This window comes from Amblyraja radiata, unplaced genomic scaffold, assembly GCF_010909765.2.
Source record: "Amblyraja radiata isolate CabotCenter1 unplaced genomic scaffold, sAmbRad1.1.pri S96, whole genome shotgun sequence".
NCBI classification, from domain to species: Eukaryota; Metazoa; Chordata; class Chondrichthyes; order Rajiformes; family Rajidae; genus Amblyraja; species Amblyraja radiata.
In genome coordinates this window covers 261-72,349 of record NW_022630178.1, presented here as the reverse complement: position 1 = coordinate 72,349, position 72,089 = coordinate 261, and the positions used below count along the sequence as shown (strand labels likewise).

Genomic DNA, 72,089 nt, shown 5'->3' with positions numbered 1-72,089 from the left:
GAAGGATTAAACACCACGTCTAAATACATCTACAATATTGAATGGCGGTGCAGGCTCGAAGGGCCGAATGGCCTACTCCTGCACCTATTTTCTATGTCTCTATGTTTCTATAACGTTTCACCAGTGTAATGTATTCATACATATTCATGTATACGTTAATGAGTTGATGTTCAAAATAAACAGGGGATGTTGGGTAGTAAACCTCTCTCTCGTGATCCAGGCAACCTGAGTGTAATTTGTTACTCATTCTGGCGTCCGGAATATCACACAATTGGCGACGAGGATGGGATAGAATTTGTGAACTCATCCTTTGAATACAATGCAGGACTGTTGTGCAACATGCAGTATTGTTTAACGTTTTAAACAGTAAAAACGGAGTGTGTCGCAGTTGTTTGCGAGCTGGACACGATAGGCCGCAGATCCTTCTCTGCATGGGACTGTAGTTTAAAACAGCAGCTGGACAAATCGTCGATAGTTTGTCAAGCTCTCTCTATGTTGTGTCTGTGTGGCAAGATGTCGTCCTTGGGTTTGTGTAAGATTCTTTTTGTCGAGTTGCTCAAGCTGAGCCTTTGTACAGCTAAATTTTAGGTGAATTGATACACCAGAACAGACAGGAAATAGGATATTTTTAACGGACAAAATAGAAGAGAACGACACGATGCAGCGTCCACGGGCTATAGAGGAAACCTTGGCAATTTTGACAAGTGGAGAGAGACGTCCATGTGGAGAGAGCAAACATGTTTTTCACGGCATACAACATAATGGTGAAGGAGACATAGTGGCTGCAACAAATAAGGCCCTTTGCGAACGCATGAAAGCGATTCTGCTCACGGAGATCGGTCCTGAAGTGTACGGCACACTCGTGAATCTCCTTGCGCCCTTAATGTCAAAACACGTGCCATTCAATTACATTATAAAGAAGTTGGAGGAGCACTTCAACCCAAACCCTCTGGAAATTGCAGAAAGCTATACATTTGGCACTATAAACCAGAAGCTGAATAAGACAATCAATTATTACATGTTTGCCTTGAAAAACGTAGCTTTGCACTGTAACTTTGGAGTCTTTCTCGGATGCGCACTACGTGACAGATTTGTTTGTGGTCCAGTGGATGAACGAATTCAGTCCAAACTCGTGAACACTCCAGATCTTACAATCGAGAAAGCATGCAAGATTGGCAACAATGCAGATGGCATCAAAGAATGCTCGCGAGTTTCGTCCACCATGGACTGCAATGGCCGTTTACAGTCACAAGGCTATGGTCAAAGCAAGAGGTGTTAAACCAAAACCAAAGTATGGCGAGTTCAGCCAGTTGTTATCGTTGCAACGGTAATCACTCATCCCAATTTTATCAGTTCAAAATGGCCAAGTGCTATAACTGCTGGAAAATAAGGCCATATCACCCCAGCATGTCGGGCCAAGCATAACACAGGGAACCAACAATCTGCGGGAATCAAGCGCAACACCAGAAATTAGTTCACAACCTGGAGATGAACTCAGATAGAAATGAACTTGGGTTGTAGGCAAACAAAATAGATAGGCCTACAACCAGCCAATGCAAGGACATTCGTACGAAACTATTGATGAATGAACAGTTAAAGGATACGTGTATTGACGCGGCAGCAGATTGTTCGGTCATGAGCAAAGACCTGAACGAAACACAGTTCCCACAAACACCATTGTTTGAGAGTAAGGTCAAGCTGAGAGCCTACTCGGGCGAAGTTTTGGAGACTTGTGGACAAATGAACTGTAAAGTTCAGCATTATGGTCAGTCAGTAACACTGCCCATCATAGTGGCCAGCTACAGAAATAAACCAACCCTCCTTGGAAAGGATTAGCTGATTAGATTAGAGTTAGACTGGAAGAACATTTTCAGAATCGATTTGTCCAAATCACGTCATGAAAACGTTACAAGCAAACATGCAAACATTTTTGCTGACTGGTGCATGCAAATAACAGGGTAATCTGCACACATTCCACTTAGGCAAGATGTGAAACGTATTTCATTGTCGACCAAGACCTGTACTATATGCACTAAAGCAACAAGTGGAGGTTGAACTCGACAGATCGTGGCCTAACAGCAAGGATCGGCGCGGCCTTTCCCGGAGACACGCCCGGGGCTTCAGCGGCAGGCGCAGCGTGGACTCGGCGTGGAGCGGGTGAGCCCTCGCTAAGGCTCGCTGGAGGGGAGCGCTCCGTTTCGCTGGCCCGCGGCAGCCGGCAGCCTGAAGCCGCGGTCTGCACAGCTCCAGCTGGCGCGGCGTCTACAGCCCGGGATCCCTCGCGGGGGACCCGGGGGTAGAAGAAGCCATCACTGCCGGCCCGCGGCCAACTTCTACCGCGTGTCCGGCATGGACTTACCATCACCCCTGGAGGGGAGCTTCGACCACCGGCCCTGTGGTCTGCGGTGCTTCTGGCTGCGGCGCGGCGCGGCGGAAACCTTAAATCTTCGTCCGCCGGCCTGCGGTCTACACCAGCCTGAAGCCGCGGTCTCCGGTGGGGAAGAGCCGATCCTGGACTTACCTTGGCTTTGACTTTGTCCCTTACCATCTGGACGCCTGCAGCAACGGCTGCGGAGGGTGGCGGTCCCCGACCACGGGGGAAAATGGAGGAGGTCTGGCCAAGTTATGTGCCTTCCGCCACAGTGATGAATGCTGTGGTGGATGTTTGTGTTATATTTTTATTGTGGTTGTGTGTTCTTTATTAATGTACCGCTGCTGACAACACAAAATTCCACCGACCCTGGTTGTGTGGCAATAAATGCTATCAATGCTATCAATTCAATTCAATTCAATTAGGGCGTAATGGAGTACTTGTGAAGACAGGCCAGAGTAACTGGGCAACGCCAATTGTGGCCGTACCCAAGGCCGACAAAACTTTTCGATTATGTGGTGACTACAAAGTCAGTCAACCAAGCCGTTGATGACAAATAACATCCGTTACCAACCTCGCAAGATCTTTACGCAAAGTTAGCGGAACAAGAGACTTCACTAAACTGGACTTGTCTCACGCTTCTGACCAACTCAATGTTGACAAGGAAAGTCAGCAGTACGACCATCAACACACATAAGGACTTGTATTCATGTACAAAGCTGCCTTACGGTGTGAAATCTTCCCCAAAACATTTCCAGTCTGTGATGGACAAAATGTTACAAGGCATTCCACACTGTGTGTGCAACCAGGATGACCTGTGATATTCACAGAAGGCATGGTAGAACATCTAGAAATCGTTGAGCAAGTTCTCACACGACTGAACTGCCACAATGTCATACTGCGAAAACGTAAATGTACATTTGCACAGTCAAAGTTGGTCTACCTTGGACTCAAAGGAGATGACAACAGACTTCGCCCCGTGAAGGCGAAAGTTGAAGCAATAGTAAATGCTCCAAAACCCAACAATGTGTCAGAGTTACGATCATTCCGTGGGATGGTGCAGTTCTATGCACGATTCCTTCCAGATGTAGCAACTGTGCTAAAGCCACTACATCATCTGCTACATAAGATGTGAAATGGACGTGGGGAAAGGAACCGCAACGCGCATTTGACATCTGCAAGGAGACCTTGACAAGTGACAAACTTCTTGTTCACAGCGATACGACACACGAGATGAAACTTGCTTGTGATGCTTCAAGTTATGGTGTAGGTGCAGTGATCTCCCACATAATGAATGACGGGCAGGAAAAGTATATTGCTTTTGCATCCTGCACCCTGTCATCGAGTGAACGCAATTATGCGCAGATAGAAAAGGAAGCACTCAGCATCGTGTTCGGAATCAAGAAATTCCATCAGTTTCTTCTCAGCAGACCATTCACCCAAATGACTAATCACAAGCCGCTACTAGTGATACTTGGTACCAAGTCAGCTATACCTTCCATGGCGGCATCAAGGATGCAGCGCTGGGCAATTTCGCTGTCCGAGTATATCTACATCGTTGAATATAGAAGCTACAAGTGAACCGCAGTTGCAGATGCGTTGTCCCAGTTGCCCCATGAGAACTCTGACGTGGGAAGTGAGAACTCAATCTACACACTGAACGTTGTAGATTAAGACTTTCCAGTGACTGCAACGGTAATTGTAGCAGAAACAAAGAAAGACACTGTGCTGGTGGGCCTATGAACAGACATTGAACAGATGGACCGAAATCCATAGTGGATTGAACTCAGTTCTGAACTCAGAGCTGAAGCCTTTCCATAATCGACACCATGAATTATCATGTGAGCAGGGGTTCAGTAAGTGGGGTTACAGAGTGGTTGTACCAGAGTTGTAGACAAACAAAATTAAGAAAGAACTGCATGCCGAACATCCAGGCATTGTAAGCATGAAGTCAATTGCCAGACGTTTTGTGGATTAGCCTGGTATTGACAGTGACATCGAGTCATTGGTGAGCAAATGTAGCGCCTGCCAAATTGCTGGAGTAAACCACCAAAAACACCACTGCAACCATGGTCATGGCCAAGTAGACCTTCCCAGAGAGTCCGTGGAGATTTTATTGAAAAGGGTAATGATCACTTTCTGGTGCTGGTAGATAGTCATTCCAAATGGATTGAGGTTAAGCATATGGGGCCATGCACTGCATATATCGTTTGTGTATGTGACGAATAAACTTGACTTGACTTGACTTGACTACTGAGCGTACCATAGATGAGCTGAGATGCATTTTACATGCCATAGTTTACCGGAAGAACTTGTTTCTGATAACTGTCCACAGTTTCGTTCAGAGCGGTTTAAAGAGTTCATGCAGCGGAACAAACACGCACCTGTTTTCGCATACCACCCAGCTTTCAACGGGGCAGCGGAAAGATATGTTAGAGTTGTCAAGATGCTTTAAAGAAACAGGTTTTGCAGTGTAGTTCAAAGCTCAGCATGAGGCATCGTTTGGCTAGTTTCTTGCTGAACTACAGAACCACACTACACACAACAACAGGTTACTCACCCGCTGAACTGTTGATGAAGAGAAGGCTAAGAATACGCCTAAGACTTGTTCAACACAATTTGATCTTGAGAGTTGAGCAAAAACACCATTTTGACGCCCACCTCTAAAAGAAGAGGTACTTCAAGCCAGATGATCAGGTTCGTGTTCTCAGTCCTCCCAACCAGTCCTGTCGAGAAATATGGGATGTCGGGAAAATAGTGGAAGTGTGTGGAACAATAAGATGCTTAGTTGAAGTTGGAGATAGGAACAAAAGTGTTCATGTTGATTAAATCATTCTAGCCAAAGATTAAACAAAAACTGAGCATGAAGTCCTAATCCCTGAGTCTTTATCTGAAAGTGAGTTGGAAGAGACCACTGTGATTGAAACACAAAGTTCAGTTACTACAGACAAAGAAATGGATCCCTCTGGTCAAAGTCAGGGTACTAAAACATAGCCAAACAAGCCTGCAGTTGAGTCAACACCTAAAGCTGTTACACCTGTTACTGCTAGACGATCAGGCAGGATCCGTAAACCAGTAATCAGTTTAGGTTTCTAAGTTAAGTAACTCACTGTCTAGGTAAAGCGAAAATGTGTAAATATGTAACATAAATATATTATGTTTATCATTTAATATTTCATGAAAACTGGTTTAAATCAAGTATCACAACAACAAACTTGTAACTGTGTAATTAGATTTAATTCTTAAAAAAGGAGAGCAGTGTAATGTATTCATGCATATTCATGTATATGTCCATGAGCGGTGTTGTATATAAGCAGGGAATGTTGCGTAACAAAACCCTCTCTCGTGATCCAGGCAACCTGCATGTACATTTTTATCCATTCTGCCGATCTCAATATAACAATGGACAGTACAGATTTAGATTGATATGGACATCACGCGGGTAGGTGGGACTAGTATAGCGATGACATGTTGGCCGTTGTGGGCAGATTGGGCCGAAGAGCCTATTTCCAAGCTGTCTATGACTATATGCCTGTCAGCCACTACTGGCTGCGATTTAAAGGAATAATCTCGGAGGCAGTCAGTTAAAAAATATTTCAAAATATCCATGGGGATCACGTTAACTTTAACAATATAGTCAGACCAAATAATATATGATTCTCGGTGTAGGAGTTGCCATTTTTGAGGCAAGGTAATTCAGCGAACGGGCATTTAAAGAACCGCTGTTGATGGAGCTGTGGACCTCTCAAAGCTTAATTATCACAGCGAACGCACACTTGATGTGGCTCTTGTCACTAATGTAGGAAGTTTTTCATGTACAAATATAGATGGCGAAAGCAAACGCAAAAAGTAGAGGGTTCGATATGCAACGCTCCATTTAGACATTTAGGATTTGATTCAACTTTGACAGATAAAGCCAAATCGGCTGAGGATGGGAGATGAAAGATTTGCAGGAATCGCGATGGCGGGTGAACACTTGTGCGGTGAATATTTGCTTTCTCCGAAGTGCCCGAACAATATTTCAGTGTTGTGGAGCATGACGAGAATAACCACGTGGTACTTCCTTCACAATATTATGCAACCAGAGCTTTGTTCAGTGACTTTGATCAACATGGATTTAACGACACACAACCGCCCCGCAGGGACATCCCCTTTCCTTCTAATAAAGGAACATTTTCCAGTCATCTATTCCATAATGAAATAAGGTATTCACCTAGGTGCCATTGGAGGATAAGCGGTGACATGCAGATGAACGTATATGAGATTTTTAGAATCATATATGAGATTGAAAAGATATACTACCCGATCCTGGCTATTCTCGGTGTTCCGGGTAAGTAATGAGAGCTGTCGTTTACGGTGTGAATATTTGAGTATCTGACTGTTTGTCTCTCGAAACTCCCTCTTTAATTTCAAATTCTGTAATTACATTCTGCCGAGGAATTATTGAGGCGCGAGCGATTCTTGCTGTGACAGACACTTTGAACATCGCATTTTACAGGATTAAACGAAGTGAGATCGGCAACTTCTCGGTGTTGGCATTGGTTAATATCGAGCACATTCACGTTGTGTTGCGTCCATTATGACCCATGGTCCAGTTCCAGCTGAAATGATGGAACGTACAAAGTCACAGTATGATGGGGCAAATGCTAAATGTTAAAGGAGTGCCGGCCAATGTTTCAATTCAGTGCCCTTTCACTGGGTGATTTCCTGGCTTACAGTAAGTGGGGCAGCAGCTGTGCCGGCCAATGTTTCAATTCAGTGCCCTTTCACTGGGTGATTTCCTGGCTTACATTAACACAGCCGGCTCGGTTGAATTGCGGAGAGCGTCTACAACTGCAGACTCAATGGAATGATTAAACATCTCGAACCGAATCATGCTTCTGTCGAAATCATCCCAGTCTTCTCTTTGCATCAACTGACATTTTCTCTGGTTACATTGGAATTAAAATCTGCGTTCCAGATATAATTTCATGTTTGCCGTTTAGTTAGATTGTGTGATTTCAAAAAATTAATTTGAAAAGAATGTTCCACCGCAACGTGGTACTGTGGGATGTACTTCACAGCGTGAGGAGAACGGGCTTTGTTACCTCTCTATATGATCTCTGGGTAACAGAAAGTTCCACCGCACCGTGGTACTGTGTGATGTACTTCACAGTGTGAGGACAACGGGCATTGTTACATCTCAAAATGATCTCTGTGTAACTTGACAATTGTGCAATCGTTTGATATCACAGTACTCCCTCCTCAACTGCAGATCTACTCCAAGCTCAAATATACCATAAATCACACATTCCCTTCAGATAACGTCAATAGGCACCATCTGAGTGAATTGCAAAATGGAAGTTAATCGATACTTACCAACTGCATGCTAAACCAATCTGATTCACGCCAATGTAATTTCGGGTCTTGTCCTATACTGAACCACAAGTCTGGGGTAATCTACACGCATTCACACAACATAACCGACCGCGTTGTTGCAATAGATGTTTATATTCATCAGTGCATTGACCATATCGTATTATTAACTGTATTCATTGAGACCCATAACATTGTTCTTTGCTTCCGGAATCACAGATGTAATGTTGAAATCGTTGATGATCTTCATCCAAGTAAAGTGTGTTTGTTCACGGCGTTTAACTCATGTAAAGCACATAATGCGGAGTTTGCAATCACCTTGCCCTTGAAATATGATCATTGTGTTTGCATCACAGTGAACCTGGTGACAATTGTGGTCCTGTGTCGAGGAAAGTGTGATCTCTCCAGATGTGTGACCCGCTACCTGGTGGCCATGGCAGCGGCGGATCTACTGGTCATTATCTTTGACCTGATATTGAGACAGATTCCGATTGCTCATTATATAACATTTGTGAAGTTAATTCCCCTGTGTAATATCCACGCCGTCCTGCTTTACGCAGTGACCGACTGTTCTGTGTGGTTCACCGTCTCATTCACCTTTGACAGATTTGTTGCCATCTGTAGCCAACAGCTGAAGCATAGATATTGCACCGAGAAAACGGCGACTGTGGTTCTGGGCACGGTGAGTGCATTGAGCAGTGTAAAGAATGTTTTCTGGTATTTTATGTACACAGATTGGTACAGGTTGGCGAATACTCCATGGTTTTGTTACATGGAAATACGTGTTATGGTTTCACTGACCTGGACAACGATTGAGTTTCTTCATTATCTTCTCACCCCCGGTGTCCCGTTTGTATTGATTCTGCTGCTCAATGCTTTAACAGTTAGACACATTGTGGTCGCCAGCAGAGTCCGCAGGAGACTCCGAAACCAGAAAAATTCGAAGAGCTCCAGTGATCCTGAAATTATAAATCGAAGGAAATACGTGATATTTTTGTTATTTATCTCCGGAAATTTCATTCTGTTATGGTCGATATTTTCCTTGTATGTAATAAGTAGACGTTTGTGTTATTTTGGAGCTTGTGCCCTTGACCTTCCTACTTTTGTATCGGAAATAGGATTTATGCTTCAATTACTGAGCAGTTGCACTAACACGTGCATATATGCCGTGACACAGACGATGTTTAGAAAGCAATTGTTGACTGTGTTAACATATCCCCTTGCTCGACTGATAAGATTCATTAAACACTGAAAAATGATGAAAAGCGGAGCATTTAAAACATCATAATCAAATATTGGAATCAGACCTGTTGAAATGCATTACACAAACAGGTTCGGCACCCAATGTGACCGCGCTAAGCATCAACCATCTACTTACACTAATATGACATTTATTATATTCTACATACATTGGATTAATCCCAGTGCCCTTCCCCACAATCGAAATTAAGCGGCATAATCGGGGGAATTCATAGGCCGCACAACGTCCACATTGTTTGTCATTGGAAAGAGGGAGGTAACGGAAACTTTCGAGATAAGCCGACGTGGTCACAGAGAAAAATCGCAAAGTTCACAAGCCAGCAGTCTCCTACCATAGCTTCGTTGCAAAAACATACATTTAGTTGGATACTGCTTATCCCATGTGTTCACTCTAGTTATATCTAGCGTTGTCCAAATCAGTGTATATCCCCACGTAAAGTAAATTAAATAATTCTAACACTGTTCGGTGGGTAGCCCGACTCAGACAGTTTCTGTACCGTCAACAAACTTCTTTCCTTGAACTCCATGGTTAATTTCGCATGAAATATCATTATTCAGTGTGAGCGATCAGAGGAACACCAAGGCTGTGGAACCGGCAAATTCACAGACCAGCCAAACGACACGTTTACCAAATATCCGCTTCACTCCCCGACTCATTTCCGCCGATGATTTACCAGTGATCGTGGTTTTCATTTAAAACAGCGAGGATGGCCAAATAAGAGATGGCACACATGACGGAGTTTGCATAATCCACAGCGAATCAATAATCTAAAGACAAAAATGCTGCAGAAACTCAGCGGGTGCCGCAGCATTTATGGAGCGTAGAAAATAGACAAAATTTTGTGCCGAAACCCTTTATCAGTTTTAAGAAGGGTTTCGTCCCGTAACGTTGCCTATTTCCTTTGCTTCATAGATGCTGAGCACCCGCTGAGTTTCTCCAGCATTTTTATCTACCTTCGATGTTCCAGCATATGCAGTTCCTTCTTAAACAATAATCTAAAGACAATCCTTTGGGAAGATGAGGAACGGACGTGTTCGAACATTGGCTTTCTGATAGGGACAGAGAAGATAGTTGAGAAATAACCTGTGCTCAATTGTCCATTAGTGAACCGTGATTAAAACCACATCCTTAGTAATTTCAGGGAAGTGTCCCATCGAATACCCGCACCGGAGAACTCCCACCCCGGGAGATCTTGGATGTAAAGTTGACGGAGCAAATTATTGAAGTGATTAAAAAATTGGGCAAGTTTGTAATATATTTAACCCAAAGTCTTACATATTATGAGAGTTAAAGCAAACGTGTTTAATTGTTATGTGTATCATTTCAAAGTTATCAAATCCGCAAGTAACCAATGCGACGCGAGGTGCACAAACCGTACGTGCTTTGAATGCGTGCAAAATGTGGGTCCTCACAGAGAGTTATCAGTAAACGCTGTAAATTCTATGAATTTCTATGAATGTTCGTGAAAACGTGCGACACTCTACGAGATTGTCTCACTGTGCTATTCTCATTTGAGCCATAGTTATGAGTGACAATGGATAATAGAGAATAGGTGGTCACTCCAAAACCACAGGAGAGAGACATGTGGGTCACGCTAAGGAAGGGCAAGGGGCAGAGGCAGGAACGAGGGAGTACTCCAATGTCGGTACACCTTGCAAATAAGTACTCCTGTTTGTGTACGGATGAGGATGACAGCCTACCCGGGAGTAGCAACAGCGGACGGGCCTCCAGCACAGAGACCGGCCCTGTTGCTCCGAAAGGTAGGGAAAAAAAGAAGAGGGCAATAGTAATTGGGGACTCTATTGTTAGGGGGTCGGATAGGCGTTTCTGTGGACGCAGTCGGGAGACCAGGATGGTGGTCTGCCTCCCTGGTGCCAAGGTCTCGGACGTGTCTCAACGCATCCAAGATATCCTGAAATCAGAAGGAGAGGAGCCTGAGGTCGTGGTACATATTGGTACAAATGACATAGGTAAAAAAAGTGAAGAGGTCTTGAAGGGAGGATTTAGGGTGTTGGGAGGAGAGTTAAGGAAAAGGACCAAAAAGGTAACAATCTCAGGATTACTGCCTGTACCACGCGACAGTGAGAGTAAGAATGGAGCGAGGTGGAGGATAAATGCGTGGCTGAAAGACTGGTGCAGAGGGCAGGGATTCAAGTTTCTGGATCATTGGGACTTCTTTTGGGGAAGGTGGGACCTGTACAGAAAGGATGGGTTGCACTTGAACCCGAGGGGGACCAACATCCTGGCGGGGAAATTTGCAAAGGTCACTGGGGAGACTTTAAACTAGAATGGTTGGGGCGAGGGACTCAAATAGAGAAAGCTAGTAGACCGAATGGGAGACAGGAAGCAGAAAGGGAAGCACTCGGACACAAGAGGAGAAAGAAAAAAAAGGAAAGAAACAGAGAAGAAGAGACGGGGGGTTTCTTAAATGTGCATATTTTAATGCTAGGAGCATTGTAAGAAAGGTGGATGAGCTTAGAGTCTGGATAGACACCTGGAAGTATGATGTTGTGGCGATCAGTGAAACATGGTTGCAGGAGGGCTGTGATTGGAAACTAAATATTCCAGGATTTCGTTGCTTCAGGTGTGATAGAATTGGAGGGGCAAGAGGTGGTGGTGTTGCATTGCTAGTCAGGGAAGATATTACAGCAGTGCTTTGGAAGGATAGATTGGAGGGCTCATCTAGGGAGGCTAGGGAAGCGGAAAATCAAAATGTGACAGGAGGATCCAGAATGTGTGAAGATAAAGCTCTAGATGTAAAAGGGGAAAAAACGGAAAGGAAGGGTAGTAAAAATCATCTGAAAGTGCTTTATCTAAATGCACGGAGTATTCGAAATAAGATAAATGAATTAACGGTGCAATTAAGTATATATAGTTATGATATCGTGGCCATTACGGAGACATGGCTGCAAGGGGATCAGGACTGGGAGTTAAATATAGAGGGGTACTCGACCATTAGAAAAGATAGACAGGAAAGAAAGGGAGGAGGGGTGGCCCTTTTAATAAGGGAGGGAATAACGGCAATAGAGAGGAAGGATATTGCGTTGAAGGATCAGGATAGTGAAACAGCTTGGGTACAGATAGAGAATAACAAGGGGAAAAAAACACTAGTGGGTGTAATTTATAGACCTCCAAATAGCTGTGACGCTGTTAGTCAGAACATAAATCTGCAAATAGTTGACGCATGTAAAAAGGGAACTGCTGTAATCATGGGGGACTTCAATTTTCATATTAATTGGGCAAACCAAACTGGGCAGGGTAGACTAGAGGAAGAGTTTATAGAATGTATTAGAGACGGGTTCCTAGAACAGTATGTCACAGAACCGACAAGGGGGGAGGCAATCTTGGATCTGGTCCTGTGTAATGAAGCAGGATTAATTAAAAATGTCATAGTTAGGGACTCGTTGGGAACAAGTGACCACAATATGGTCGAATTCCATATTCAAATAGAAGGGGAGCAGGTTGAAACTCAGGCTAGGGTGCTTAGTCTAAATAAGGGGGATTATGAAGGTATGAGGACTGAGCTGATCAAAGTTGACTGGGATAGCAGACTCAAGAATAAGACGGTACATGAGCAGTGGTGTACGTTTAAGGATCTACTGTATAACCTTCAAGAAAAATTTATTCCTATGAAGAAAAAAAGGGGTAAGGGTAAGAACAGTCAGCCATGGCTCAGTAAAACTATAAAGGATAGTATTCGGCTGAAGGCAAGGGCATATAAGGTAGCCAGAGATAGTGGGAGGGTAGAGGATTGGCAAGCATTTAAAGGTCAGCAAAAAATAACTAAGAGATTAATTAAGACGGGGAAAATAGACTATGAAAGGAATTTAGCGAACAACATAAAAACTAATAGTAAGAGTTTTTATAGCTATATAAAAAGAAAAAGGGTGGCTAAGGTGAACGTTGGTCCATTGGAGGGTGAGACTGGAGAGTTGTTGGTGGGGAACATGGAAATGGCAAAGGCATTAAACGAGTATTTTGTATCAGTCTTCACCATAGAAGACACAAAAAATATTCCAAAGCTGGATAAACAGGGGGCGGTGGGAATGGAGGAGCTAAATACTATTAAGATCACCAAGGAGGTGGTATTAGGGAAATTAATGAGACTGAAGGAGGATAAATCCCCTGGGCCTGATGGATTACATCCAAGGGTCTTGAGGGAGATAGCGGTGGGGATTGTGGATGCATTGGTGATAATTTTCCAAAACTCCCTGGAGGCAGGAACGGTCCCAGTGGATTGGAAAATGGCCAATGTAACACCTATATTTAAAAAAGGAAGTAAACAGAAGCCGGGTAACTATAGACCGGTTAGTCTAACATCGGTGGTGGGTAAAATGTTAGAGACAATTATTAAAGAAACACTAACGGGGCACTTGGATAAACATGACTTCATCGGACAGAACCAGCATGGTTTTGTGAAGGGGAAATCCTGTCTAACGAATCTGCTCGAATTCTTTGAGGAAGTAACAACCCGGGTGGATAAAGGGGAACTGGTGGATGTGGTTTACTTGGACTTCCAAAAGGCTTTTGACAAGGTGCCACATAAGAGACTATTGCTAAAAATAAAAAATTATGGGATTGGGGGTAATATATTAGCATGGGTAGAGGATTGGCTAACAAATAGGAAGCAGAGAGTGGGGATAAATGGTTCATACTCGGGATGGCAACCGGTAACTAGCGGGGTTCCGCAAGGGTCGGTGCTGGGACCCCAGTTGTTCACAATTTATATAAATGATTTGGAGGAGGGAACCAAGTGTAATATATCAAAATTTGCGGACGATACAAAAATGGGAGGAAAAGTAGGGGATGAGGAGGATAGGAAGAGTCTGCAAAAGGATATAGATAAGCTAGGTGAGTGGGCAACAACTTGGCAGATGAAATTTAATACTAATAAATGTGAAGTCATTCACTTTGGGAAAAAAAATGATAGGGCAAGTTATTTTCTAAATGAGGAGGAGCTGCGTTGTAATGCAACGCAAAGGGATCTAGGGGTATTAGTACATGAATCACTAAAAGTCAGTATGCAGGTGCAGCAAGCAATCAGGAAGGCCAATGGAGTTTTGGCCTTTATTGCTAGGGGGATTGAGTATAAAAACACGGAGGTCTTGCTGCAGCTGTACACAGTATTAGTGAGACCACATTTGGAATACTGTGTACAGTTCTGGGGTCCATACTTAAGAAAGGTTGTACTAGCCCTGGAGGCAGTGCAGCGAAGGTTTACAAGATTAATTCCTGCAATGAGGGGATTGACATATGAGGAAAGGTTAAGTAAGCTGGAACTCTACTCTTTGGAGTTTAGAAGAATGAGAGGCGATCTCATTGAAACATATAAGATCGTGAGGGGCCTTGATCGGGTGGATGCACCGAGGATGTTCCCAATGATCGGGGAAACTAGGACTAGGGGACATAGTTGCAGAATAAGGGGTGGCTCTTTTAAAACTGAGATGAGGAAGAACTTCTTCACCCAGAGGGTGGTTAATTTATGGAATTCACTGCCCCAGGGAGCAGTGGTAGCAGAAACGTTAATTATATTTAAGTCTAGAATAGATGGTTTTTTAGCTGCCAAGGGGATAAGAGGCTACGGGGAGAGGGCAGGGATATGGACCTAGGTATGGTTAGTATAGTAAGACCTGAGTGATCTCCTGGACAAGTGTCGATCGCCTGGATTGGGGTCGGAGAGGAATTTCCCGGATTTGTTTCCCCGAATTGGACCTGGATTTTTATCCGGTTTTTTGCCTCCCCCAGGAGATCACGCGGTTCTTGGGGTGGAGAGGGGTGATAGCGGTATAAAGGGGAGGGTAGTGTCTTGTGTTCTGTGTCTTGTGTCTACTGTTTGTGGGTAAGTGTGTCTGTTTAGTGTTCAGCCATGAGCGAATGGCGGTGCGGGCTCGACGGACCTGGTGGTCTACTCTCGCACCTACTTTCTATGTTTCTATGTTTCTATAGAGAATACGTTCTGGGGTTGGCCATTCGGCACTTCGAGTTAGAACGGCCATTCAATGTGATCATCCCTAATCAGTACCGCGTTCCTGCCTTTTCCCCATATCGTCTGAGTCCGCTATCTTTAAGAGCTCTATCTAGCTCTCTCTTGAAAGTATCCAGATAAAGTAACCAGAGAACCGGACTCCACCGCCCTCCCCAGAGAGCTCCCCAGACCCACAACTCTATGTGAGAAAGAAAGTTTACTCGTTTTCGTTCTAAATGGCTTACCCCTTATTCTTAAACTGTGGCCAATGGTTCTGGACTCCCCCAACATCACGAACACGTTTGCTGCCTCTAGCATGTCCAAACTCTTAATATTCTTATATGTTTAAATAAGATCACCTCTCATCCTTCTATACAAGCCCAGCGGCCCCATTCCCTCAGCATATGACAGTCCCAGGAGGCCCAGGAACGGATGCAACGTTCCATCACACTTCAAAATAAGTCGTATGGATGAAGCCACTGATTGATGGAAGCGGACTAGAGGAAGCAGCTGGTTGGGAGCAACCCCAGGTTTGTATTTCTGCTTTCGAGTTGAGGGTTCAGTGAGTTAAGTGTACAGTGAGTTGATGATACAGTGAGTTAAGGGTTCAGTGAGTTAAGGGTATAGTGAGTTAAGGGCTCAGTGAGTTAAGGGTACAGTGAGTTAAGGGTTCGGTGAGTTAAGGGTACAGTGAGTTCAGGGTACATTGAGTTAAGGGTTCAGTGAATTAAGGGTTCAGTGAGTTAAGGGTTCAGTGAGTTAAGGGTTCGGTGAGTTAAGGGTTCAGTGAATTAAGGGTTCAGTGAGTTAAGGGTTCAGTGAGTTAAGGGTTCAGTGAATTAAGGTTACAGTGAATTAAGGGTTCAGTGAGTTAAGGGTTCAGTGAGTTAAGGGTTCAGTGAGTTCAGGGTTACAGTGAGTTAAGGGTTACAGTGAATTAAGGGTTACAGTGAATTAAGGTTACAGTGAATTAATGGTTCAGTGAGTTAAGGGTACAGTGAGTTAAGGGTACAGTGCTTTTTAGTAAAGGTACAGTTTAAAGGATTAAGATTTTTACAGTGGGAGTGAGTTGATTTATTTTGGGGGTAAGCCATGTCAGTTGAGATCAGCCCCATGGTTTTTTCATCCTGCAACATGTGGAAGATCAGGGATATGGTCGGTGTCCCTGGTGACTACGTTTGCAGGAAGTGTGTCGAGTTGAAGCTCCTGGCAGACCGCATTGTACGATTGGAGCTGCGGTTGGATTCACACTGGATCATCCACGATGCTGAGAAATTGGTGAATAGCACGTACAGTGAGTTGGCCACACCGCAGGTAAAAATTAAGGGGACAGAATGGGAACGGGTGGCCACTAGCCAGCGTAGCAGTGGGAAGATAATGCAGGAGTCCCCTGCGGTCATATCCATCCTAAACAGATATACCATTTTGGATACTGTTGGGGGAGATGGCTCATCAGCGGAAGGCAGCAGAAGCGAAGTTCATGGCACCGTGGGTGGCTCTGCGGCACAGGACGGGAGGAAAAAGAATGGAAGGTCTTCCGTAATAGGGGATTCTATTATAAGGGGAATAGATAAGCGTTTCTGCGGACGAGGGTGGTATGTAGGCTCCCTGATGCAAGGGTCAGGGATGTCACTGAGCGGCTGCAGAACATTCTGGAGGGGGAGGGTGAACAGCCAGTTGTCGTGGTGCACATTGGCACCAACGACATAGGTAAAAACGGGATGAGGTCATACAAGGTGAATTTAGGGAGCTAGGCGATAAACTTAAAAGTAGGACCTCAAAGGTAATAATCTCTGGATTACTACCAGTGCCACGTGCTAGTCAGAGTAGAAATATGAGGATATTGCAGATGAATACGTGGCTTGAAAAAACGGTGCAATTGGGAGGGATTCAAATTGCTAGGGCATTGGAACCAGTTCTGGGGAAGGCGGGACCAGTACAAACAGGACGGTTCGCACCTGGGCTGGACATTTCAAGTCAAGTCAAGTCAATCCATTTCAAGTGAATCTATTTCAAGTCGTCAAGTCAATCCATATCACGTCAAGTCCATCCATTTCATGTGAAGTGAAGTGATGTCAATCCATTTCAAATCAATCCATTTCAAGACAAGCCGTCAATCCATTTCAAGTCAAGCCGTCAATCCATTTCAAGTGAAGTCAATCAATTTCAATTCAAATCAATCAATTTCAAGTCAATCCATTCCAAGTCAAGTCAATCCATTTCACGTCAATCAATTCGTTTCAAGTCAAGTCAAGCCAAGGGTAGCTAATGTAACCCCACGTTTTAAAAAGGGAGGGAGAGAGAAAACGGGGAATTATAGACCAGTTAGTCTAACATCGGTAGTGGGGAAACTGCCAGAGTCAGTTATTAAAGATGGGATTGCAGCACATTTGGAAAGTGGTGAAAGCATTGGACAAAGTCAGCAAAGTCAGCATAGGTACATCATGTCTGACGATTCTTATATAATTTTTCGAGGATGTAACAAGGGAGAACCAGTGGATGTGTAATATCTGGACTTTCAGAAGACTTCCGACAAGGTCCCACATAAGAGATTAGCATGCAAACTTAAAACACACGGTATTGGGGCTTCAGTATTGATGTGGATAGAGAAATGGCTGGCAGACAGGAAGCAAAGTGAGAGTAAACGGGTCATTTTCAGAATGGCAGGCAGCGCTGTGATCCCAGCTATTTACAATATGTATTAATAATTTGGACGAGGGAATTAACAATAATAATAACAATAATAATAACAATAACAATAACAACAATAATAATAATAATAATAATAATAATAATAATAATAATAATAATAATAATAATAATAATAATAATAATAATAATAATAATAATACTATATTTTATTGTCATTGCACATGTGCAAAGAGATTTGGTATGCAGCTTCCATCCGATGCCATAACTTAAGTAACTAATAACATTTAGATTTATATACCCCGAGAACATGGTTTGTAAAAATAACATTACAACGGTAAAATAGTAAAAACAGATCAAACAGACTAAAGTGTCTGTGCGACGTGACCATCCGAGGAAGACAGTCCATGTGACATAAATGCAACGTCTCCAAGTTTGCGGATGACACGAAGCTGGGGGGCAGTGCTTTCTGCGAGGAGGATGCTAGGAGGATACAAGGTGGAGTGTTTAGGTTGGGTGAGTGGGCGAATGCATGGCAGATGCAGTATAATGTGGAAACATGGGAGGTTATCCACTTTGGTGACAATAACAGGAAAGTAGACTGTTATCTGAATGGTGGCCGATTAGGAAAAGGGGAGATGCAACGAGACCTGGGTGTCATGGTACACCAGTCATTAAAATTCGGCATGCAGGTGCAGCAGATAGTGAAGAAAACTAATGGCATGTCAGCATTAATAGCAAAAGGATTTGAGTCTAGGAGCAGGGAGGTTCTACTGCAGTTGTACAGGGCCTTGGTGAGACCACACCTGGAGTATTGCGTACAGTTTTGGTCTCCTAATCTGAGAAAGGACATTCTTGCCATAGAGGGAGTACAGAGAAGGTTCACCAGATTGATTCCAGGGATGTCAGGACGTTCATATGATGTAATACTGGATAGACTCCGCTTGTACTCGCTAGAATTTAGAATATTGAGGGGGGTATTATAGAAACTTACAATCTCTAATCTCTGCTAATCTCTGCTGTGGGGTTCCACAACGTTCCATCCTTGGCCCCATTCTCTTCTCCCTGTATATGCTCCCCTTAGGCCAAGTCATTGAAAGGCACTGCATTTCCTTCCATTGCTACACAGACGATACACAACTCTATCTCCCCCTGAAACCCCAAACCAATCAAATCTGAGTAACCTTACCCGCTGCCTCGAGGATATAAAGTGCTAGAGGTCCCAAAACTTCCTCCAACTAAACGAGAGTAGGTCTGAGGTCATCCTTCTCGGCCCCTCGGACTCAATCATAATGATAACAGGCAGCATTGGAAGCCTAACCCCACTACTCATACCTCACGTCAAAAACCTCGGCGTGATATTTGACTCAGCACTGGAATTTGACAAACAAGTCAATGCCGTGGTAAAAGCTAGCTTCTTTCAGCTTCGGACGATAGCTAAAATAAAACAATTCCTCCACTTTGATGACCTCGAAAAGATCATCCACACATTTATCTTCTCCCGCCTGGATTACTGCAACTCTGTTTACGATGGCAACAGCCAATCTTCCCTGTCGCGCCTGCAATTGGTTCAATATGCCGCAGCGATCCTCCTGACGGGCACCCGAAAAAGGAACCCATTCACCCCGATCCTGGCCTCGCCCCACTGGCTCCCTGTGCGGTTTCGTATACATTTCAAGACCCTACTCTATGTCTACAAAGCCTTCAATGGCTTGGCTCCTCCTACATTCAAAGTCCTCCCACCCACTACTCCATCTCCCTCAGATCGGCCGATTTGGGGCTGCAGATTATCCCGCGGTCTAGGCATAAGCTTTGGGGCGATCTATCGCGCCTTTGCAGTTGCAGCTCGTAGACTGTGGAACAGCATCCCCTTCCCATCAGAACTGCCCTCTCCATCGACTCCTTTAATGAAGACTAAAAACGTATCTAAACTCCAAAGCCTTTCCTGACGTCCACTGAGTGGGGGCTATATGTATGTAGTTTACAGAGAAACATAGAAAATAGGTGCAGGAGTAGGCCATTCGGCCCTTCGAGCCTGCACCGCCATTCAATATGATCATGGCTGATCATCCAACTCAGTATCCTGTACCTGCATTCTCTCCATACCCCCTGATCCCTTTAGCCACAAGGGCCACATCTAACTCCCTCTTAAATATAGCCAATGAACTGGCCTCAACTACCTTCTGCGGCAGAGAATTCCACAGATTCACCACTCTCTGTGTGAAAAAAGTTTTCCTCATCTCGGTCCTAAAAGATTTCCCCCTTATCCTTAAACTGTGACCCCTTGTTCTGGACTTCCCCACCATCGGGAACAATCTTCCTGCATCTAGCCTGTCCAATCCCTTAAGAATTGTGTAAGTTTCTATAAGATCCCCCCTCAATCTTCTAAATTCTAGCGAGTACAAACCGAGTCTATCCAGTCTTTCTTCATATGAAAGTCCTGACAACCCAGGAATCAGTCTGGTGAACCTTCGCTGTACTCCCTCTATGGCAATAATGTATTTCCTTGTTTGTTTATACAATTCTTATAACAATTGTTAAGCACTTTGGACAACAAGAGTTGTTTTTAAATGTGCTATATAAATAAATGTGACTTGACTTGACAACATTCTTAAAGTGTTGGACAGGCTAGATGCAGGAAGATTGTTCCCGATATTGGGGAAGTCCAGAACAAGGGGTCACAGTTTGAGGATAAGGGGGAAGTCTTTTAGGACCGATATGAGAAAATAAATCCACACAGAGAGTGGTCAATCTGTGGAATTATCTGCCACAGAGGGTGGTTGAGGCCAGGTAATTGGCTACATTTAAGAGGGAGTTAGATGTGGCCCATGTGCCTAATGGGATCAAGGGGTATGGAGTTACTGCAGGTATGAGAAACGGAGTTGGATGATCAGCCATGATCATATTCAATGGCGGTGCAGGCTCGAACGGCCGTATGGCCTACTCCTGCACCCATGCTCTATGTTTCTATGTATCTATGTTTCTCTCTCCCCCTCTCTCTATCTCTCCCTTCCCTCCCTCTCGCCGCCCTACTTTCGCCCCCTTTCTCCCCCACTCTCTTCCCTCTCTATCTCCCTCTCTCCCCAATACTCCCCCCCTCTCTATCTCCCCCTCTCATTCCGTCTCTTTCTCTCTACACCCTTCTCCCCCCTTCTCCCTCTCCCCCTCTCTCTCCTCCCACTCTCTCCCACCTCTCTCCCTCCTCTCCCTCTCCCTAACTCTCTCTCCACATCTCCATCTCCCCCTCTCTCCCCTTTGTCTCCCCCCTCTCTCTATCCCATCTCTCGCCCTCCGCCCTGTTTCTGCGCCATTTCTCTCCACTCTCTCTCTCTCCTACCTCTATCTACCCACTCACCCCCCTCTCTCTACCCCCTCTCTGTCTTTCCATGTTTTTCTCTATCTCCCCCTCTCTCTCCCATCTCTCCCTCCCTTTCGCTCCCCACTCTCTCTCCTCTCTCTATCTCTCCCCCTGTCTCTAGCTTCCCCTCTCCCATCTCTCTTTCCCCTTTTAACCCATCTCCCCCCCTCTATGTCCCCACATCTCTTCCTCCTCAATCTCCACACTCTCTCTCTCTGCGCCTCTCTCTCCCCCCCTCTCTCCCCTCTCTCTCTTTCCCCACCCTGCCCCTCTCTTTCTCCCCCTCTCTATATCCCCCCTCTCCCTCTTTCCCTCTCTCTCCTCTATCTCCGTATTTCTCTATCCCTCTCTCTGCCCCCTCTCTCCCGCTTCTCCCCCCTCTCTCTTACCTCTCTCCACCTCTCCCTCTCCCTCTCCCCCTCTCTCCTATCTCCGTATTTCTTCCTCCCTCTCTACCCCCTCTCTCTCTCCTACCTCCTATCTCTCCCCCCCTGTCTCCCCATCTCTCTCTCCCCTCTCCCTCTCTCCCCTTTCTCTCCCACTCTCTCTGTCGCCCTCAAGTCAGTCCATTTCAAGTCAAGCCAAGTCAAGTCAATTCATTACAAGTCAAGTCGTCAATCGATTTGAAGTCGTCAAACCATTTCAAGTCAGGTCACGTCAAGTCAAGATAATCCATTCCAAACCAGTCCATTTCAAACCAAGTCAAGTCAATCTATTATGGAGAGGGACAAAACTGGACCAAGGGTTGAGATTTTTGATTGGAGAAAGGCTAACTTTGAGGAGATGCGAAAGGATTTAAAAGGAGTAAATTGGGACAGTTTGTTTTATGGGAAAGATGTGGAAGAGAAATGGAGTACATTTAAAGGTGAAATTTTAAGAGTACAGAATCTTTATGTCCCTGTTCGGTTGAAAGGAAATCGTAAAAATTGTAAAGAGCCATGGTTTTCAAGGGAAATTGGACACTTGGTTCGGAAAAAGAGGGATATCTACAATAGTTATAGGCAGCATGGAGTAAATGAGGTGCTTGAGGAGTATAAAGAATGTAAAAAGAATCTTAAGAAAGAAATTAGAAAAGCTAAAAGAAGATATGAGGTTGCTTTGGCAAGTAAGGTAAAAGTAAATCCGAAGGGTTTCTACCGCTATATTAATAGCAAAAGGATAACGAGGGATAAAATTGGTCCATTAGAGAGTCAGAGTGGCCAACTATCTGCAGAGCCAAAAGAGATGGGGGAGATATTGAACAGTTTCTTTTCTTCGGTATTCACCAAGGAGAAGGATATTGAATTATGTGAGGTAAGGGAAACAAGTAGAGTAGCTATGGAAACGATGAGGATCAAAGAAGAGGAAGTACTGACACTTTTGAGAAATATAAAGTGGATAAGTCTCCAGGTCCGGACAGGATATTCCCTAGGACATTGAGGGAAGTTAGTGTAGAAATAGCAGGGGCTATGGCAGAAATATTTCAAATGTCATTAGAAACGGGAATAGTGCCGGAGGATTGGCGTACTGCGCATGTTGTTCCATTGTTTAAAAAGGGGTCTAAGAGTAAACCTAGCAATTATAGACCTATTAGTTTGACGTCAGTGGTGGGCAAATTAATGGAAAGAATACTTAGAGATAATATATATAAGCATCTGGATAAACAGGGTCTGATTAGGAACAGTCAACATGGATTTGTGCCTGGAAGGTCATGTTTAACTAATCTTCTTGAATTTTTTTGAAGATGTTACTCGGGAAATTGATGAGGGTAAAGCAGTGGATGTTGTGTATATGGACTTCAGTAAGGCCTTTGACAAGGTTCCTCATGGAAGGTTGGTTAAGAAGGTTCAATGGTTGGGTATTAATGGTGGAGTAGCAAGATGGATTCAACAGTGGCTGAATGGGAGATGCCAGAGAGTAATGGTGGATGGTTGTTTGTCAGGTTGGAGGCCAGTGACGAGTGGGGTGCCACAGGGATCTGTGTTGGGTCCACTGTGTTTGTCATGTACATCAATGATCTGGACGATGGTGTGGTAAATTGGATTAGTAAGTATGCAGATGATACTAAGATAGGTGGGGTTGCGGGTAATGAAGAAGAGTTTCAAAGTCTACAGAGAGATTTATGCCAGTTGGAAGAGTGGGCTGCAAGATGGCAGATGGAGTTTAATGCTGATAAGTGTGAGGTGCTACATCTTGGCAGGACAAATCAAATAGGACGTACATGGTAAATGGTAGGGAATTGAAGAATGTAGGTGACAGAGGGATCTGGAAATAACTGTGCACAGTTCCATGAAAGTGGAATCTCATGTAGATAGGGTGGTAAAGACAGCTTTTGGTGTGCTGGCCTTTATAAATCAGAGCATTGAGTATAGAGTTGGGATGTAATGTTAAAATTGTACAAGGCATTGGTGAGGCCAATTCTGGAGTATGGTGTACAATTTTGGTCGCCTAATTATAGGAAGGATGTCAACAAATAGAGAGAGTACAGAGGAGATTTACTAGAATGTTGCCTGGGTTTCAGCAACTAAGTTACAGAGAAAGGTTGAACAAGTTAGGGCTTTATTCTTTGGAGCGCAGAAGGTTAAGGGGGGACTTGATAGAGGTTTTTAAAATGATGAGAGGGATAGACAGAGTTGACGTGGAAAAGCTTTTCCCACTGAGAGTAGGGAAGATTCAAACAAGGGGACATGACTTGAGAATTAAGGGACTGAAGTTTAGGGGTAACATGAGGGGGAACTTCTTTACTCAGAGAGTGGTAGCTGTGTGGAATGAGCTTCCAGTGAAGGTGGTGGAGGCAGGTTCGTTTTTATCATTTAAAAATAAATTGGATAGTTATATGGATGGGAAAGGAATGGAGGGTTATGGTCTGAGCGCAGGTATATGGGACTAGGGGAGATTATGTGTTCGGCACGGACTAGAGGGGTCGAGATGGCCTGTTTCCGTGCTGTAATTGTTATATGGTTATATGGTTATTTGAAGTCAAATCAATCCATTTCAAGTCAATCAATTTCAAGTCAAGTCAATCCAATTCATGTCAAGTCAATCTATTCCAAGTGAAGTCAATTGAAGTAAATCCATTTCAATTCGTCAATCGATTACAAGTCAACCCATTTCAAGTCAAGTGAAGTCAAATCAACCAATTTCAAGTCAATCTTTTTCAAGTCAAGTCAAGTCACTCTATTTCAAGTCAACTAAACTCAAGCCATTTCAAGTCAAGTCAATCAATCCATTTCAAGTCAAGTCAATCAATTTCAAGTCAAGTCAATCCATATGAAGTCAATGCTTTTCAAGTCAAGTCATGTCAATCCATTTCAAGCGAAGTCAATCCATCTGAAGACAAGTCAATCAATTTAAATTCAATCAATTTCAAGTCATTTCAAGGCAATCCATTTCAAATCAAGCCAAGTAAATCCACAACTCACGTCAAGTCAGTTCAAGCCAAGCCAAGCAAAGCACAGCGATTAGCGGGCCAACCATCAATTTCAACCCATTTCAATCAAGTCAAGTAATTCCATTTCAAGTCAAGTCAATCCATTTGATGTCAAGTCAAGTCAATCCATTTCAATTCAAGTCAAGTGAATACCTTTCAATTCAAGTCAAGTGAATACCTTTCAAGTCAAGTCAAGTCAATCCATTTCAAGTCAAGTCAATCCATTTCAAGTCAAAACAATCAATTTCAAGTCAAGTCGATAGACTATAGACAATAGACAATAGGTGCAGGAGTAGGCCATTTGGCCCTTCGAGCCAGCACCGCCATTTAATGTGATCATGGCTGATCATCCCCAATCAGTACCCCGTTCCTGCATTCGCCCCATATCTCCTGACTCCGATATTTTTAAGAGCCGTATCTACCTCTCTCTTGAAAGCACCAGATAACCTGCCTCGACCGCCCTCTGAGGCAATGAATTCCACAGACTCGCCACTCTCTGTGAGAAAAAGATTCCTCGACACCGTTCCAAATGGCTTACTCCATATTTTTAAACTGTGCCCACTGGTTCTGGATTCCCCCAACAACGGGAACATGTGTCCTGCCGCTAGCGTGTTCATGCCCTTAACAATCTTATATGTTTCAATGAGACACCCTCCCATCCTTCTAAACTCCAGAGTGTACAAGCCCAGCAGCTCCATTATCTCAGCATATGACAGTCCCGCCATCCCGCGAATTACCCTTGTAAACCTACGCTGCTCTCTCTCATTAGCAATAATCTGCTTCCTCAAACTAGGGGACAAAACTGCAAACAATACTCCAGGTGTGGACTAACTAGGGCTCTGCTCAACTGCAGAAGGTGTCACAGTCTGCCCTCTCCTCATTGTCATCCACTTCACCTCCCAGTACTTTTCCACCGGTCCCTCCTTCTCCTCACCTGCCTGCCTGCCACTCCCCTCTCATCAGCCCAACTCTCCTCACCTGTTGCACTCAGTTGCCTCTGATCACCAATTAACCCGGTATATAGACTGTCCTCACCGTTCACACAGTGCCAGATTGTTCTCAGCATTCGTGCAAGACTCTCCAGCGATTTCCCGACTGCCTACGCGGATTCGAACCTGCCTGCCCCTCTTCGGAACCATCGCTCAATCCAGAGCCTCTGTGTGAGTACGGTGTACCCATTCCTATATTACTACTCTGTGTTACAGTATCGTAATAAAGTTCATTACCTACTATACCTGCCTGATTCAGTGCTGCTATTGGGTCCAAGCTATACCCGTTACAGTACAATCTGGCCAACAATGGACTCAGCGCACACAACGTCTCCGTCAAACCGCTTTGAGAGGATAGAGCACACGCTCCTGCAGCACGAAGCTATGCTCACTGCCTCCAACTCCGAGGTTCGACAGGCTGTGTCAAGCCAAGAGCAAGCATTGGTTGCACTAGCCACCCAGGTCCAACAGCTGAAGACCACCCTCGCCCGGGCTACACCCCATGCTTCGCCTCCGGCTCCGTCAGCACCAGCTCCCGGTCCGCCAGGACCATCACCTGAGCCCCGGGTGGGAACCCCGGAGCGCTACGCTGGAGACCCGGAGGGCTGCAACCCATTCATCACGAACTGTTCCATTCTCTTCGCCCTACAGCCCTACACCTTCGCCCAGGAAGCGACGAGAGTGGCGTTTACCATTAATCACCTGACTGGCAGAGCTCGGCTGTGGGGAACGGCTGAATGGGAGTGACGCACGCCGGCTTGCTCCTCTTTTCAGGCCGTCGCCGCGGAGCTTCGCAAGGTGTTCGGTGAGGTTTCGATGGGGCCGGACGCTGCGGGAGGTCTGCTGGGGTTGAGCCAGGTGAACCAGAGCGTCGCTGACTTCGCCATCGACTTTCGCACCAGGGCCCGTCAGAGTGATTGGAACGCCCCGGCCCAGTGTGACGCTTTCTTGCTGGGCTTGAATGACTATATCAAGGATGAGTTGGTGTCCCACGACCTTCCTTCTTCTCTGGATGGGCTTATCGAGCTAACGACCCGTCTGGGCCGACGCATCCTGGCGAGACGTCGGGAGAGGCGACGGGTTATTACATCTCCAAGTGTCCAGTAAAAGGCCAGACTCACCAGTAGCGGAGGAATTACTGGTGAGTCGATCCTCTGAACTTTCCTCTGCCCGACGCCCTCTATGTCATGCCCGTCTGCTGTTGTCTGATGGTTCTCACACCCTCGCCACCTTCATAGACTCTGGTTGTGACATTAATATTATGGACAAGGAACTAGCCCGCCAGCTTGGCATCAGTTGTGTTCCCCTGCCTGAACCTGTTCCCGCCAACGCCCTCGGCGGCCGTCTCCTGGGGACTGTTTCTCACCAGACGGTCCCAGTGCGCATGCTCCTGTCTGGTAATCACCATGAGACCATCCAGTTCCACATCCTGCAGTCTCCCCGTCTTCCCCTCATCCTGGGTTACCCCTGGCTTCGGCGACACAACCCCAACATCGATGGGAGGATGGGGGTCATCTTGGGTTGGAGCCCTTCCTGCCACCAAGTGTGCCTGAAGCAAGCCTCAGCTCCTCAACCGGCCACCTGCTCCAGTTCTGCTCCAGATCTGACGGGGGTCCCAGCCTAGTACCATGACTTTGGGGAGGTTTTTAGCAAGTCTAGGGCCATCTCCCTTCCTCCTCATCGGCCCTATGACTGCGCCATAGACCTCCTGCCTGGTTCCGCTCCTCCTAGGGGTCGCCTTTACTCCCTGTCCGCCCCTGAGAGAGGCGTCATGGAGAAATACATAAGCGACTCCTTGGCTGCTGGTCTCATCCGTCCCTCCTCGTCTCCTGCTGGGGCTGGGTTCTTCTTCGTGGAGAAGAAGGACAAATCTCTGCGTCCCTGCATACATTACCGGGGGCTCAACGGCATCACGGTGAAGAATCGCTACCCTCTCCCACTCATCTCCTCTGCTTTCGAGCTCCTGGAGGGGGCCACCATCTTTTCGAAGTTGGATCTACGCAACGCCTACCACTTGGTCCGCATCAAAGAGGGAGATGAGTGGAAGACCGCCTTCAACACTCCCACGGGACATTATGAATACCTGGTGATGCCCTTTGGACTCACCAACGCCCCGGCCGTCTTCCAGGCTTTGGTCAATTACGTTCTCAGAGACATGTTGATCAAGTACGTGTTCGTCTATATTGATGACATCCTCATCTTTTCACGGACCAAGGAGGAACACGTACACCACGTCCAGGCAGTTATACATCGGCTCCTGGAGAACTCGCTCTTCGTTAAAGCTGAGAAGTGCGAGTTTCACTCCCCGTCAGTCTCCTTCCTAGGATACATCGTTGGCCAAGGGAACATCAAGATGGACCCCGACAATGTCTCTGCTGTCACCACCTGGCCTGTTCCTGACTCCCGCAAGCAGCTCCAAAGGTTCCTGGGGTTCGCCAATGTTTACCGTCGGTTCATCCGCGGCTACAGTACTGTGGCCGCACCCCTCACGGCACTCACCTCCTCCAAGGTTCAGTTCCGGTGGTGTGCCGCGACCGACGAAGCATTTCAGACACTCAAGACACGGTTTACATCGGCCCCCATCCTCCAAGTTCCGGACTCAGAGAGACAGTTCGTGGTGGGGGTGGACCCCTCCGACCTGGGGGTGGGAGCTGTTCTGTCCCAGCGGGCTGCCGGGGACCAGAAGCTCCATCCATGCGCCTTCTTCTCCCGACGCCTGACCCCTGCTGAGAGTAATTATGACATTGGCAACCGAGAACTGTTGGCGGTTAAGTTGGCGTTGGAGGAATGGCGTCACCGGCTGGAAGGAACCGAGCAGCCTTTCTTGGTTTGGACTGACCACAAGAACCTTGAATACCTCCAGTCAGGCAAGAGGCTCAACTCTCGTCAGGCCCGCAACGTGAAGCCCGATGCCCTCTCTCGACAGTTCTTGGCGAAGGAGGAGCCTGCCTCTGGCCCCAACACCTGATCGCCTGTTTGTGGTTTCTACCATGCGGTCCGATGTCCTTCAGTGGGCCCACAGCTCTCGACTCACCTGTCATCCCGGCATTCAGCGGACCAAGGAGATGGTGCTACGGAGGTTCTGGTGGGCATCGCTGCAGGAGGGCACTCGGGAGTTTGTCAACGCCTGTCCCGTTTGCAACCAGCACAAGGTCTCACACCAAGCTCCTGCGGGTCATCTGCTTCCACTGCCTGTACCCCACCGACCATGGTCCCACAGCTCCCTGGACTTCGTTACCGGCCTGCCCCCATCCCGTGGTCACACCACCATCCTGACCATGGTCGATAGATTAAGCAAGATGGCTCACTTCTTGCCCCTGCCCACGCTTCCGTCAGCCAAGGAAACTGCCGAGCTCATGTTGCTCCACGTCTTCAGGCTCCATCGTCTCCCCGTCGATGTGGTCTCCGACCGGGGACCCCAGTTTGCCTCTGTGTTCTGGAGGGAGTTCTGCACGCTTGTGGGGGCCACCGTGAGTCTGACGTCCGGATTTCTTCCTCAGTCCAACGGCCAAACTGAAAGGAAGAATCAGGAGATGGAGACGGCGCTGCGGTGTATGGTGTCCAAGCATCCCTCCTCCTGGTCCCAGCAGTTATTGTGGGTGGAGTACGCCCACAACACCCTGACAAGCTCGGCCACTGGGCTCTCCCCTTTCCAGTGTGCCTACGGGTTCCAGCCTCCACTGTACCCGGCGCTGGAGAAGGAGGTTTCCTGCCCGTCCGTCCAGGCCTTCATTCGTCGCTGCCGCAGGACTTGGACCCAAGCCAGGGCGGCTCTTCTCCGCTCCGTGGACCGTTACGGCACGGCTGCCAACCGTCACCGCACCCAGGCCCCCACCTACCTCGCGGGCCAGAAGGTGTGGCTGTCGACCAGGGACCTTCCCTTGAGGATGGAGTCCAAGAAGTTGGCACCCAAGTTCATCGGTCACTTTGAGATCCAGAAGGTCATCAACCCAGCGGCTGTGAGGCTCAAGTTGCCTCGTTCCATGCGGGTCCATCCTACGTTCCACGTGTCCAGAGTAAAGCCAATCCGGGAGAGCTCCCTGGTCCCCGCAGTCCCTCCTCCTCCACCTCCTCGTCTCATCGACGGAGGCCCCGCCTTTGCGGTGCACCGCCTCCTGCGCTCCCGCCGTCGCGGGAGGGATCTCCAATACCTGGTCGATTGGGAGGGTTACGGTCCAGAGGAGAGGTCCTGGGTTCCTGCTCGACACATCCTGGACGCTTCCCCCATCAGGGAGTTTCTCCGGCATCATCCCGACCAGCCGTCCAAGTCCGCCACTCCTAGAGGGGTCGCCGCCCCTGAGACTCTGTCCCCTCTTCCGTCTGAGGCGCCCAGTGACGACGAGATGGAGCTTTCCTCTTTGAGAACATGGATGTCTCGGACGAATATTAGCCCTCCTCCGGTCCCCCTCCTCCCACCCAACTCTGCGTGGGATTGGGTTTATTTTCTTTATTGTTTTTTGTTGTTGTTTGTTTTGGGACGTCAGGAGCCGTCCCTTGAGGGGTGGGTTCTGTCACAGTCTGCCCTCTCCTCATTCTCATCCACTTCACCTGCCTGCCTGCTACTCCCCTCTCATCAGCTCAACTCCCCTCACCTGTTGCACTCAGTTGCCTCTGATCACCAATTAACCCGGTCTATAGACTCTCCTCACCGTTCACACAGTGCCAGATTGTTTTCAGCATTCATGCAAGACTCTCCAACGATTTCCCGACTTCCTGCCTGGCTTCGACTCTCCTTTCGTCTTTCCCTCGCTGGTTTGTTTGCATCGTGTGTTGGATCTCCTGGTGACCGGATCTTCCGCTACCCCGACTACGTCTCCTGCCTGCCCCTCTTCGGAACCCTCGCTCAACCCTGAGCCTCTGTGTGAGTACGGTGTACCCATTCCTGTGTTACTACTCTGTGTTACCGTATCGTAATAAAGTTCGTTACCAACTATACCTGCCTGATTCTGTGCTGCTATTGGCTCCAAGCTATACCCGTTACATCTAAATGGTGTCAAGTTGGGAAAAGAGGAAGGACAACTGGATCTGGGGTTCCTTGTTCATTAGTCAATGAAAGCAAGCATGCAGGCACAGCAGGCAGTGAAGAAAGCGAGTGGCATGTTGGCCTTCAAATCAAGAGGAATTGAATATTGAAGCAAAGAGGTCCGTTTGCAGAGAACAGGGCCCTAGTGCGACCACACCTGGAGTAGTGTGTGCAATTTTGGTCTTCAAATTTGAGGAAGGACATTCTTGCTATTGAGGGAGTGCAGCCTAGGTTCACCAGGTTAATTCATTGGATGGCGGAACTGTTATATGCTGAGAGAATGCAGCGGCTGGACTTGTACACTCTGGAGTTTTGTAAGATGAGAGGGGATCTTATTTACACATATAAGATTGTTAAGGGTTCGGTCACGCTAGAGGGAGGAAACATGTTCCCGATGTTGGGGGAGTCCAGAACCAGGCGCCACAGTTTATGAATAAGGGATAAGCCATTTAGAACAGAGACGAGGGAACTATAACGGGTATAGCATGGACCCAATAGCAGCACAGAATCAGGCAGGTATAGTTGGTAACGAACTTTATTACGATACTGTAACACAGAGTATTAACACAGGAATGGGTACACCGTACTCACACAGAGGCTCAGGATTGAGCGAGGGTTCCGAAGCGGGGCAGGCAGGAGACGTAGTCGGGGTAGCGGAAGCTCCGGTCACCAGGAGATCCAACACACGATGCAAACAAACCAGCGAGGGACAGACGAAAGGAGAGTCGAAGTCAGGCAGGAAGTCGGGAAATCGCTGGAGAGTCTTGCATGCATGTTGAGAACATTCTGGCTCTGTGAGAACGGTGAGGAGAGTCTATATACCGGGTTAATTGGTGATCAGAGGCAACTGAGTGCAACAGGTGAGGAGAGTTGGGCTGATGAGAGGGGAGTGGCAGGCAGGCAGGTGAAGTGGATGAGAATGAGGAGAGGGCAGACTGTGACAGAACCCCCCCCCCCCCGCAAGGGACGGCTCCTGACGTCCCAAAACAAAAAACAAAAACAATAAAGAAAATAAACCCAATCCCACGCAGAGTTGGGAGGGAGGAGGGGGACCGGAGGAGGGCTAATATTCGTCCGAGACATTAATGTCCGCATCCTCCTCCATGGCATCAGAGGAAAGCTCCGTCTCATTGTCACTGGGCGCCTCAGACGGAAGAGGGGACAGAGTCCCAGGGGCGGCGACCCCTCTAGGAGTGGCGGACTTGGACGGCTGGTCGGGATGACGCCGGAGAAACTCCCTGATGAGGGAGGCGTCCAGGATGTGTCGAGCAGGAACCCAGGACCTCTCCTCTGGACCGCAACCCTCCCAATCGACCAGGTATTGGAGACCCCTCCCGCGACGGCGGGAGCGCAGGAGGCGGTGCACCGTAAATGCGGGGCCTCCGTCGATGAGACGAGGAGGTGGAGGAGGAGGGACTGCGGGGACCAGGGAGCTCTCCCGGACTGGCTTTACTCTGGACACGTGGAACGTAGGATGGACCCGCGTGGAACGAGGCAACTTGAGCCTCACAGCCGCTGGGTTGATGACCTTCTGGATCTCAAAGGGACCGATGAACTTGGGTGCCAACTGCTTGGACTCCACCCTCAAGGGAAGGTCCCGGATCGACAGCCACACCTTCTGGCCTGCGAGGTAGGTGGGGGCCTAGGTGCGGTGACGGTTGGCAGCCGTGGCGTAACGGTCCACGGAGCGGAGAAGAGCCGCCCTGGCTTGGGTCCACGTCCTGCGGCAGCGACGAATGAAGGCCTGGACGGACGGGCAGGGAACCTCTTTCTCCAGCGCCGGGAACAGTGGAGGCTGGAACCCGTAGGCACACTGGAAAGGAGAGAGCCCAGTGGCCGAGCTTGTCAGGGTGTTGTGGGCGTACTCCACCCACAACAACTGCTGGGACCAGGAGGAGGGATGCTTGGACACCATACACCGCAGCGCCGTCTCCATCTCCTGATTCTTCTTTTCAGTTTGGCCGTTGAATTGGGGATGAAATCCGGACGTCAGACTCACGGTGGCCCCCACAAGCGTGCAGAACTCCCTCCAGAACACAGAGGCAAACTGGGGTCCCCGGTCGGAGACCACATCGACGGGGAGACCATGGAGCCTGAAGACGTGGAGTAACAAGTAACATGAGCTCGGCAGTTTCCTTGGCTGACGGAAGCTTGGGCAGGGGCACAAAGTGAGCCATCTTGCTAAATCTATCGACCACGGTCAGGATGGTGGTGTGACCACTGGATGGGGGCAGGCCGGTAACGAAGTCCAGGGAGATGTGGGACCATGGTCGATGGGGTACAGGCAGTGGAAGCAGATGACCCGCAGGAGCGTGGTGTGAGACCTTGTGCTGGTTGCAAACGGGACAGGCGTTGAAAAACTCCCGAGTGTCCTCCTCCAGCGATGCCCACCAGAACCTCCGTAGCACCATCTCCTTGGTCCGCTGAATGCCGGGATGATAGGTGAGTCGAGAGCTGTGGGCCCACTGAAGGAAGTCGGACCGCAGGGCAGAAACCACAAACAGGCGATCAGGAGGGCATGCGCTGGGTCCTGGCTGGTTCTCCAAGGCCGCCTTGACCTTCTCCTCCACTTCCCAGGTGAGGGAGGCAACCCTGTGCGAGGACGGGAGGATGGTCTTGGGGCCAGAGGCAGGCTCCTCCTTCGCCAAGAACTATCGAGAGAGGGCATCGGGCTTCACGTTGCGGGACCCAGGTCGGTAGGAGAGGGAGAAGTTGAAGCGGGTGAGGAAGAGAGACCAGCGGGCCTGACGAGAGTTGAGCCTCTTGGTTGACTGGAGGTATTCAAGGTTCTTGTGGTCAGTCCAAACCAAGAAAGACTGCTCGGTTCCCTCCAGCCGGTGACGCCATTCCTCCAACGCCAACTTAACCGCCAACAGTTCTCGGTTGCCAATGTCATAATTCCTCTCAGCAGGGGTCAGGCGTCGGGAGAAGAAGGCGCATGGATGGAGCTTCTGGTCCCCGGCAGCCCACTGGGACAGAACAGCTCCCACCCCCACGTCGGAGGCGTCCACCTCCACCACGAACTGTCTCTCTGAGTCCGGAACTTGAAGGATGGGGGCCGATGTAAACCGTGTCTTGAGTGTCAGAAAAGCTTCGTCGACCGCGGCAGACCACTGGAACGGAACCTTGGAGGAGTTGAGTGCCGTGAGGGTTGCGGCCACAGTACTGTAGCCACGGATTAACCGTCGGTAAAAATTGGCGAACCCCAGGAACCTTTGGAGCTGCTTGCTATGTGGGACCTTATCAAATGCTTTCTGAAAGTCCAGGTATTCTATATCCACTGGCTCTTCCTTGTCCATTTTCCTAGTTACATCCTCAAAACGTTCCAGAAGATTAGTCAAGCATGATTTCCCCTTCGTAAATCCACAATAGAACCTAATAGGCAGGAATGGCTGCTCTGTGGGAGAGCCACTAATAGTGCATGGGGGGGGGGGTGGAGATTGTGGGGAGATGCACTGAATGTGTGGGTGGGAGGGGAATGGCAACGAGCAGAGTGGGGTGGGGGTGAAGGCAGGTGGGAACTGCCAGCGTACCAGGCGTGAGTGACTGCACTGCCAGCCCACGATCCGTGAGTTAGTGCACTGCCAGCCCACCAGCCGTAAGTGACTGAACTGCCAGCCCAATAATCCATTCAGTTCACACCCTCTTCCCCCTTCTCTCTTACAGTCTGTCACCTGTTTTGGGCCGAATTTCAGGCAGTTTCTCAGCCGCCAGCCTGCCAGGTCCGAATTATTGTACTGCCAGCCCTCAGTGACTAAGCTGCCAGCCAAAAAAATCAATTCGGCCCACAAACTCCACACTAGCCCTGGAAATCAGTACCTTCGGCCCACAACACTCATACTAGCGCAACAGAATGCCCCACCCCCACTGGCCAGCAGCAATATTGGAATTGGTGGAGAGGTAGAATATTGTGTTGGGTGTCCAGCCCTCCCGTGTGATGCTGGGACCCAACGGGTCCCACTTAGTCTAGTACCATTATATAAATCAATCAATCAACCTTTATTGTCATCTTGCAAGCAACAGTTGTACAGTGCAAAATGAAAAGACCTTTCCCAGGGAATACCGGAGAATTGCACATGAAATTTAAAACATTTCACACATAATAACACTAAAAAACAATCCAGTCCCTGATGGAACAATATAAATAGTTAAAAGCAGGTAAAACAACAACGTTAAAATACAGTAAAACCAATCATAAAAATGTCCGGGACAGCTGATTTGAGTGGCCAGTGCCAGTTATTAAAGTGGCCAGTGCCAGTTATTAAAGTGTCCGTGCCAGCCGCAGAATCAGGTGACTGTGAGTAAAGAGTGACTGTTTAGCAGCCTCACAGCCTGTGCCAGGAAGCTGTTTAGCAGTCTTGTAGTCCGGGCTTTGGTGCTGCGATATCTCTTGCCTGCTGGCAGGAGATCCAAGTGTGTGTGGAGGGGGTGCAGTTTGTACTTAGCAATTCTCTGAGCTTTTTTCAGACAGCGGCTCTGGAACAGTTCTTGTACCGAAGGTAGGGAGACGCCAATGATCCTCTCTGCTCCCCTCACTACCCTCTGCAGAGCCTTCCTGTCCGAGCAGTTGCAATTGAAGTACCACGTATTTATGCAGTACGTGAGTACAGATTCCACCGTACCACTGTAGAAAGTCCTGAGGATGTTGGTGGGGAGTGAGGCCTGTTTTAGTTTCCTCTTGAAGTGCAGTCACTGATGGGCCCGTTTGAGTGGCTGTCTGTAATTTGCACACCGAGGAATTTTATGCTCTCCAGTCTCTGCACTGTGGTGCCACAGATGTTGAGGGGTGTATGCTTTGGCTGCACCCTCCTGACGTCGACAGCCATCTCCTTTGTTTGTCGACATTTAATTCTAGATTATTTTTGCCGCACCAGTCCACTAGTTGTTTTACTTCCTCCCTGTACATTGATTCGTCATCTCCGCTGATGAGTCCCACCACTGTTGTGTCATCCGCGAATTTTATGATCTTATTGTCCCTGAATATGGCATGTGTGAGCAATGTGAACAACAGCGGGCTGAGCACACAGCCTTGAGGGGAGCCGGTGCTCAGCGTGATCGAGCCTGAAGTGTTCTTGCCAACACGGACTGACTGCAGTCTCTCTGTCAGAAAGTCCAAGATCCAGTGACACAGGGTGGTGTTGAGGCCCAGCAGGGTTAGTTTCTCCACAAGTCTCTGTGGGATGATGGTGTTAAACGCTGATCTAAAGTCAATGTACAGGATTTATGTTTTCCAGATGCGTGAGTACTGTGTGCAGCGTGGTAGAGATGGCATCCTCTGTAGAACGGTTGGGGCGATAGGCAAACTGGAGGGGGTCTAACGATGAGGGGAGGCTGGCAGTAATGTGGGATTTCACCAGGCTTTCAAAACACTTCATTATTATTGGGGTCAGGGCGACAGGGCGGTAGTCATTTAGGCAGGCAATAACTGGTTTCTTCGCTATGGGGATTATTGTGGACGTTTTGAGGCATGTGCGGACAATGGCTTGACTAAGGGAGATGTTAAAGATGTCTGTTAGCACATCTGCTAACTCCTAAGCACATTCCTTGAGCACACGTCCTGGGATGTTGTCGGGTCCGACTGCTTTCCACGGCTTTCCACGGGTTGACCTTAGACAGGATTCTCCGTGTGTCCATCGGGTCTATGGTCAGGACTGGCTGGTCGGTTTGTAAGCGGGGGCTGGGACTGATTACGTGCAAATAACAGATAATGGTAAGATTAAACGAGAACTTACCAGTTTGAAGTTTGATCTGTATTTTATGAGGAGTTACGATGAGGGATTACGTGAAGAACGCGCTCAGCGCGCAGGCGCGGCATACTTCCAAGCAGCGGTGTGGAATCACAGATAGACACAGTTATTTGAAGTAAACATAGTAAAGATAAGGAGACATCAATTTATTAGTTTGATCCATATAATGAGGGTGGGAGCGGAGGGCACGTAATCCCTCATCGTAACTCCTCATGAAATACAGATCAAACTTCAAACTGGTAAGTTATCGTTTAATCTTACTATTTTACTTCGGAGTCACGTGAGTGACTTCGTGAAGACTTCAAAGCTCTGTTATTTCAAACCGTGTAACAGTTTTATTTCACTCACTGCCGAAGTTCTTGAGGGAGGAAGTGTTATCGTAATCAACCAATGAATCTATTTGTAGGAAAACACAATGGTATTTTTTAAACAATAACAACAAAGAATTAAATTGCTCCCCTAGGTTTAAATTAAATATTTGCAGTCCGTAATCTTTACTGCAAATAAAACAGGTTTTGCCAACCGCTTATTATAAAATTTCTGAACGGTCTTTCCCCCCCCACCATCCTGCTGTAGCCAGGATGTGGTCTATAGGCATGTCCATTCTTTTAGCCGTCGACATGGATGCTGCCCTGGTGGAATAAAATTTGTACATGTTCGTGTTTATCCCAGCAGTTTTTAGCACCTGCTCGAGCCATCTCGCAATGGTTTGGCTCGTCACCCGACGATAAGGTTTTTATGACTGACCCACAAGGCTTTTCATCTCCCTCGAATATTTTGGTTGTGTCTATGTAGGATAGTAGGTGGGTCATGGCACATAACCGTGGTTCTGGTGAGTAAGCCCGGAATTCTACGACTGGGTTAGGTGTTCCTGGTCTGCTCTGTTTGATCAGTCGCTGGATAACGACAGATCTGGTCTGGAGCTGTGATCATGTTGTCCAGTCGCAATAGGTGTAGTGACTGGACCCTCTGTGCAGATACAAGTGCCATCAACATGAGTGTTTTGAGCATAGATGGCCATCCCCTGAGGTATGTCAGGACCACACTGACATCCCATGAATGGGTGTACCTTGGTCTAGGGGTTAGAGTTGTAAATACCCTTCATTAGTTTGACCACCAGCAGATGGGACCCCATTGCCTGTTGTCCTGGAGCTGGTTTTAAATAGACAGGCATGGCTCTTCTAGCCGTGTTGATGGCTCTGTAGCCGGGTCCTTCATCGTGGTGAAGGTTCGCCAGGAATTCCAGTACGTTGGTAACTGTAGCGGTTGAGTAGGTGGTCCCTTTATCCAAGCAGTACTTCTCCCATTTCTTGATGCTGGACAAGTGCTGTTTTTCAGTGGATGTTCGAAGGAATGCTGACATGGTGTCGATGGTTTGTTCTGATAATCCCAGTCCCAGAAGTGGTTTGTGCAGAATCTGCAACCCAGGAGTTTGATTTTCATGGCACGTGTGGCTTGTGCCGACACTGGGTGTAAATAACTCTGGGTCACTGGGGATACCATCGGAGTTTCAACAACCATGTCATGGAGTTTTGGGAACCATGGCTGTGTAGGCCAGTCGGGTACTATCAAAATACCTGAAGCAGAGTCCATTTGGATTGTGCGTAGTCCCCAACTGATGAGGCAGAAGGGAGGAAATGCATAGAAGAAGAATTTCCCCAATCCAGCGCGAACGCATCTACCGCTGCTGCCTCGGGGTCTGGTTCCCAAGCGACATGCATAGGTACCTGGTGATTTAGCCTTGATGCAAATAAATCGATATCTGGCGTGCCATATTGCATGATAACTTTGCAAATTATTTGGGGTTTAACATCCATTGTCATTAAATTTACGTGACCTGGTGTCTGCCACTGTATTTAGCTTACCTGGCAGGTAAGTTACTGATAGCCAAATATGTCTTTCGACACAACATTGCCAAATTGTGTTCATCAACTTGTCGCATGATACCGATTTTATGCCGCCCATATGGTTAACGTAGGCTGCCACCGTAGTATTATCTATTTGTGACCGTACATGCAAGTTATGCATATTTGTACATATGCTTTTCAACCATAAAATTATGCCAAACATTTTTTGCCCACCACTGTAGTTATGATATTGCTTCAGTGGGTGACTTCAATGACACGATCATAATGACCTGTATGTCGTTTTGGTGCCTGTACCTTTGCTCTTTTTAAGTTTTGACAGTGCAAAGGTCTGAATTGTGCAGCCGGAAATGCTGCTACCATATTCTCAATTACTCTGTTACTTGTCGAATAGTTGGGAGTACGTGGACCATTAATTGTTGCATGATTGTGCCAATTCAACTGTTTTGTCTCTTGGCAATGTTACAGTCACGTAGACTGAATTAATTGTGAAGCCCAAGTAGTCCATGAATGTGGATGGATTCAACCTAGATTTATCTGGATGTAAGACAATCCCAGGGTTTCGAATAACTGTTTGGTAGCTGATACAGCTAACATAGTCAATTCCATGGTCTTTCCTATTTTCCCATTGGGTAACGCTTTAAATTGCCATAGCTGCCCCATCCAGGTAAATTTCAGGTATCTGCGATGATCCTTGTGAATGGTACTAAAATAGTAAACATCTTTAAGATCAATGCTTGCCATGAAGTATCCTTTGGAAATTAGTTGTTTGGCAGTAACAACCGTTTCCATTTTGAAATGTATATACTTAACAACCATATTTAGTGAAGTTAAGTCAATGATGATGCGACATCCACCATCTTTTTGGGTTTAGTGACGAATATTTGATACGAATTCCAAGGGTTCATGTTCCCCATGATACCCTTTGTAATTAGTCTCACCAGTACAGCTTGTCCCTCTCGTTTCTTTAACGGAGAGGGAAAATACCCTCTGGGGTAAATGTTGAACTGGTGGCAATGTTTCTAGTATGAATTGTATTTTGAATCCACTAAGCCATTGAGTATATACTGATCACTTGTGATAGACTCCCGTGCTTCTTAAAACAGGTGTAATCTCCCCTGTTAGTATTAAACCCCTATTTTGTATACGTTGTTAGGAACCAGACCCACCTACCTCCATGGTTATGGGTATTCTTCTGTTTCCTGCCGATCCAACGAGTCTTGCACGTTGTCTGACGTGGTGGTGGTGTTGGGGGGTGGCGCATTTTCCATGGGGCCTGCTCTGGGCCTTGGCCTGAAAGGCTTACGGGTTTGGCATGCAGGCCCTGAGCTTTCACCAGTACCATGAGGTGGACCCTCCTGGTGGACGCGTTAGAGGTACTTCTAACTGCTTTACGTGTGGTGCTCATTCCAGACCCTGCCCTCTTGCGCCGATATTTTGGACACTTCGCCCAGTTTTTGTGAGGTCGGCGTTCTTTGAGGGCAGGTTTTGTAACTTCCTGAGAAGTTGCGGAGCACTGCGAACAGTAGGTCAGGTGTTTTGCCATACTACCGTGACCCTCTGGAAGAGCATGCGAAAATGATAGCCGACGTCAGGGATATCAAATTCATTTTTTGATATTTTGGCTTTTTTAAAGCGATGCTCAATGTACCCTCCAATAATGGTGGCCACTTTGAGTAAATGCAATTTAGGGGAAGCGTGATGAACTCCAACGCCTCATGATTACCTGTCTTGGAGATTTTTGAAAGAACAGGTAGTAAGCTGGCCATCAGTTGAGACTGAAAAGCGATCTCGCTAGTGGTGGAGCCACATAGCGGCCACACCCAGCAGCTCTTCCTGATCCTGTACCTCAAGCATACTCACGATGTTGTTCAGCCAGTGACCCCGCTTCATGACCAGCCCAGCCCCTGGTCACCCCAAAGCTACCCACACTAAGGAGGAAGCGATGGGCAGTGCCTAGGCACTGTGGAGGGTATGCCTGAACCCCCAGCGAGACTGCTCCTCACGTAGCGTGTCTCGCAGGAGCTCCTGCTCCAGGAGCCGCTCCAGCGGCTCAGGCGGCTGTCTCTCTCCCTGTGGATGGAGAGACGTCCCCTCCGACAAGTCGGAAGCCACCGGCCGGATGCTTCGGATGGCTAAACATCCAGCCCGCAGCTCAGGCACTAGCGGGACTGGGCTCGGCGCGGTGATGGGGATAGCGGTGCGCCCGGTAATTGTTCCTACCGCCTTCTTCTAGAGCTTTTGTGCCTTGTAGTAGCGAGAGCGCCCCTCAAGCTGCGCGCCTCGCAGGCACCTGCACCGAGAGCCGCTCCAGCGGCTCAGGCGGCTCTCTCTCTCCCCGTGCGGTTGGAGAGACGTCCCGTCCGAAATCGGGAAACACCTGCCGGATGCCTCTTCGGGTGGCTATGCATCCAGCCCGCTGCTCAGGTACTAGCGGGCTGGGCTCGGCACGGTGTCGGGGAATAGCGGAACACCGGGTAAACGTTCCTACCGCCTGTTGCTGCCCCCCTCCCCGACGGAAACCGTTCCTCCTCGAACGGGGGACAGTTTTGTTCCAGAGCCTTTTTCTCTGCCTGTAAAACACAAGCAGAAAAAGGCTCCCCTGTAAAAGAAACCCGACGTCAGGGTACTCACCTGACGGTCCGTTTCATTCACTCACGTGACTCCGAAGTAAAATGGGCTATTAATGCTCAGAGTTTTGTTCGAGCCAGGTTTAATAGCCTGATGGCAGTGGGGAAGTAGCTATTCCTGATCCTGGACGTTGCAGTATTCAGGCTCCTGTGCTTTCTACCTGAAGGTAGCAGGGAGATGAGTGTTTGGCCAGAATGGTGTGGGTCTTTGATGATACTACCAGCCTTTTTGAGGCAGCGACTGCGATAAATCCCCTCGAGGGAAGGGAGGTCAGAGCCGATGATGGACTGGGCAGTGTTTACTACATTTTGTAGTATTTTCCTCTGCAGGGCGCTCAAGTTGCCGAACCAAGCCACGATGCAACCGGTCAGTATGCTCTCTACTGTGCACCTGTAGAAGTTAGAGAGAGTCTTCCTTGACAAACCGACTATCCGTAATCTTCTCAGGAAGTAGGGGCGCTAATGAGCTTTCTTGATAATTCCATTACTGTTCTTGGACCAGGAAATATCTTCAGAGATGTGCACGCCCAGGAATTTGAAGCTTTTGACCCTGTGGGGGGAGAGAGAGAGGGGGGCGAGGAGAGGGGTGGGTGTGGGGGATAGAGAGAGGGGGCGGGGAGATAGGTGCGGATGTGGGGGATAGAGGGGGATAGAGGGGGATGGAGGGGAGAGAGTGGTGGGTGTGGGGGGGATAGAGAGAGGGGGAGGGGGGAGAGTGGTGGGTTTGGGGGGGGGGATAGAGAAGGAGGGGGAGAGTGGTGGGTGTGGGGGGATAGAGGGGGCGGGGAGAGAGATGGGTGTGGAGTGGATAGAGGGGGCGGGGAGAGAGGTGGGTGTGGGGGGGGGGGGATAGAGAGAAGGTGAGGGGAGAGGGTGGTGGGTTTATAACCATATAACATATAACAATTACAGCACGGAAACAGGCCATCTCGGCCCTACAACTCCATGCCGAACAATTAGTTTCCCCTAGTCCCATCTGCCTGCACTCAGACCATAATCCTCCATTCCCTTCTCATCCATATACCTATCCAAGTTATTCTTCAATGATAACATCGAACCTGCCTCCACCACTTCCACTGGAAGCTCATTCCACACAGCTACCTGTAACGGGTATAGCTTGGACCCAATAGCAGCACAGAATCAGGCAGGTATAGTTGGTAATTAACTTTATTACGATACTGTAACACAGAGTAGTAACACAGGAATGGGTACACCGTACTCACACAGAGGCTCAGGATTGAGCGAGGGTTCCATAGAAACTTAGAAACATAGAAATTAGGTGCAGGAGTAGGCCATTCGGCCCTTCGAGCCTGCACCGCCATTCAATATGATCATGGCTGATCATCCAACTCAGTATCCCGTACCTGCCTTCTCTCCATACCCTCTGATCCCCTTAGCCACAAGGGCCACATCTAACTCCCTCTTAAATATAGCCAATGAACTGGCCTCGACTACCCTCTGTGGCAGAGATTTCCAGAGATTCACCACTCTCTGTGTGAAAAAAGTTCTTCTCATCTCGGTTTTAAAGGATTTCTCCCTTATCCTTAAGCTGTGACCCCTTGTCCTGGACTTCCCCAACATCGGGAGCAATCTTCCTGCATCTAGCCTGTCCAACCCCTTAAGAATTTGGTAAGTTTCTATAAGATCCCCTCTCAATCTCATAAATTCTAGAGAGTATAAACCAAGTCTATCCAGTCTTTCTTCATAAGACAGTCCTGACATCCCAGGAATCAGTCTGGTGAACCTTCTCTGCACTCCCTCTATGGCAATAATGTCCTTCCTCAGATTTGGAGACCAAAACTGTACGCAATACTCCATGTGTGGTCTCACCAAGACCCTGTACAACTGCAGTAGAACCTCCCTGCTCCTATACTCAAATCCTTTTGCTATAAAAGCTAACATACCATTTGCTTTCTTCACTGCCTGCTGCACCTGCATGCCTACTTTCAATGACTGGTTTACCATGACACCCAGGTCTCGCTGCATCTCCCCTTTTCCTAGGCGGCCACCATTTAGATAACAGTCTGCTTTCCTGTTTTTGCCACCAAAATGGATAACCTCACATTTATCCACATTATACTGCATCTGCCAAACATTTGCCCACTCACCCAGCCTATCCAAGTCACCTTGCAATCTCCTAGCATCCTCCTCACAGCTAACACTGCCCCCCAGCTTAGTGTCATCCGCAAACTTGGAGATATTGCCTTCAATTCCCTCATCCAGATCATTAATATATATTGTAAATAGCTGGGGTCCCAGCACTCAGCCTTGCGGTACCCCACTAGTCACTGCCTGCCATTGTGAAAAGGACCCGTTTACTCCTACTCTTTGCTTCCTGGTTGCCAGCCAGTTCTCTATCCACATCAATACTGAACCCCCAATGCCGTGTGCTTTAGGTTTTTATACTAATCTCTTATGTGGGACCTTGTCGAAAGCCTTCTGGAAGTCCAGATACACCACATCCACTGGTTCTCCCCTATCCATGCTACTAGTTACATCCTCGAAAAATTCTATAAGATTCGTCAGACATGATTTACCTTTTGTAAATCCATGCTGACTTTGTCCAATGATTTCACCACTTTCCAAATGTGCTGCTATCCCATCTTTAATAACTGACTAGCAGTTTCCCCACTACCGATGTTAGACTAACTGGTCTGTAATTCCCCGTTTTCTCTCTCCCTCCCTTCTTAAAAAGTGGGGTTACGTTTGCTACCCGCCAATCCTCAGGAACTACTCCAGAATCTAAAGAGCTTTGAAAGATTATTACTAATGCATCCACTATTTCTGGAGCTACTTCCTTAAGTACTCTGGGATGCAGCCTATCTGGCCGTGGGGATTTATCGGCCTTTAATCCATTCAATTTACCCAACACCACTTCCCGGCTAACCTGGATTTCACTCAATTCCTCCAACTCCTTTGACCCGCGGTCCCCTGCTATTTCCGGCAGATTATTTATGTCTTACTTAGTGAAGACGGAACCAAAGTAGTTATTCAATTGGTCCGCCATATCCTTGTTCCCCATGATCAACTCACCTGTTTCTGACTGCAAGGGACCTACATTTGTTTTAACTATTCTCTTTCTTTTCACATATCTATAAAAACTTTTGCAGTCAGTTTTTATGTTCCCTGCCAGTTTTCTTTCATAATCTATTTTTCCTTTCCTAATTAAGCCCTTTGTCCTCCTCTGCTGGTCTCTGAATTTCTCCCAGTCCTCTGGTATGCTGCTTTTTCTGGCTAATTTGTACGCATCATCCTTCGCTTTGATACTATTCCTGATTTCCCTTGTTATACACGGATGCACTACCTTCCCTGATTTATTCTTTTGCCAAACTGGGATGAACAATTTTTGTAGTTCATCCATGCAGACTTTAAATGTCTTCCATTGCATATCCACCGTCAACCCTTTTAGAATTAATTGCCAGTCAATCTTGCCCAATTCACGTCTCATACCCTCAAAGTTACCTTTCTTTAAGTTCCGAAGAGGGGCAGGCAGGTTCGAATCCGTGTAGGCAGTCGGGAAATCGCTGGAGAGTCTTGCATGAATGCTGAGAACAATCTGGCACTATGTGAACGGTGAGGAGAGTCTATATACCGGGTTAATTGGTGATCAGAGGCAACTGAGTGCAACAGGTGAGGAGAGTTGGGCGGATGAGAGGGGAGTTGCAGGCAGGCAGGTGAGGAGAAGGAGGGACCGGTGGAAAGGTACTGGGAGGTGAAGTGGATGAGAATGAGGAGAGGGCAGACTGTGACAGAACCCTCCCCTCAAGGGACGGCTCCTGACGTCCCAAAACAAAACTAAAAACAATAAAGGAAATAAACCCAATCCCACGCAGTTGCGTGGGAGGAGGGGCACCGGAGGAGGGCTAATATTCGTCCGAGACATCCATGTCCGCATCCTCCTCCATAGCATCAGAGGAAAGCTCCGTCTCGTCGTCACTGGGCGCCTCAGACGGAAGAGGGGACAGAGTCTCAGGGGCGGCGACCCCTCTAGGAGTGGCGGACTTGGACGGCTGGTCGGGATGACGCCGGTGAAACTCCCTAATGAGGGAGGCGTCCAGGATGTGTCGAGCAGGAACCCATGACCTCTCCTGTGGACCGTAACCGTCCCAATGGACCAGGTATTGGAGACCCCTCCCGCGACGGCGGGAGCGCAGGAGGCGGTGCACCGTAACGGCGGGGCTTCCGTCGATGAGACGAGGAGGAGGGACTGCGGGGACCAGGGAGCTCTCCCGGACTGGCTTTACTCTGGACACGTGGAACGTAGGATGGACCCGCATGGAACGAGGCAACTTGAGCCTCACAGCCGCTGGGTTGATGACCTTCTGGATCTCCAAGGGACAGATGAACTTGGGTGCCAACTTCTTGGACTCCACCCTCAAGGGAAGGTCCCGGGTCGACAGCCACACCTTCTGGCCCGCGAGGTAGGTGCAGGTCTGGGTGCGGTGACGGTTGGCAGCCGTGGCGTAACGGTCCACGGAGCGGAGAAGAGCCGCCCTGGCTTGGGTCCACGTCATGCGGCAGCGACGAATGAAGGCCTGGACGGACGGGCAGGAAACGTCTTTCTCCAGCGCCGGGAACAGTGGAGGCTGGAACCCGTAGGCACACTGGAAAGGGGAGAGCCCAGTGGCCGAGCTTGTCAGGGTGTTGTGGGCGTACTCCACCCACAACAACTGCTGGGACCAGGAGGAGGGATGCTTGGACACCATACACCGCAGCGCCGTCTCCATCTCCTGATTCTTCTTTTCAGTTTGGCCGTTGGACTGGGGATGAAATCCGGACGTCAGACTCACGGTGGCCCCCACAAGCGTGCATAACTCCCTCCAGAACACAGAGGCAAACTGGGGTCCCCGGTCGGAGACCACATCGACGGGGAGACCATGGAGCCTGAAGACGTGGAGTAACACGAGCTCGGCAGTTTCCTTGGCTGACGGAAGCTTGGGCAGGGGCACGAAGTGAGCAATCTTGCTAAATCTATCGACCACGGTCAGGATGGTGGTGTGACCACTGGCCGGTAACGAAGTCCAGGGAGATGTGGGACCATGGCCGATGGGGTACAGGCAGTGGAAGCAGATGACCCGCAGGAGCTTGGTGTGAGACCTTGTGCTGGTTGCAAACGGGACAGGCGTTGACAAACTCCCGAGTGTCCTCCTCCAGCGATGCCCACCAGAACCTCCGTAGCACCATCTCCTTGGTCCGCTGAATGCCGGGATGACAGGTGAGTCGAGAGCTGTGGGCCCACTGAAGGACGTCGGACCGCAGGGCAGAAACCACAAACAGGCGATCAGGAGAGCATGCGCTGGGTCCCGGCTGGTTCTCCAAGGCCGCCTTTACATTCTCCTCCACTTCCCAGGTGAGGGAGGCAACCCTGTGCGAGGACGGGAAGATGGTCTTGGGGCCAGAGGCAGGCTCTTCCTTCGCCAAGAACTGTCGAGAGACGGCATCGGGCTTCACGTTGCGGGACCCAGGTCGGTAGGAGAGGGAGAAGTTGAAGCGGGTGAGGAAGAGAGACAAGCGGGCCTGACGAGAGTTGAGCCTCTTGTCTGACTGGAGGTATTCAAGCTTCTTGTGGTCAGCCCAAACCAAGAAAGGCTGCTGGGTTCCCTCCAGCCAGTGACGCCATTCCTCCAACGCCAACTTAACCGCCAACAGTTATCGGTTGCCAATATCATAATTCCTCTCAGCAGGGGTCAGGCGTCGGGAGAAGGCGGCGCATGGATGGAGCTTCTGGTCCCCGGCAGCCCGCTGGGACAGAACAGCTCCCACCCCCACGTCGGAGGCGTCCACCTCCACCACGAACTGTCTCTCCGAGTCCAGAACTTGGAGGATGGGGGCCGATGTAAACCGTGACTTGAGTGTCTGAAAAGCTTCGTCGGCCGCGGCAGACCACCGGGACGGAACCTTGGAGGAGGTGAGTGCCGTGAGGGGTGCGGCCACAGTACTGGAGCCACGGATGAACCGTCGGTAAAAATTGGCGAACCCCAGGAACCTTTGGAGCTGCTTGCGGGAGTCAGGAACAGGCCAGGTAGTGACAGCAGAGACCTTGGCGGGGTCCATCTTGATGTTCCCTTGGCCAACGATGTATCCTAGGAAGGAGACTGATTGGGAGTGAAACTCGCACTTCTCAGCTTTAACGAAGAGCGAGTTCTCCAGGAGCCGATGTAGAACTGCCTGGACGTGGTGTACGTGTTCCTCCTTGGTCCGTGAAAAGATGAGGATGTCATCATATAGACGAACACGTACTTGTTTAACATGTCTCTGAGAACGTCATTGACCAAAGCCTGGAAGACGGCCGGGGCGTTGGTGAGGCCAAAGGGCATCACCGTGTATTCATAATGTCCCGTGGGAGTGTTGAAGGCGGTCTTCCACTCATCTCCCTCTTTGATGCGGACCAAGTGGTAAGCGTTGCGTAGATCCAACTTCGAAAAGATGGTGGCCCCCTCCAGGAGCTCGAAAGCAGAGGAGATGAGTGGGAGAGGGTAGCTATTCTTCGCCGTGATGCCGTTGAGCCCCCGGTAATCTATGCAGGGACGCAGAGATTTGTCCTTCTTCTCCACGAAGAAGAACCCAACCCCAGTAGGAGACGAGGAGGGACGGATGAGACCAGCAGCCAATGAGTCGTTTATGTATTTCTCCATGGCGCCTCTCTCAGGGGCGGACAGGGAGTAAAGGCGACCACCAGGAGGAGCGGAAACAGGCAGGAGGTCTATGGCGCAGTCATAGGGCCGACGAGGAGGAAGGGATGTGGCCCTAGACTTGCTAAAAACCTCCCCAAATTCATGGTACTCGGCTGGGACCCCGTCAGATTTGGAGCAGAACTGGAGCAGGTGGCCGGTTGAGGAGCTGAGGCTTGCTTCAGGCACACTTGGTGGCAGGAAGGGCTCCAACCCAAGATGACCCCCCGTCCTCCAGTCGATGTTGGGGTTGTGTCGCCGAAGCCAGGGGTAGCCCAGGATGAGGGGAAGACGGGGAGACTGCAGGATGTGGAACTGGATGGTCTCATGGTGATTACCAGACAGGAGCATGCGCACTGGGACCGTCTGGTGAGAAACAGTCCCCAGGAGATGGCCGTCGAGGGCGTTGGCGGGAACAGGTTCAGGCAGGGGAACACAACTGATGCCTAGGTGACGGGCTAATTCCATGTCCATAAGATTAATGTCACAACCCGAGTCTATGAAGGTGGCGAGGGTGTGAGAACCATCAGACAAGAGCAGACGGGCATGACAAAGAGGGCGTCGGGCAGAGGAAAGTTCAGAGGTTCGACTCACCAGTAATTCCTCCGCTACTGGCGAGTCTGGCCCTTTCACTGGACACTTCGAGATGTAATGACCCGCCAGGCCACAGTAGGGACAGAGGTTCCCCCGACGCCGACGTTCCCGTTCCTCGGAGGTGAGACTGGTGCGACCCACCTGCATGGGTTCGGGTTGCCTCGACGGTTGCCCCGACGAGGGTAGTCCAGTCTCCGGAGCAAAAACGAGCTTGGGTGGATAGCTGGCGGACCGCCTGTCCCTGTCGCTTCTCCCGACGTCTCGCCAGGATGCGTCGGTCCAGACGGGTCGTTAGCTCGATAAGCCCATCCAGAGAAGAAGGAAGGTCGTGGGACACCAACTCATCCTTGATATAGTCATTCAAGCCCAGGAAGAAAGCGTCACACTGGGCCGGGGCGTTCCAATCACTCTGACGGGCCCTGGTGCGAAAGTCGATGGCGACGTCAGCGACGCTCTGGTTCCCCTGGCTCAACCCCAGCAGACTTCCCGCAGCGTCCGGACCCATCGAAACCTCACCGAACACCTTGCGAAGGTCCGCGGCGAAGGCCTGGAAAGGAGAAAGCCGGCGTACGTCGCTCCCATTCAGCCGTTCCCCACAGCCGAGCTCTGCCAGTCAGGTGATTAATGATAAACGCCACGCTCGCCGCTTCCTGGGCGAAGGTGTAGGGCTGTAGGGCGAAGAGAATGGAACAGTTCGTGATAAATGGGTTGCAGCCTTCCGTGTCTCCAGCGTAGCGCTCCGGGGTTCCCACCCGGGTCTCAGGTGCTGGTCCTAGTGGACCGGGAGCTGGTGCTGTCGGAGCCGGAGGCGAAGCATGGGGTGTAGCCTGGGCGAGGGTGGTCGTCAGCTGTTGGACCTGGGTGGCTCGTACAACCAATGCTTGCTCTTGGTTTGACACAGCCTGTCGAACCTCGGAGTTGGAGGCAGTGAGCATAGTTTCCTGCTGCAGGAGCGTGTGTTCAATTCTCTCGAAGCGGTTTGACGGAGACGTTGTGTGCGCTGAGTCCATTGTTTGCCAGATTGTACTGTAACGGGTATAGCTTGGACCCAATAGCAGCACAGAATCAGACAGGTATAGTTGGTAATGAACTTTATTCCGATACTGTAACACAGAGTAGTAACACAGGAAAGGGTACACCGTACTCACACAGAGGCGCAGGATTGAGCGAGGGTTCCGAAGAGGGGCAGGCAGGAGACGTAGTCGGGAAATCGCTGGAGAGTCTTGCATGAATGCTGAGAACAATCTGGCACTGTGTGAACGGTGAGGAGAGTCTATATACCGGGTTAATTGGTGATCAGAGGCAACTGAGTGCAACAGGTGAGGAGAGTTGGGCTGATGAGAGAGGAGTGGCAGGCAGGCAGGTGAGGAGAAGGAGGGACCGGTGGAAAAGTACTGGGAGGTGAAGTGGATGACAATGAGGAGAGGGCAGACTGTGACACCTTCTGCAGTTGAACAGAGCCCTAGTTAGTCCACACCTGGAGTATTGTTTGCAGTTTTGTCCACTAGTTTGAGGAAGCAGATTATTGCTATTGATGGAGAGCAGCGTAGGTTTACAAGGGTAATTCGCGGGATGGCGGGACTGTCATATGCTGAGATAATGGAGCTGTTGGGCTTGTACACTCTGGAGTTTAGAAGGATGGGAGGGAGTCTCATTGAAACATATAAGATTGTTAAGGGCATGAACACGCTAGCGGCAGGACACGTGTTCCCGTTGTTGGGGGAATCCAGAGCCAGCGGGCACAGTTTAAGAATATGGAGTAAGCCATTTGGAACGGTGTCGAGGAAACACTTTTTCTCACAGAGAGTGGCGAGTCTGTGGAATTCATTGCCTCAGAGGGCGGTCGAGGCAGGTTATCTGGTGCTTTCAAGAGAGAGGCAGATACGGCTCTTAAAAATATCGGAGTCAGGAGATATGAAGCGAATGCATGAACGGGGTACTGATTGGGGATGATCAGCCATGATCACATTAAATGGCGGTGCTGGCTCGAAGGGCCAAATGGCCTGCTCCTGCACCTATTGTCTATTGTCTATAGTCTATCGACTTGACTTGAAATGGATTGTTTTGACTTGAAATGGATTGACTTGACTTGAAATGGATTGACTTGACTTGACTTGAAAGGTATTCACTTGACTTGAATTGAAAGGTATTCACTTGACTTGAATTGAAATGGATTGACTTGACTTGACATCAAATGGATTGACTTGACTTGAAATGGAATTACTTGATTTGATTGAAATGGGTTGAAATTGATGGTTGGCCCGCTAATCACTATGCTTTGCTTGGCTTGGCTTGAACTGACTTGACGTGAGTTGTGGATTTACTTGGCTTGATTTGAAATGGATTGCCTTGAAATGACTTGAAATTGATTGAATTTAAATTGATTGACTTGTCTTCAGATGGATTGACTTCGCTTGAAATGGATTGACATGACTTGACTTGAAAAGCATTGACTTCATATGGATTGACTTGACTTGAAATTGATTGACTTGACTTGAAATGGATTGATTGACTTGACTTGAAATGGCTTGAGTTTAGTTGACTTGAAATAGAATGACTTGACTTGACTTGAAAAAGATTGACTTGAAATTGGTTGATTTGACTTCACTTGACTTGAAATGGGTTGACTTGTAATCGATTGACGAATTGAAATGGATTTACTTCAATTGACTTCACTTGGAATAGATTGACTTGACATGAAATGGATTGACTTGACTTGAAATTGATTGACTTGAAATGGATTGATTTGACTTCAAATAGATTGACTTGACATATGTTTTGACTTGACTTGGTTTGAAATGGACTGGTTTGGAATGGATTATCTTGACTTGACGTGACCTGACTTGAAATGGTTTGACGACTTCAAATCGATTGACGACTTGACTTGTAATGAATTGACTTGACTTGGCTTAACTTGAAATGGACTGACTTGAGGGCGACAGAGAGAGTGGGAGAGAAAGGGGAGAGAGGGAGAGGGGAGAGAGAGATGGGGAGACAGGGGGGGAGAGATAGGAGGTAGGAGAGAGAGAGGGGGTAGAGAGGGAGGAAGAAATACGGGGGAGAGGGAGAGGGAGAGGTGGAGAGGGGTAAGAGAGAGGGGGGAGAAGCGGGAGAGAGGGGGCAGAGAGAGGGATAGAGAAATACGGAGATAGAGGAGAGAGAGGGAAAGAGGGAGAGGGGGGATATAGAGAGGGGGAGAAAGAGAGGGGCAGGGAGGGGAAAGAGAGGGAGGGGAAAGAAGAGAGGGGAGAGAGGGGGGGAGAGAGAGAGGCGCAGAGAGAGAGAGTGTGGAGATTGAGGAGGAAGAGATGTGGGGACATAGAGGGGGGGGGAGATGGATTAAAAGGGGAAAGAGAGATGGGAGAGGGGAAGCTAGAGACAGGGGGAGAGATAGAGAGAGGAGAGAGAGTGGGGAGCGAAAGGGAGATGGAGAGATGGGAGAGAGAGGGGGGGATAGAGAAAAACATGGAAAGACAGAGAGGGGGTAGAGAGAGGGGGGTGAGTGGGTATATAGAGATAGGAGAGAGAGAGAGAGTGGAGAGAAATGGCTCAGAAACAGGGCGGAGGGCGAGAGATGGGATAGAGAGAGGGGGGAGACAAAGGGGAGAGAGGGGGAGATGGAGATGTGGAGAGAGAATTAGGGAGAGGGAGAGGAGGGAGAGAGGTGAGAGAGAGAGGGAGGAGAGAGAGGGGGGAGAGGGAGAAGGGGGGAGAAGGGTGTAGAGAGAAAGAGATGGAGAGAGAGGGGAGATAGAGAGGGGGGGGGAGAGAAGTGGGGAGAGAGGGAGATAGAGAGGGAAGAGAGTGGGGGAGAGAGGGGGCGAAAGTAGGGCGGCGAGAGGGAGGGAATGGAGAGATAGAGAGAGGAGGAGAGAGAAACATAGATACATAGAAACATAGAGCATAGGTGCAGGAGTAGGCCATTCGGCCGTTCGATCCTGCACCGCCATTGAATATGATCATGGCTGATCATCCAACTCCGTATCTCATACCTGCAGTAACTCCATACCCCTTGATCCCATTAGGCACATGGGCCACAACTAACTCCCTCTTAAATGTAGCTAATTAACTGGCCTCAACCACCCTCTGTGGCAGATAATTCCACAGATTGACCACTCTCTGTGTGGATTTCTTTTCTCATATCGGTCCTAAAAGACGTCCCCCTTATCCTCAAACTGTGACCCCTTGTTCTGGACTTCCCCAATATCGGGAACAATCTTCCTGCATCTAGCCTGTCCAACACTTTAAGAATTTTGTCAAGTCAAGTCACATTTATTTATATAGCACATTTAAAAACAACACTTGTTGTCCAAAGTGCTTTACAATTGTTATAAGAATTGTATAAACCAACAAGGAAATACATTATTGCCATAGAGGGAGTACAGAGAAGGTTCACCAGACTGATTCCTGGGTTGTCAGGACTTTCATATGAAGAAAGACTGGATAGACTCGGTTTGTACTCGCTAGAATTTAGAAGATTGAGGGGGGATCTTATAGAAACTTACACAATTCTTAAGGGATTGGACAGGCTAGATGCAGGAAGATTGTTCCCGATGGTGGGGAAGTCCAGAACAAGGGGTCACAGTTTAAGGATAAGGGGGAAATCTTTTAGGACCGAGATGAGGAAAACTTTTTTCACACAGAGAGTGGTGAATCTGTGGAATTCTCTGCCGCAGAAGGTAGTTGAGGCCAGTTCATTGGCTATATTTAAGAGGGAGTTAGATGTGGCCCTTGTGGCTAAAGGGATCAGGGGGTATGGAGAGAAGGCAGGTACAGGATACTGAGTTGGATGATCAGCCATGATCATATTGAATGGCGGTGCAGGCTCGAAGGGCCGAATGGCCTACTCCTGCACCTATTTTCTATGTTTCTCTGTAAACTACATACATATAGCCCTCACTCAGTGGACGTCAGGAAAGGCTTTGGAGTTTAGATACGTTTTTAGTCGATTAAAGGAGTCGATGGAGAGGGCAGTTCTGATGGGAAGGGGATGCTGTTCCACAGTCTACGAGCTGCAACTGCAAAGGCGCGATAGATCGCCCCAAAGCTTATGCCTAGACCGCGGGATAATCTGCAGCCCCAAATCGGCCGATCTGAGTGAGGTGGAGTAGTGGGTGGGAGGACTTTGAATGTAGGAGGAGCCAAGCCATTGAAGGCTTTGTAGACATAGAGGAGGGTCTTGAAATGTATACGAAACCGCACAGGGAGCCAGTGGGGAGAGGCCAGGATCGGGGTGAATGGGTTCCTTTTTCGGGTGCCCGTCAGGAGGATCGCTGCGGCATATTGAACCAATTGCAGGCGCGACAGGGAAGATTGGCTGTTGCCATCGTAAACAGAGTTGCAGTAATCCAGGCGGGAGAAGATAAATGTGTGGATGATCTTTTCGAGGTCATCAAAGTGGAGGAATTGTTTTATTTTAGCTATCGTCCGAAGCTGAAAGAAGCTAGCTTTTACCACGGCATTGCCTTGTTTGTCAAATTCCAGTGCTGAGTCAAATATCACGCCGAGGTTTTTGACGTGAGGTTTGAGTAGTGGGGTTAGGCTTCCAATGCTGCCTGCTATCATTATGATTGAGTCCGAGGGGCCGAGAAGGATGACATCAGACCTACTCTCGTTTAGTTGGAGGAAGTTCTGGGACCTCTAGCACTTTATATCCTCGAGGCAGCGGGTAAGGTTACTCAGATTTGATTGGTTTGGGGTTTCAGGGGGAGATAGAGTTGTGTATCGTCTGTGTAGCAATGGAAGGAAATGCAGTGCCTGTCAATGACTTGGCCTAAGGGGAGCATATACAGGGAGAAGAGAATGGGGCCAAGGATGGAACGTTGTGGAACCCCACAGCAGAGATTAGCAGAGATTAGAGATTGTAAGTTTCTATAATACCCCCCTCAATATTCTAAATTCTAGCGAGTACAAGCGGAGTCTATCCAGTATTACATCATATGAACGTCCTGACATCCCTGGAATCAATCTGGTGAACCTTCTCTGTACTCCCTCTATGGCAAGAATGTCCTTTCTCAGATTAGGAGACCAAAACTGTACGCAATACTCCAGGTGTGGTCTCACCACGCCCTGTACAACTGCAGTAGAACCTCCCTGCTCTTAGACTCAAATCCTTTTGCTATTAATGCTGACATGCCATTAGTTTTCTTCACTATCTGCTGCACCTGCATGCCGAATTTTAATGACTGGTGTACCATGACACCCAGGTCTCGTTGCATCTCCCCTTTTCCTAATCGGCCACCATTCAGATAACAGTCTACTTTCCTGTTATTGTCACCAAAGTGGATAACCTCCCATGTTTCCACATTATACTGCATCTGCCATGCATTCGCCCACTCACCCATCCTAAACACTCCACCTTGTAGCCTCCTAGCATCCTCCTCACAGAAAGCACTGCCCCCCAGCTTCGTGTCATCCGCAAACTTGGAGACGTTGCATTTATGTCACATGGACTGTCTTCCTCGGATGGTCACGTCGCACAGACACTTTAGTCTGTTTGATCTGTTTTTACTAATTTACCGTTGTAATGTTATTTTTACAAACCATGTTCTCGGGGTATATAAATCTAAATGTTATTAGTTACTTAAGTTATGGCATCGGATGGAAGCTGCATACCAAATCTCTTTGCACATGTGCAATGACAATAAAATATAGTATTATTATTATTATTATTATTATTATTATTATTATTATTATTATTATTATTATTATTATTATTATTATTATTATAATAATAATTATTATTATTATTATTATTATTATTATTGTTGTTACTATTATTATTATTATTATTATTATTATTATTATTATTATTATTGTTATTATTATTGTTATTATTATTGTTAATTCCCTCGTCCAAATTATTAATACATATTGTAAATAGCTGGGATCACAGCGCTGCCTGCCATTCTGAAAATGACCCGTTTACTCCCACTTTGCTTCCTGTCTGCCAGCCATTTCTCTATCCACATCAATACTGAAGCCCCAATACCGTGTGTTTTAAGTTTGCATGCTAATCTCTTATGTGGGACCTTGTCGAAAGTCTTCTGAAAGTCCAGATATAACACATCCACTGGTTCTCCCTTGTTACATCCTCGAAAAATTATATAAGAATCGTCAGACATGATGTACCTATGCTGACTTTGCTGACTTTGTCCAATGCTTTCACCACTTTCCAAATGTGCTGCAATCCCATCTTTAATAACTGACTCTGGCAGTTTCCCCACTACCGATGTTAGACTAACTGGTCTATAATTCCCCGTTTTCTCTCTCCCTCCCTTTTTAAAACGTGGGGTTACATTAGCTACCCTTGGCTTGACTTGACTTGAAACGAATTGATTGACGTGAAATGGATTGACTTGACTAGGAATGGATTGACTTGAAATTGATTGATTTGAATTGAAATTGATTGACTTCACTTGAAATGGATTGACGGCTTGACTTGAAATGGATTGACGGCTTGTCTTGAAATGGATTGATTTGAAATGGATTGACATCACTTCACTTCACATGAAATGGATGGACTTGACGTGAAATGGATTGACTTGACGACTTGAAATAGATTCACTTGAAATGGATTGACTTGACTTGACTTGAAATGTCCAGCCCAGGTGCGAACCGTCCTGTTTGTACTGGTCCCGCCTTCCCCAGAACTGGTTCCAATGCCCTAGCAATTTGAATCCCTCCCAATTGCACCGTTTTTCAAGCCAGGTATTCATCTGCAATATCCTCCTATTTCTACTCTGACTAGCACGTGGCACTGGTAGTAATCCAGAGATTATTACCTTTGAGGTCCTACTTTTAAGTTTATCGCCTAGCTCCCTAAATTCACCTTGTATGACCTCATCCCGTTTTTACCTATGTCGTTGGTGCCAATGTGCACCACGACAACTGGCTGTTCACCCTCCCCATCCAGAATGTTCTGCAGCCGCTCAGTGACATCCCTGACCCTTGCATCAAGGAGCCTACATACCACCCTCGTCCGCAGAAACGCTTAGCTATTCCCCTTATAATAGAATCCCCTATTACGGAAGACCTTCCATTCTTTTTCCTCCCGTCCTGTGCCGCAGAGCCACCCACGGTGCCATGAACTTCGCTTCTGCTGCCTTCCGCTGATGAGCCATCTCCCCCAACAGTATCCAAAATGGTATATCTGTTTAGGATGGATATGGCCGCAGGGGACTCCTGCATTATCTGCCTACTGCTACGCTGGCCAGTGGCCACCCGTTCCCATTCTGTCCCCTTAATTTTTACCTGCGGTGTGGCCAACTCACTGTACGTGCTATTCACCAATTTCTCAGCATCGTGGATGATCCAGTGTGAATCCAACCGCAGCTCCAATCGTACAATGCGGTCTGCCAGGAGCTTCAACTCGACACACTTCCTGCAAACGTAGTCACCAGGGACACCGACCATATCCCTGATCTTCCACATGTTGCAGGATGAAAAAACCATGGGGCTGATCTCAACTGACATGGCTTACCCCCAAAATAAATCAACTCACTCCCACTGTAAAAATCTTAATCCTTTAAACTGTACCTTTACTAAAAAGCACTGTACCCTTAACTCACTGTACCCTTAACTCACTGAACCATTAATTCACTGTAACCTTAATTCACTGTAACCCTTAATTCACTGTAACCCTTAACTCACTGTAACCCTTAACTCACTGAACCCTTAACTCACTGAACCCTTAATTCACTGTAACCTTAATTTACTGTAACCTTAATTCACTGTAACCCTTAATTCACTGTAACCTTAATTCACTGAACCCTTAGAAACATAGAAACATAAAAATTAGGTGCAGGAGTAGGCCATTCGGCCCTTCGAGCCTGCACCGCCATTCAATATGATCATGGCTGATCATCCAACTCAGTATCCCGTACCTGCCTTCTCTCCATACCCTCTGATCCCCTTAGCCACAAGGGCCACATCTAACTCCCTCTTAAATATAGCCAATGAACTGGCCTCGACTACCCTCTGTGGCAGGGAGTTCCAGAGATTCACCACTCTCTGTGTGAAAAAAGTTCTTCTCATCTCGGTTTTAAAGGATTTCCCCCTTATCCTTAAGCTGTGACCCCTTGTCCTGGACTTCCCCAACATCGGGAGCAATATTCCTGCATCTAGCCTGTCCAACCCCTTAAGAATGTTGTAAGTTTCTATAAGATCCCCTCTCAAACTCCTAAATTCTAGAGAGTATAAACCAAGTCTATCCAGTCTTTCTTCATAAGACAGTCCTGACAGCCCAGGAATCAGTCTGGTGAACCTTCTCTGCACTCCCTCTATGGCAATAATGTCCTTCCTCAGATTTGGAGACCAAAACTGTACGCAATACTCCAGGTGTGGTCTCACCAAGACCCTGTACAACTGCAGTAGAACCTCCCTGCTCCTATACTCAAATCACTTAATCACCTTAATTCACTGTAACCCTTAACTCACTGAACCCTTAACTCACTGAACCCTTAATTCACTGTAACCTTAACTCACTGAACCCTTAATTCACTGAACCCTTAACTCACCGAACCCTTAACTCACTGAACCCTAAACTCACTGAACCCTTAATTCACTGCAACCTTAACTCACTGAACCCTTAATTCACTGAACCCTTAACTCACTGAACCCTTAACTCACTGTACCCTTAACTCACTGAACCCTTAATTCACTGAACCCTTATCTCAATGTACCCTGAACTCACTGTACCCTTAACTCACTGAACCCTTAACTCACTGTATCATCAACTCACTGTACACTTAACTCACTGAACCCTCAACTCGAAAGCAGAAATACAAACCTGGGGTTGCTCCTAACCAGCTGCTTCCTCTAGTCCGCTTCCATCAATCAGTGGCTTCATCCAGACGACTTATTTTGAAGTGTGATGGAACGTTGCATCCGTTCCTGGGCCTCCTGGGACTGTCATATGCTGAGAGAATGGGGCCGCTGGGCTTGTATAGAAGGATGAGAGGTGATCTTATTGAAACATATAAGAATATTAAGAGTTTGGACATGCTAGAGGCAGCAAACGTGTTCGTGATGTTGGGGAAGTCCAGAACCATTGGCCACAGTTTAAGAATAAGGGGTAAGCCATTTAGAACGAAAACGAGTAAACTTTCTTTCTCACATAGAGTTGTGAGTCTGGGGAGCTCTCTGGGGAGGGCGGTGGAGTCCGGTTCTCTGGTTACTTTATCTGGATACTTTCAAGAGAGAGCTAGATAGAGCTCTTAAAGATAGCGGACTCAGACGATACGGGGAAAAGGCAGGAACGCGGTACTGATTAGGGATGATCACATTGAATGGCCGTGCTAACTCGAAGTGCCGAATGGCCATCCCCAGAACGTATTCTCTATTATCCATTGTCACTCATAACTATGGCTCAAATGAGAATAGCACAGTGAGACAATCTCGTAGAGTGTCGCACGTTTTCACGAACATTCATAGAACTTCGTAGAACTTAGTGTATACTGATAACTCTCTCTGAGGATCCACATTTTGCCCGCATTCACACCACTTACGGTTTGTGCAACCCGCGTCTCATTGGTTACATGCGGATTTGATAACTTTGAAATGATACACATAACAATTAAACACTTTTGCTTTAACTCTCATAATATATAAGACTTTGGGTTAAATATATTACAAACTTGCCCAAGTTTTTTATGACTTCAATAATTTGCGACGTCACCTTTACATCCAAGATCTCCCGGGGTGGGTGTTCTCCGCTGCGGGTATTCGATGGAACACTTCCCTGAAATTCCCAAGGATGTGGATTTAATCGCGGTTCACTAATGGACAATTGAGCACAGGTTATTTCCCAACTATCTTGTCTGTCCCTATCAGAAACCCAATGTTCGAACTGGTCCGTCCATCACCTTCCCAAAGGATTGTCTTTAGATTATTATTTAAGAAGGCACTGCAGATGCTGGAAAATCGAAGGTAGACAAAAATGGTGGAGAAACTCAGCGGGTGCGGCAGCACTTGTGGAGCAAAGGAAATAGGCAACGTTACGGGACGAAACCATTCTTCAGACTGATTAAGGGTTTCGTCCCGAAACGTTGCCTATTTTCTACCCTCCATAGATGCTGCGGCACCCGCTGAGTTTCTCCAGCATTTTTGTCTTTAGATTATTGATTCGCTGTGGATCATGCAAACCCCGTGACGTGTGCCATCCCTTATTTGGCCAACCTCGTTTTTTTTATGTCAACCGCGATCACTGGCTAAATCATCGGCGGAAATGACTCGGAAAGCCAAGCGGATATTTGGGAAACGTGTCGTTTAGATGCTCTGTGAATTTCCCGTTCCCCAGCCATGGTGTTCCTCTGATCACTCACACTGAAAAATGATATTTAATGCGAAATTAACCTTGGAGTCAAGGAAAGACGTGTGTCGACGGCACAGGAACTAACTGAGTCGGGCTACCCACCGAGCAGTTTTAGAATAATTTAATTTAATTTACCAGGGGATATACACTAATTTGGACAACTAGAGTGACAACATGGGATGAGCAGTATCCAACTAAATGCCCCGTATTTGCAACGAAGCTACTGTTGGAGACAGTGCGGTAAAATAAGCGGGACAGCGGAGAAGAGTATCGCAGCTACTAGAGCGTCCGCTCCATGACCCTATAGACCCGGGTTCAATCCTAACCCCACCTGCTGGCTTGTGCACTTTGCGCTTTCTCTCTGTGACCACATTGGTTTAGCCCGAAAGATTCCGTTAGCTTCCAATGACAAGCAATGTGGACGTTGTGCGTCCTCTGTGAATTCCCCTGATTGTGCCGCTTAATTTCGATTGTGGGGAAGGGCACTGGGATTAATCCAATGTATGTAGAATATAATAAATGTCAGATTAGTGTAAGTAGATGGCTGATGCTTAGCGCGGTCACATTGGGTGCCGAACCTGTTTGCGTAATGCAGATCAACAGGTCTGATTCTAATATTTGATTATGGTGCTTTAAATGTTCCGCTTTTCATCAGTTTTCAGTGTTTAATGAATCTTATCAGTCGAGCAAGGGGATATGTTAACACAGTCAACAATTGCTTTCTAAACATCGTCTGTGTCACGGCATATATGCACGTGTTAGTGCAACTGCTCAGTAATTGAAGCATAAATCCTATTTCCGATACAAAAGTAGGAAGGTCAAGGGCACAAGCTCCAAAATAACACAAACGTCTACTTATTACATACAAGGAAAATATCGACCATAACAGAATGAAATTTCCGGAGATAAATAACAACAATATCACGGATTTCCTTCGATTTATAATTTCAGGATCACTGGAGCTCTTCGAATTTTTCTGGTTCCGGAGTCTCCTGCGGACTCTGCTGGCGACCACAATGTGTCTAACTGTTAAAGCATTGAGCAGCAGAATCAATACAAACGGGACACCGGGGGTGAGAAGATAATGAAGAAACTCAATCGTTGTCCAGGTCAGTGAAACCATAACACGTATTTCCATGTAACAAAACCAGGGAGTATTCGCCAATCTGTACCAATCTGTGTACATAAAATACCAGAAAACATTCTTTACACTGCTCAATGCACTCACCGTGCCCAGAACCACAGTCGCCGTTTTCTCGGTGCAATATCTATGCTTCAGCTGTTGGCTACAGATGGCAACAAATCTGTCAAAGGTGAATGAGACGGTGAACCACACAGAACAGTCGGTCACTGCGTAAAGCAGGACGGCGTGGATATTACACAGGGGGATGAACTGCACAAATGTTATATAATGAGCAATCGGAATCTGTCTCAATATCAGGTCAAAGATAATGACCAGTAGATCCGCCGCTGCCATGGCCACCAGGTAGCGGGTCACACATCTGGAGAGATCACACTTTCCTCGACACAGGACCACAATTGTCACCAGGTTCACTGTGATGCAAAAACAATGATCATATTTCAAGGGCAAGGTGATTGCAAACTCCGCATTATGTGCTTTACATGAGTTAAACGCCGTGAACAAACACACTTTACTTGGATGAAGATCATCAACGATTTCAACATTACATCTGTGATTCCGGAAGCAAAGAACAATGTTATGGGTCTCAATGAATACAGTTAATAATACGATATGGTCAATGCACTGATGAATATAAACATCTATTGCAACAACGCGGTCGGTTATGTTGTGTGAATGCGTGTAGATTACCCCAGACATGTGGTTCAGTATAGGACAAGACCCGAAATTACATTGGCGTGAATCAGATTGGTTTAGCATGCAGTTGGTAAGTATCGATTAACTTCCATTTTGCAATTCACTCAGATGGTGCCTATTGACGTTATCTGAAGGGAATGTGTGATTTATGGTATATTTGAGCTTGGAGTAGATCTGCAATTGAGGAGGGAGTACTGTGATATCAAACGATTGCACAATTGTCAAGTTACACAGAGATCATTTTGAGATGTAACAATGCCCGTTGTCCTCACACTGTGAAGTACATCACATAGTACCACGGTGCGGTGGAACTTTCTGTTACCCAGAGATCATATAGAGAGGTAACAAAGCCCGTTCTCCTCACGCTGTGAAGTACATCCCACAGTACCACGTTGCGGTGGAACATTCTTTTCAAATTAATTTTTGGAAATCACACAATCTAACTAAACGGCAAACATGAAATTATATCTGGAACGCAGATTTTAATTCCAATGTAACCAGAGAAAATGTCAGTTGATGCAAAGAGAAGACTGGGATGATTTCGACAGAAGCATGATTCGGTTCGAGATGTTTAATCATTCCATTGAGTCTGCAGTTGTAGACGCTCTCCGCAATTCAACCGAGCCTGCTGTGTTAATGTAAGCCAGGAAATCACCCAGTGAAAGGGCACTGAATTGAAACATTGGCCGGCACAGCTGCTGCCCCACTTACTGATGGGTTTCCTTTAACATTTAGCATTTGCCCCATCCACTGTGACTTTGTACGTTCCATCATTTCAGCTGGAACTGGACCATGGGTCATAATGGACGCAACACAACGTGACTGTGCTCGATATTAACCAATGCCAACACCGAGAAGTTGCTGATCTCACTTCGTTTAATCCTGTAAAATGCGATGTTCAAAGTGTCTGTCACAGCAAGAATCGCTCGCGCCTCAATAATTCCTCGGCAGAATGTAATTACAGAACTTGAAATTAAAGAGGGAGTTTCGAGAGACAAACAGCCAGATACTCAAATATTCACACCGTAAACGACAGCTCTCATTACTTACCCGGGACACCGAGAATAGCCAGGATCGGGTAGTATATCTTTTCAATCTCATATATGATTCTAAATATATCATATACGCCCATCTCCTTGTCACCGCTTATACTCCAATGGATTCTAGGTGAATACCTTATTTCATTATGGAATGGCTGACTGGAAAATGTTCCTTTATTTGAAGGAAAGGGGATGTCCCTGCGGGGCGGTTGTGTGTCGTTAAATCCATGTTGATCAAAGTCACTGAACAAAGCTCTGGTCGCATAATATTGTGAAGGAAGTACCACGTGGTTATTCACGTCATGCTCCACAACGCTGAACAATTGTTCGGGCACTTCGGAGAAAGCAAATATTCACCGCACAAGTGTTCACCCGCCATCGCGATTTCTACAAACCGTTCCTCTCCCATCTTCAGCCGATTGGGCTTTATCTGTCAAAGTTCAATCAAATCCTAAATATCTAAATGGAGCGTTGCATATCGAACCCTCTACTTTTTGCGTTTGCTTTCGCCATCTATATTTGTACATGAAAAACTTCCCACATTAGTGACAAGAGCCACATCAAGTGTGCGTTCGCTGTGATAATTAAGCTTTGAGAGGTCCACAGCTCCATCAACAGCGGTTCTTTAAATGCCCGTTCGCTGAATTACCTTGCCTCAAAAATGGCAACTCCTACACCGAGAATCATATATTATTTGGTCTGACTATATTGTTAACGTTAACGTGATCCCCATGGATATTTTGAAATATTTTTTAACTGACTGCCTCACGAGATTATTCCTTTAAATCGCAGCCAGTAGTGGCTGACAGGCATATAGTCATAGACAGCGTGGAAATAGGCTCTTCGGCCCAATCTGCCCACAACGGCCAACATGTCATCGCTATACTAGTCCCACCTACCCGCGTGATGTCCATATCAATCTAAATCTGTACTGTCTATTGTTATATTGAGATCGGCAGAATGGATAAAAATTTACATGCAGGTTGCCTGGATCACGAGAGAGGGTTTTGTTACGCAACATTCCCTGCTTATATACAACACCACTCACGGACATATACATGAATATGCATGAATACATTACACTGCTCTCCTTTTTTAAGAATTAAATCTAAGTACACAGTTACAAGTTTGTTGTTGTGATACTTGATTTAAACCAGTATTCATGAAATATTAAATGATAAACATAATATATTTATTTTACATATTTACACATTTTCGCTTTACCTAGGCAGTGAGTTACTTAACTTACAAACCTAAACTGATTACTGGTTTACGGATCATGCCTGGTCGTCTAGCAATACACACAGGTGTAACAGCTTTAGGTGTTGACTCAACTGCAGGCTTGTTTGGCTCTGTTTTAGTACCCTGACTTTGACCAGAGGGATCCATTTCTTTGTCTGTAGTAACTGAACTTTGTGTTTCAATCACAGTGGTCTCCTCCAACTCACTTTCAGATAAAGGCTCAGGGATTAGGACTTCATGCTCAGTTTTTGTTTAATCTTTGGCTAGAATGATTTGATCAACATGAACACTTTTGTTCCTATCTCCAACTTCAACTAAGCATCTTATTGTTCCACACACTTCCACTATTTTCCCTACATCCCATATTTCTCGACAGGACTGGTTGGGAGGACTGAGAACACGAACCTGATCATCTGGCTTGAAGTACCTCTTCTTTTAGAGGTGGGCGTCAAAATGGTGTTTTTGCTCAACTCTCAAGATCAAATTGTGTTGAACAAGACTTAGGCGTATTCTTAGCCGTCTCTTCATCAATAGTTCAGCGGGTGAGTAACCTGTTGTTGTGTGTAGTGTGGTTCTGTAGTTCAGCAAGAAACTAGCCAAACGATGCCTCATGCTGAGCTTTGAACTACACTGCAAAACCTGTTTCTTTAAAGCATCTTGACAACTCTAACATATCTTTCCGCTGCCCCGTTGAAAGCTGGATGGTATGCGAGAACAGGTGCGTGTTTGTTCCGCTGCATGAACTCTTTAAACCGCTCTGAACGAAATTGTGGACAGTTATCAGAAACAAGTTCTTCCGGTAAACTATGGCATGTAAAAATGCATCTCAGCTCATCTATGGTACGCTCAGTAGTCAAGTCAAGTCAAGTCAAGTCAAGTCAAGTCAAGTTTATTCGTCACATACACATACGATATATGCAGTGCATGACCCCATATGCTTAACCTCAATCCATTTGGAATGACTATCTACCAGCACCAGAAAGTGATCATTACCCTTTTCACTAAAATCTACACGAACTCTCTGGGAAGGTCTACTTGACCATGACCAGGGTTGCAGTAGTGTTTTTGGTGGTTTACTCCAGCAATTTGGCAGGCGCTACATTTGCTCACCAATGACTCGATGTCACTGTCAATACCAGGCCAATCCACAAAACGTCTGGCAATTCATGCTTACAATGCCTGGATGTGCGGCATGCAGTTCTTTCCTAATGTTGTTTCTCTACGACTCTGGTACAACCACTCTGTAACCCCACTTACTGAACCCCTGCTCACATGATAATTCATGGCGTCGATTATGGAAAGGCTTCAGCTCTGAGTTCAGAACTGAGTTCAATCCACTATGGATTCCGGTCCATCTGTTCAATGTCTGTTCATAGGCCCACCAGCACAGTGTCTTTCTTTGTTTCTGCTACAATTACCATTGCAGTCACTGGAAAGTCTTAATCTACAACTTTCAGTGTGTAGATTGAGTTCTCACTTCCCACGTCAGAGTTCTCATGGGGCAACTGTGACAACGCATTTGCAACTGCGGTTCACTTGGAGCTTCTATGTTCAACGTTGTAGATATACTCGGACAGCGAAATTGCCCAGCGCTGCATCCTTGATGCCGCCATGGAAGTTATAGCTGACTTGGTACCAAGTATCACTAGTAGCGACTTGTGATTAGTCACTTGGGTGAATGGTCTGCTGAGAAGAAACTGATGGAATTTCTTGATTCCGAACACGATGCAGAGTGCTTCCTTTTCTATCTGCGCATGGTTGCGTTCACTCGATGACAGGGTGCTGGATGCAAAAGCAATATACTTTTCCTGCCCGTCATTCATTATGTGGGAGATCACTGCACCTACACCATAACTTGAAGCATCACAAGCAAGTTTCATCTCGTGTGTCGTATCGCTGTGAACAAGAAGTTTGTCACTTGTCAAGGTCTCCTTGCAGATGTCAAATGCGCGTTGCGGTTCCTTTCCCCACGTCCATTTCACATCTTATGTAGCAGATGATGTAGTGGCTTTAGCACAGTTGCTACATATGGAAGGAATCGTGCATAGAACAGCACCATCCCACGGAATGATCGTAACTCTGACACATTGTTGGGTTTTGGAGCATTTACTATTGCTTCAACTATCGGCGAAGTCTGTTGTCATCTCCTTTGAATCCAAGGTAGACCAACTTTGACTGTGCAAATGTACATTTACGTTGTCGCAGTATGACATTGTGGCAGTTCAGTCGTGTGAGAACATTCTCAACGATTTCCAGATGTTCTACCATGCCTTCTGTGAATGTCACAGGTCATCCTAGTTGCACACACAGTGTGGAATGCCTTGTAACATTTTGTCCATCACAGACTGGAAATGTTTTGGGGAAGATTTCACACCGTAAGGCAGCTTTGTGCATGAATACAAGTCCTTATGTGTGTTGATAGTCGTACTGCTGACTTTCCTTGTCAATATTGAGTTGGTCAGAAGCGTGAGACAAGTCCAGTTTAGTGAAGACTCTTGTTCCGCTAACTTTGCGCAAAGATCTTGCGAGGTTGGTAACGGATGTTATTTGTCATCAACGGCTTGGTTGATTGTGACTTTGTAGTCACCACATACTCGAAAAGTGTTGTCGGCCTTGGGTACGGCCACAATTGGCGTTGCCCAGTTACTCTGGTCTGTCTTCACAAGTACTCCATTACGCCCTAATTGAATTGAATTGAATTGATAGAATTGATAGAATTTATTGCCACACAACCAGGGTCGGTGGAATTTTGTGTTGTCAGCAGCGGTACAATAATAAAGAACACACAACCACAATAAAAATATAACACAAACATCCACCACAGCATTCATCACTGTGGTGGAAGGCACATAAGTTGGCCAGACCTTCTCCATTTCCCCCCGTGGTCGGGGACCTCCACCCTCCGCAGCCGTTGCTGCAGGCGTCCAGATGGTAAGGGACAAAGTCAAAGCCAAGGTAAGTCCAGGATCGGCTCTTCCCCACCGGAGACCGCGGCTTCAGGCTGGTGTAGGCCGCAGGCCGGCGGTCGAAGATTTAAGGTTTCCGCCGCGCCGCGCCGCAGCCAGAAGCACCGCAGACCACAGGGCCGGTGGTCGAAGCTCCCCTCCAGGGGTGATGGTAAGTCCATGCCGGACACGCGGTAGAAGTTGGCCGCGGGCCGGCAGTGATGGCTTCTTCTACCCCCGGGTCCCCCGCGAGGGATCCCGGGCTGTAGACGCCGCGCCAGCTGGAGCTGTGCAGACCGCGGCTTCAGGCTGCCGGCTGCCGCGGGCCAGCGTAACGGAGCGCTCCCCTCCAGCGAGCCTTAGCGAGGGCTCACCCGCTCCACGCCGAGCTGCGCCTGCCGCTGAAGCCCCGGGCGTGTCTCCGGGAAAGGCCGCGCCGATCCTTGCTGTTAGGCCACGATCTGCCGAGTTCAACCTCCACTTGTTGCATTAGTGCATATAGTACAGGTCTTGGTCGACAATGAAATACGTTTCACATCTTGCCTAAGTGGAATGTGTGCAGAGTACCCTGTAATTTGCATGTACCAGTCAGCACAAATGTTTGCATGTTTGCTTGTAACGTTTTCATGACGTGATTTGGACAAATCGACTCTGAAAATGTTCTTCCAGTCTAACTCTAATCTAATCAGCCAATCCTTTCCAAGGAGGGTTGGTTTATTTCTGTAGCTGGCCACTATGATGGGCAGTGTTACTGACTGACCATAATGCTGAACTTTACAGTTCATTTGTCCACAAGTCTCCAAAACTTCGCCCGAGTAGGTTCTCAGCTTGACCTTACTCTCAAACAATGGTGTCTGTGGGAACTGTGTTTCGTTCAGGTCTTTGCTCATGACCGAACAATCTGCTGCCGCGTCAATACACGTATCCTTTAACTGTTCATTCATCAATAGTTTCGTACGAAAGTCCTTGCATTGGCTGGTTGTAGGCCTATCTATTTTGTTTGCCTACAACCCAAGTTCATTTCTATCTGAGTTCATCTCCAGGTTGTGAACTAATTTCTGGTGTTGTCGCTTGATTCCCGCAGATTGTTGGTTCCCTGCGTTATGCTTGGCCCGACATGCTGGGGTGATATGGCCTTATTTTCCAGCAGTTATAGCACTTGGCCATTTTGAACTGACACAATTGGGATGAGTGATTACCGTTGCAACGATAACAACTGGCTGAACTCGCCATACTTTGGTTTTGGTTTAACACCTCTTGCTTTGACCATAGCCTTGTGACTGTAAATGGCCACTGCAGTCCATGGTGGACGAAACTCGCGAGCATTCTTTGATGCCATCTGCATTGTTGCCAATCTTGCATGCTTTCTCGATTGTAAGATCTGGAGTGTTCACGAGTTTGGACTGAATTCGTTCATCCACTGGACCACAAACAAATCTGTCGCGTAGTGCGCATCCGAGAAAGGCTCCAAAGTTACAGTGCAAAGTTACGTTTTTCAAGGCAAACATGTAATAATTGATTGTCTTATTCAGCTTCTGGTTTATAGTGCCAAATGTATAGCGTTCTGCAATTTCCAGAGGGTTTGGGTTGAAGTGCTCCTCCAACTTCTTTATAATGTAATTGAATGGCACGTGTTTTGACATTAAGGGCGCAAGGAGATTCACGAGTGTGCCGTACACTTCAGGACCGATCTCCGTGAGCAGAATCGCTTTCATGCGTTCGCAAAGGGCCTTATTTGTTGCAGCCACTGTGTCTCCTTCACCAGTTAAAGGTTTTTATCATTTAAAAATAAATTGGGTAGTTATATGGATGGGAAAGGAATGGAGGGTTATGGTCTGAGCGCAGGTATATGGGACTAGGGGAGATTATGTGTTCGGCACGGACTAGAAGGGTCGAGATGGCCTGTTTCCGTGCTGTAATTGTGATATGGTTATATGGTTATTATGTTGTATGCCGTGAAAAACATGTTTGCTCTCTCCACATGGACGTCTCTCTCCACTTGTCAAAATTGCCAAGGTTTCCTATATAGCCCGTGGACGCTGCATCGTGTCGTTCTCTTCTATTTTGTCCGTTAAAAATACCATATTTCCTGTCTGTTCTGGTGTATCAATTCACCTAAAACTTAGCTGTACAAAGGCTCAAATTGAGCAACTCGACAAAAAAAATCTTACACAAACCCAAGGACGACATCTTGCCACACAGACATAATATAGAGAGAGCTTGACAAACTATCGACGATTTTCCAGCTGCTGTTTTAAACTACAGTCCCCTGCAGAGAAGGATCTGCGGCCTAACGTGTCCAGCTCGCAAACAACTGCGACACACTCCGTATTTACTGTTTAAAACGTTAAACAATACTGCATGTTGCACAACAGTCCTGCATTGTATTTAAAGGATGAGTTCACAAATTCTATCCCATCCTCGTCGCCAATTGTGTGATATTCCGGACGCCAGAATGAGTAACAAATTATACTCAGGTTGCCTGGATCACGAGAGAGAGGTTTACTACCCAACATCACCTGTTTATTTTGAACATCAACTCATTAACGTATACATGAATATGTATGAATACATTACACTGGTGAAACGTTATAGAAACATAGAGACATAGAAAATAGGTGCAGGAGTAGGCCATTCGGCCCTTCGAGCCTGCACCGCCATTCAATATGATCATGGCTGATCAGCCAACTCAGTATCCTGTACCTGCCTTCTCTCCATACCCCTGATCCCTTTAGCTACAAGGGCCACATCTAACTCCCTCTTAAATATAGCCAACGAACTGGCCTCAACTACCTTCTGTGGCAGAGAATTCCAGAGATTCACCACTCTCTGTGTGAAAAATGTTTTCCTCATCTCGGTCCTAAAAGATTTCCCCCTTATCCTTAAACTGTGACCCCTTGTTCTGGACTTCACCAACATCGGAAACAATCTACCTGTATCTAGCCTGTCCAATCCCTTAAGACCCCTTAAGAATGTTTGTAAGTTACACCCCGCTCGCATCCACTCCCTGCACACAATGGGTGTTATCACTGAAGGCATGTAACCTGCAAAGCCAAACGTCTTCGGGAGGATGGAAGAAGCCGAAGCAATTGGAGGAAACTCACAGGGAGGCAAGCAGTTGGTGCAAACGCGAAACAGATAGCACCTTAGGACAGGATCGAACCCGGAGTTTTGGCGCTGTGATTCAGTAGCTCTACTACCTTCGCCACTGCGACGACCTTGTGTATCTCGTGTAAGTCTCACATCACTACCCTCAATGCGTGTTTAATGGGGAAAGTAAGTCTGATTCAGTAACCACCGCTCTCACACTCGGTGCCTTCTTCACAATCTACTGTAACTAAATCTCAACTGTTCGATAAAGTATGTGTATAGAAGTTGGGAGGTCATGCTGCAGTTGTATAAGACGTTGGTGACAAGGCATTTAGAATATTGTGTTCTGTTCTGGGCACCATGTTATAAGAAAGATATTGTCAAGCTGGAAAAGGTTGAGAGACTATTTACGAGGATACTGCTAGGACTAGAGGGTGTGAGCTAGAGAGGGAGTTTGAGTACGCTGGATCTCTATTCCTTGTAGCGTAGGAGGATGACGGGTGACCTTATAGAGGTGTAGATATTCGTGAGAGGTCTATAATGGGTAGATTCACACTCTTGCCCATATTAGGGGAATCGAGGACCAGCAGACATAGGTTCAATATTAAGGGGGAAATATTTAATTGGATTTCGAGGGGTAACTTTTTCACACTAAGGGTGGTGGGTGTATGGAACAAGTTGCCACATGAAGTAGCTGAGACTGGGACTATCCCAACAACTAAGATACATTTCAACGGGTACATGGATAGGTCTGGTTTGGAGGGATATGGACCAAGCGCAGGCAGATGGGACCTGTGTAGCTGGAGCAGGTTGGTCGGTTGGGCCCAGTTGGGCTAAGCGCCTGTTTCCACAGTCTATCACTATGAATCCTTGACCCTTAAAGTGTCAGTAATTGGGGGGTATTTAGAGATGGTATTAAATGATTGAAAAGGAAAAGGAAAATACATTGACACATGAAGGGGCATATTATGGGAACTCGTTGGCCTAGAAGGCAAGAGGGGAGGGAAGCCTAGCACGTTTAAAGAACAGTGAGATGTGTACTTGAAGTCCTGTCAAGCGCAGGGCCACGGACCAGCGCAAACATTCACATGTTGGACTATTTGCATACGAGGGACCAAACGACCTCCTTTGTTGCTGAAAAAGCTGCTTGATTCCAACATCCTGCCAATCGACCTCTATTGCCGAAGGTCAATGGCAACCTTGATATGTATCTCACCCTAATTTGTCCCAAACTAACGTGTGTGGGTTAACGTCGTGCTGATATCGTATTAATCACACACTGAGTCGTTTGTTTATCGTCCGACAATTCGCGGTGAGTGGATGGATCCTGACACTAACACTCGACCAGTCACACGGTGAGCAGCGCGTGTCTGACATTAACCGGATTCAGAGGGAATAAGGTATACAAAAATGCTGGAGAAACTCAGCGGATGCAGCAGCATCTATGGAGCGAAGCAAATAGGCGACGTTTCGGGCCGAAACCCTTCTTCAGACTGGGAATAGACTGGCGTAAGCCTGCGAGCCCTCTAGTGGACATGTAGTGGAATAACAGGGCTGTTGAACTCAACCAGTTCTTCACTGGATTCCTAGTTTGATTTCCAGAAGGTCCCACCAGAAAACGGGGTTCGATTTTTGCACATAATGTCCATTGGTTCTAAAGCTTGCAAAAACATGTCTATTGGTTCAAAAGCTTGCAAAAAAGTCTCTATTCGTTCTAAAGGTTGCAAAAAATGTCTCTATTTGTTCTAAAGCTTGCAAAAAAAGTCTCTATTGGTTGTAAAGCTTGCAAAAAATGTCTCTATTGGTTCTAAAGCTTGCAAAAATATGTCTCTATTGGTTCTAATGCTTGCAAAAATATGTCTATTGGTTCTTAGCTTGCAAAATATGTCTATTGGTTCTAAAGCTTGCAAAAATATGTCTATTGGTTCTAAAGCTTGCAAAAAATGTCTATTGGTTCTAAGCTTGCAAAAAATGTCTATTGGTTCTAAAGCTTGCAAAACATGTCTATCGGTTCTAAATCTTGCAACGAAATGATTATTGGTTCTAAAGCTTGCAAAAAAATGACTACTGGTTAAAAAGCTTGCAAACAATGTCTATTGGTTCTAAAATGCTTGCACAAAATGTCTATTGGTTCCAAAGCTTGCAAAAAAAGTCTATAGGTTCTAAAATGGTTCATACTAGCGCTCCAGAAAGCCCCCCCTCCCCTCCCTCCCCCTCCCCCTCCGGGTTGGCTTGGCTTGGGTGTGTCTTGAAATTGAAAGACACCATTTACTACAAATGGTGGCATGAAGTTGAAAGGCACTATTACTGCAAATGGTGGCTTGGGTGTGGCTTGAAGTTGAAAGGCACTACTTAATGCAAATTGGGGGGGGGGGGCGTGGGTGCATTGGCTTGAAGTTGAAAGGCACTATTACTGCAAATGGTTTGGTTTCATTGGCTTGAAGTTTGGCTTGAATGCTTGGTTTCTTTGGCTTGAAGTTGAAAGGCACTACTTACCGCAAATGGTGGCTTGGTTGTTTTGGCTTGAAGCTGAAAGGCACTACTTACTGCAAATGGTGGCTTGGGTGTGGCTTGAAGTTGAAAGACACCACTTACTGTAAATGGTGGCATGAAGTTGAAATGCACTAATTACTGCAAATGGTGGATTGGTTGCTTTGGCTTGAAATTGAAAGGCACTACTTCCTGCAAATGGGGGGCGTGGGTGTGGCTTGAAGTTGAAAGTCATTACTGCAAA

General features: G+C 47.3%; 1 long non-coding RNA gene across 1 annotated transcript; it reads left to right on the top strand.

Annotated features, from left to right (window-relative positions):
* The first annotated feature begins 41,539 nt into the window (after positions 1-41,539).
* LOC116969661 lies at positions 41,540-70,744 on the top strand. Its single transcript, XR_004410886.1, has 3 exons — positions 41,540-41,581; positions 54,094-54,098; positions 70,499-70,744. It is a non-coding gene; the product is annotated as an uncharacterized LOC116969661 (long non-coding RNA).
* The last annotated feature ends 1,345 nt before the right edge of the window (positions 70,745-72,089 follow it).